This window comes from Copidosoma floridanum, unplaced genomic scaffold (genome assembly GCF_036245765.1).
Source record: "Copidosoma floridanum isolate Cflo_tuat_1 unplaced genomic scaffold, Cflo_Japanese_pri ptg000030l, whole genome shotgun sequence".
In the NCBI taxonomy this organism is placed as follows: domain Eukaryota; kingdom Metazoa; phylum Arthropoda; class Insecta; order Hymenoptera; family Encyrtidae; genus Copidosoma; species Copidosoma floridanum.
This window is the reverse complement of record NW_028321907.1, coordinates 22,119,597-22,191,685: the sequence shown is the minus strand read 5'-3', so window position 1 is coordinate 22,191,685 and position 72,089 is coordinate 22,119,597. Positions and strand designations below refer to the sequence as shown.

Genomic DNA, 72,089 nt, shown 5'->3' with positions numbered 1-72,089 from the left:
GATCCCCGTAACTGGACCGATGGTGGCATATGCCCTGTTCTCGCGAGTTTTATAGTTTTTCTGGGAAGCTGCTCTATTTCTTCGTCACACTCTGAAAGCTTGGGTTCGTCATTCTTTATATATGTGTCCGACTCCCTTGTCCGATTACTCTTTTTGCCGGCTCTCCTCCCTCTTCTTGTGCGTTTGCCCCCTCCCCCCGTTGTCTAGGAGTACTTTCACATTCTGCCTTATTACTTTCTATTTTTTCTTGCACTGCGTAAGTATTCGGACTGTTGTGCATCTCCACCTCCACAACTTCTTGCTCCGCCTTTTGCGGCTTCTCTCTCACACCTTCTTCTTTGCCGGACACGCTTTCCTCCGTCTCACTCTCTCTCTCTCTCTCTAGTTCATGCTCGGCGTTTGTGAACCACGCCAAACATCTTGCGAGTTTAAAGCAGCCGATCCGTCTCTCCTATCATCAGGGCCGTATTCGCTGTTTCTTTGCTGTGGTGGGCCCCTATCTTGTGGTGGCTCAGGTCTTATAAAGTTTCTATTATAGCCATCCCTTCTGTCCTGATTTTTATTGTTGTTTTCATAAAGGTTGAATGTTTTTCCGTTGTTGTAATTATAAGGGTTACCGTAGCCGTGGTTGAAGTAATAATTACTGCCCGTGTGATTGTAATTATTGTACCTGTTATTGTAATCATTCCTATCATTATAATTGGTATTTCTATTACTGTAATTGCTGTTTCCGTTATTTGCAGTATTGTAATTGTTGTTTCTATTATTGTAGTTGTTGTTCCTGTTGTAGTAGTTATCATTTCTGTTGTACAGTTCCGATGGGCCATTGTTATAGCCCCTGTTATAATTGTTGTAATTATTGTAATTATTTTCATGAGAATTGTCACTTTTGTTCCCGTGATTACAGGCGTTTCTGTTGGTATTAGTATTTTCTGTGGGTTGGTTATACCCTTCGTTTCGCTGTCTCTCCTCCTCCTCTCTGTCTTGCTTACGTGAGCGGCAGTCTCTTGCATAGTGTCCCGGTCTCTGACAATAGTTGCAATTTGCTTTTGGTTCCCTCCCGTTATCTCTTGACGTTTTCCTGTCATTTATCAAAGCCATCAATCTTCGGCATTCCTCGACTGAGTGTCTGGTTCGGCCGTCGCAGTACGTATAAACAGCGTTTTTTATTCGCTGCTGCCCCTTGTGCCCCATTAGTAATCTCTATTCTTTCTTCTTCCTTGCTTGCTAGATTTACTCGTGGTCCCATATCGGTCGTCGTATTATATGTAGACAGTGCTCTCACCAGTATCGCATGCCACAAACTAAGGTCGCTCTCTATTTTCAGTGCCTCTATGATTGCTTCACAGAGGGTCCTCGGGTTGAGACTAGTGATTTTACACCTAAATGTTGGGTGTAGACCATAAGTAAATTGTTTCACTACCTCTGCTTCTACGCTTTCCTTCAGCACCTGTTTTTGGATAGGCAGTAAGTTTGGGTTTGAATCGTGTAGCATCATCAGTCTATTGTACAAATGTTGCACCCTCCCCCCATAGTCTTCTATTGACTCGTTGTTTTGCTGCTTGATTATTTTCAGCCTTGCCATGAGGGTATCCGAGTTGCTTATACTTCCGTACCTGTTCAAAAGTTCCTGGAGAAATTCTCGCACCGTTTCAAACTGGGCCAGTCTTGGCGCGAAATGCTTGGCTGCTTTCTCTTTCAGTCTGTTGGCAAGGGTGCCCAAAAAAAATAATTCGTTCTCCGGCCCTATTTGCCGTGCAACCATTTGCACTATTCTCCCGAACAGCGGTAGGTTAATTGGGTCCCCGTCAAAGAACAGGATATTGCTCGTCATATGGCAGAGTGTTGGCAGAATATTTTTTAGTGGTCTTTGTGTGCCGTTTTCGTCGCGCCCCATATAGGCTATCTCCTCACCTGGTTGTAAGCGTAAAAATATATCATCTTCCTGCCTTTGTTTGAGTGATTGCGGGACAGTCAAAGTGGGTTAGTCTCTATACGTGAGGCGAGCCGCCGATGCAAAAGCCGCCTTTTTCATCCATTTTAGTTCTTCGCTGATCTCTCTGATTCTGCTCTCCAGGTGACGTTTCCCATCGTTTTCTATTAATGTGCTCTTCATGCCCCTCCAGTCATCATGTATAGCTGGCGAGGTATAGGCCACCAAAAAATATTTGTATCCCCTGATGTTCTTCGCGGGCCCATTTCTTTCACCTGGGTCGCAAAAATTTGTATATTTCCCCAATTTCGATGTGTCCTATCCGTTTCATACTGCTTTATTCCTATGTCTCTATCTAGTCTATCCTCTTTCGTATTTTTCAATTCATCCCCTTTGTTTTTGTTTGCCGTTGACCCAGTTTCATTTATTGTTGTAATTGCTTTGCCTGTTGGGTGGACTATTTCTTTTCTCTGGCTTTTCTTTACTTTCTCTTTAATTGAAGCAAAGATCACCATTACCACTGCTCTAGTTTCCTCGTCCAGCGCATCTAATTTTTCGGACCCACTTGGTTCTAATTCTAATTCTAGCATTTGCTGTTCTGTGCCTTCTCTTAGTTCTTTTCTATTGAATATATCACACATCTCCACCCTATCGTTTTGTACTTCGTCTCTGTTATTCGCAACGTCATAGTTCGTACCCCCTGAAAGAGACATGTTTGCTGCATCTGTGGTTTTGGTTTTCTTAAGTGTATCTGTTTTGCTCACACAACACACCCTGTTCTTATTTGAAAAATTCGGCTCGCTCTGAGTCAGTGTAACAGGCTCCGAGTGAGTGTAGACGCGTGTTATTACTGTATCGGAAGAGATAATGCTGAGGGTCCCTCTACCAGCTCTCAATACGATAAATGTTATGTTCAGGTCCTAAGATTTGGTCCCTTCCACCTAGCTGCAGCAGCTTGAGAGAGAACAGACGGGCGAGAGAGTTTCCCTACTTTTCGTGCTTGATCCAATTTATGGCACTTATCCTCTCCTTAAAACGCTGTTTTCTCTCCCTTTTGATCTCTGCTGTTTCCTGTTTTCAATGGACTCGTCGAGTTTTTGCGTTATGAGTCACTGACTTCTCTCCCTGTTCTCGAATTCTTTTGTCACGTGAATCGTTTTCCCAACAAAAATTCTACTAATCCAACGAGTTTTAAGTCTATTTTATCGCGTGATTTATATTTTGCGTTTAAGAAAAAACACTAAAAAGGGGGAGCGGACGAAATAATAAATTTATTTGTATGATATATATAAATATGGCGGACAAATAATATATATATATCAAGAATGAAAGAATAAAAATCGAACGCTCTTATCTCTACCCAATTAGTGCCTCTCCTATTTTGCCTTTGGAGTAAGGGATACAAATAATTTTACTAAATATGCACTCACGTGCTAGTTGATATGCACACCAATAGGAATAAAATTTCTTGGACCATTTCCCTTGCCTCTTGTTTTCTTGATCCTGTGATTATTAGCAATTGTTACCCTAGTCCTACTGGCTTCTGGGCTGCTGTCGCCACTACTTGTTAACCGGTCCTGTTGCCTCTGATCAAATCCTCGGCTTCTTAATTTCAAATTGTCGTATTCTCGCGGCACTGCACTGTGTGTGCTTCTCGGCAAAATTTTTTTTTCAAACGAGTACAATTAAAGTAAAAAAAAAATTCTGACTCTTATCGTACCCCACACTTAGCACCAAAACTGTTACGTAGGAAAGATATTGGTAAGGAAGTGCTTCGTGAGAATAATTAACACTTGTTATTTCAAGAACCTTCATTCAAGATACCGCAATCATATGCAAGATAGCACGTGTGTTTCCTTCAAACGCTCGTCGTGTACTCCCCCGATAGACTCTCTCCTTGCTCGCGCTTCCCTTCCCTTGGCCCTAGGGCCCCTCATTACGAGGTTTGAGGAGAGGGAGCGTAGAGTCTTACCTATACTATCGTACTTTACAAACGGAAATGAATGAAAAAAAAAAATTATCACAAAAAGTAATGAAATGACTAATAAAAAATAAAAATTAAACAAATCAAAAAAAAAAAAAAAAAAAAAACCTGAAACAATACAATGGAATGAAAAAATGAAGTAAAAAAAGTAATGAAAACAAAAAGATTGCGTGAAAAAAATTTAAAAAAAAAATAAAATAAAGAAAATTACAAAAAAAATGAAAAAAAATAAAAGAAAATAACCAGGAGGTATACATAGGTCATGAGACCCACGGTAAGAACGAAGTTCTTTAAACATGAGATTAGTGCCAAAAAATATTTAAACATGCAATGTGTGTCGAAAAACATCATAAAATAAAAAAACACAATTTCTCAGGCAATATAGGGGTCGCGAGACCCATAGGAAGAACGAAGCTCTATAAGAATAAGTACTGCATTTATGTAGTTCAGTAAAAAAAAACTGAAAAAAAAAAAAAAATATTAGTCAAGTACTTACAATGATTAAACTTTATGAGAACGTCGTGCATAAATACGGTACTAACAAAGTTCAACCATCGAAAGTACTAAACTATTCTTTTTTTTTTATTCGTTCTTAAAATTTTTATTTTACTGAACTACATAAATGCAGTACTTATTTTCATAGAGCTTCGTTCTTTCTATGGTTCTCGTAACCTCCTTGTTACATGAGAAATTGTGTTTTTTTATTTCATGATGTTTTTTGACACACATTGCATGTTTAAATATTTTTCAGCACTCATCTCATGTTTTAAGAACTTCGTTCTTACCGAGAGTCTCGCGACCCATTAAAACCCTTTAGTTTATGTATTTTGTTCAAATCAGTATAGCTATATACGTGCTTTTACGAAGACTTGACCCTTTCTTTTTTATTTTGTTAAAAAAAAAACTTGTGGATCAATTTCAAAATTTTATAGGTTTATGTATTTGGGTAGAATCAAAAAATTCTGTGAGCGATTTTGCGTTGATGTCTCAGATTTTGCTTCAAATTAAACCACATACTGCCTATTATCTGCTGAGTTAACTTATCAATTTTTAGCCAAAAATATCAAGTACTGCCATAGTTATGGACTGTTTCGTAAATTATGCGTTTTTCAATATTTTTTATCATAGCTCTAGTAATACTAAAAAAAAATTTTTTTTAACCGTACACCAACGTGAAATTTTCTGTTTTTTTTTTATGCCGATGTCTATTTTGTCTCATCTGTATGAATATTGAGAAAAAAATTGATTTTTTTGAAGAAAATCGATTTTTTAGTGTTATCCCATCAAGTTAGCTGAAATCTGAGTTCACCATCAGAAAGAGCGGAAATTTGTACGAAAAAACAGTTATAAAAATTAGGGATTTGCTTTGGGACTCAGGTGAAAAAATTGAATTTTAAACGTTGAAAAACGTGGTATTCAAGTTTTTTTATCGCAAAAAATTTTTACCGAGCAACAATTATGCAGCATTTAAATTTTACGTTTACATTAAAAGTTGTTTTTTCTTACACTTTATAATCTATTATATGACCAAATTTACACATAAGAGGGTAATATTTATAATTAGATTTTGATCATGAGAAATAAGAGTTTTTTTACTTAGATTACAATTTTGTTACTTTGATTTGAGTTTGATATGGTTTTAACAATAAGATTTTTATTGTTTACTCAGGGTATAAGCGCGTAATAACTTAAAGTCCCTTTAGTAGTCTTTAGATTTCATCTTGATACTCTAGATACTCGTCTTGTGGCACAAAAAAATTTTGAACATTTTTCATCGTATCTTTAGTCTACTTTTATAAGAAGAGAGCGTTAAAAATAGTTTGATTTCTTAAACTAGCTCTTGATGCATTGCACTTGATTGTTGTTCCTAATTTACCGTATGATCTTTTTGATAGTATAATGATAGATTTTTAAAAGCAGTATCATTTTTGAACTGTTGTAAAGTGCCATCAGAATAATAAAATATCTTATCAATCCTTGTGCGTGTACTCTTTAAATAACTGATTATTTTTGTTTGGAACATGTAGACAGCAACTGTATTATGTGTGAGACAATCTAAAAGGAAAACCATGCTAATATTTTTCAGCTCGCCATTTTGTTTGTAGTAAATAATGACTGGAAATATTGTTCACTGATTGTTGTTCCAGTGAAAAGCTTAAGCTTTTTTTTGACAAACAAACGCATAATCCTCGGAAAAATCAAGCACAATAAGAAACTCGTTTTTTATAAGTTATTTTTTTGTTTGATATAAAATTGTCTTTGTGATTTCAAAACAAAGTTATGAAGCACCAATTTTATCAAACATTTAATTAAAGTCTCTATAAAGTCTTCAATATTGCATATTACTTCCAGTAGTGTACATCGTTTTTCAATACACCAAAATTTATATGAAATTTCAGTCATTGATGATACATCGAAAACTTGCTGTAATTGTCTTAAATCGTCGATTGGTGGGCAGTTTCTACATTCTCGAGAAAAACACTCTTCTGTCGGATCAATGCACACCAGTTTCAAGAGCAACTGTTTGTATTGCGATTTCTTTCAAATTTTTCTTAATAATTGGAGCATGAATTGTTTATCAATTACTTTTTAAATAATATAAGAAATTTTAAATGGTATTCTATTTTAACATTTACAAAAACTAACAACATTTTTATTCATTTCAGTAGATTTTTCTGTTTCTTATAAAAAGTATTAACATTAACGTTTTCTTTTAGCATTGCTTTCGTATTTCGAATGGAACTTGGTCCAACTTGAAAAATTTCTATAATCTTTGGTTCACCTCATTTTTTTGGCAAAATTCTTAATAACAAATTAATTCTTTTTTTAAACGTAACAAAAAATTAAAATTAAAATTTTTCAAATTACGATAAATACATCAATTATTTGCATTACTCATTATATATATTTACTTGTCAGTTTCTGATTTGATGAGGTCTTTCATATTTTTAATGATTTCATCAAAATTCTCTGCTTTTTCATCGTTTTCTGATTGAGGGTCAACATCAAAATTAAAAAAAAATTTTTTTCTCACTTATGTAATGACTTCTTCGTACTTCCTTTTGACGTAAGACTTTTTATCACATCTGCAAGATTTTCATACTTATTTGTGAATAAAGTACATTGTGTAACTTGATGACAAAAGGGCAAGTTTAGGCGCCAGGTAGGGTCCCGTGGCCTTTTCAGTTAGAACGGACCCACCAAAGTTTTTTTAATGTATTTTTGCCTGCTGAACACGATTATCGATGGTGGGTCGCGATCCGGATGGACAATTTTTTTTTATCAACAAATTTTATAAACAAATATAAATTATTTTTTTTTTTTGGAAAAAAAAAAATTTTTTCCTATTCTTTAGCTCATTTTGAACAAAAAAGTCCATATACACCATATGCCTAAACCCAATACTTTTCCCGTAAAAAATTCGACAACTTTCAAAAAATGCGTTTTTTGCTATTTTCAATAGCTTGCTACTTAAAGCCCAATTAATATTTTTCAACTCAACACCTCTCAAATTGTGAGCCAAACATAGTATTTGAAGAATACGTAAAGACCAATTGATTTCATTTGGTTGTTCTTATCCAGCGAGCTTGACGGTCTGTGCCTTTTTAATGTGACCGTACGGCCTCGGCGCAATACAATTTATTCTGGCATTAAATGTTTGTTATCTGGACAGCCATACATAGATTGTTTTTTATGTATTTTTGCCTGCTGAACATGATTATTGATGGTGGGTCGTAATATCGAAGTTGATCAATGTTTTTTTATTAACAAATTTTATAAACAAATTGCAAAAATGTAATTTTTTCTAAAAATAATGTTTTTTTTTGCTTTTATTGTATTTTAAACAAAAAGTTTAGTATAATGTATAATGCAAATCTGTTAAGGGTATTTCCGCAAAAAAACGTGAACTGTAAAAAATTCACTTTTTCCGTTTTTCACACAGCTGCAACGTGGGGCTTCTATTATAATTTTTTACTAAAAAGTTTTTAATTCTTCAGCTCATGCAGGGGTTTAAGAATGTCTTATAGTTGATTAATTTTATTCGTTTGTTATTTTTGTTCAGTGAACTTAGCAGCTTCATGCTTTTTAACTCTAAGTAGAAAAATGCAAGACAACCCAACGTCTTTAATACTATCCCCTTCTTTTGTCAAACTTTTTGTCTTACAAAAATCGTTCGAAAACAATTTATTTGTGTTACGTATACAATCAATTAGTAAAGTAAATTGATCAATGTGTCCCTTGACTCGATAGCAAAGTAAAATTTTAATTGCAATGCAAGAAGAAACATTCTGGGGCTCATGTGATAATAAAATATTATTACAAATATTTTTACGTGATTACATGATTAGGCAAACTTCTTTAACAGATATTCATTTAATATGTAGCACGATCAATGAATTTCCTAGTACATCAAGCATAAGATATTTACATGAGTCAGAATTACAAAGAACTGAAATTGAAGAAGCTGATCTAAAAATAATAATTCATGTAAACAATGCAATCATAAGCGGATACACCAACGTATATTTGATATCATCAGATACAGACGTTATTGTATTAGTATTATACTTTTATCATGACTTTTTAAAACAAGGCTTAAGGGTAAATTTTATTGAAATATCTATGAACTCAGTTTATGATATCTAGGAATTAATTACATTATTAATTAAAGTCTTTATGGGTACAAGCTGGAGCAGCTGGTTGTTTAAGAAATGTACCTATTCATTCTTTAGCTTCTGCTTACGGTGAAAAGTAATGTAAAGTTTTACCTGCTCTTCATCATCTTACTGGAGCTAATTACACTAGTAAAGTTGGCACGAAATTAAAGGCTGTACAAGGAGATCCTACACATTATTTATAAGATTTTGCAAAAGGTAACGCTATAGTATATAAATCTACTGATATATTTCGAATCCGTAAGTACATTGATTCATTACCCTAACAACCCCCCCCCAAAAAAAAACATGTTAATATATCTAAAAACATCAGAAGATAGAGCTTATCGATTTTCATGAAAATTTTGACTATATTCTAACGATAACAGTATTCGGTGTTATTTTTATATTACTACATTTTTCAGATTACTCTGAGTCAAATTTGGATGAAAGTATCACCAAGGCTGAAGAGTATTTGGTACGTGTTGTTAATAAAAATTCAAAATGCAATAGCTTTGATGAATTGCGTGTGTGGTCTTATCATCATCAAAAACAGTGCTTAATTGAAGATCTACCTCCGACCTCTAATTCTATCAATTTGCACATTTTAAGAGCATATTTCGTTGTATATTATCAAATTAAATGTTTAAATGTTGATGTTAAACAATTAGATCCGAAAGAGTTTGGTTACATAGAGTGTGACGATCTCCTTATGCCACGAAAAATTTAAACTTTAATTCCACCTTACGAAGAATTATTACAACCTTGTTCTTGTAAAGTATGCAGTCGAAAAACCTGCTTATGTGTTGCAGAACAAATACCGTGCTGCACTTACAACAAAAATTGTAGTAACTTCGTAAGATATGTATATATGTACAAGATGCAGTATACTATAAAATAGATTCTAAACAAAGAAATGTATCGTACCTTAATAAACTACGTATTATCACATTATTATACTTTGGGGTAGTTCTGTTATATTTTCTTAAATTTTATTTTGCACACATTGATAAGATCAAAAATTTTTGATTACTGGTGTATGCTAATTTGTTGACAACAAGAAACTGACTACATAGCTATATATATACTACCGTAAGCCCCTATATAAACTGGAGAATTAAAAAATTTTTAGTAAAAAAATACAATAAAAGCAAAAAAAACATTATTTTTAGAAAAAATTACATTTTTGCAATTTGTTTATAAAATTTGTTAATAAAAAAACATTGATCAACTTCGATATTACGACCCACCATCAATAATCATGTTCAGCAGGCAAAAATACATAAAAAACAATCTATGTATGGTTGTCCAGATAACAAACATTTAATGCCAGAATAAATTGTATTGCGCCGAGGCCGTACGGTCACATTAAAAAGGCACAGACCGTCAAGCTCGCTGGATAAGAACAACCAAATGAAATCAATTGGTCTTTACGTATTCTTCAAATACTATGTTTGGCTCACAATTTGAGAGGTGTTGAGTTGAAAAATATTAATTGGGCTTTAAGTAGCAAGCTATTGAAAATAGCAAAAAACGCATTTTTTGAAAGTTGTCGAATTTTTTACGGGAAAAGTATTGGGCTTAGGCATATGGTGTATATGGACTTTTTTGTTCAAAATGAGCTAAAGAATAGGAAAAAAATTTTTTTTTCCAAAAAAATAAATAATTTATATTTGTTTATAAAATTTGTTGATAAAAAAAAATTGTCCATCCGGATCGCGACCCACCATCGATAATCGTGTTCAGCAGGCAAAAATACATTAAAAAAACTTTGGTGGGTCCGTTCTAATTGAAAAGGCCACGGGACCCTACCTGGCGCCTAAACTACTTGAAATGTTTGTCACTTTACCACCTTTAAATAAGCGCGCAATCAATTACTTATATTATGACCTCGAGGAATGACAATTTTATTTGTTATGATCACAGATATTACTGATATTTTTGTGTTGGAGACATATTCAAAACATTTTCCATTGATTACGTCAAGCATTCATAGGAAGGTTGACTTTCGAGAGTTTGATTTTCAGTTGACTTTTTTTGTGATTGACTATCTGAGGGTTCGCTCTTGATAGATTGAACTTCAGATTTTTTTCGACAAGCCGAGCATATAAAACTATTACCTAACGCTTCAGGAAACTGAATTCTCACATCATCAGTTACTTTTCTCAAATCAGCCTCACTTGGATCCTCTAACATACATAAAGTTCTTTGTTTTAACAATTGCATGTAATAACTCCTATAAGGGTTAACTAAAGATAAATGTACTTACGAGCTGACTTCCGAAACGAATTAAGACACCTTTTACGAGAAGGCATAATGTTAGAGTAATTTTTAAAGATAACATTTTTTATTCAAATAGCAATTATTTCAATGCGGAAATAAGGATTCAGGTAGAAGTAAACATTAGAGTTGCGTGTCATAGTACCTACACAGTGACGTTTATTATAAGTCTGCAGAACAAGTTACCAAGAAGCAAGAGAACCATTTGCAATCAGCAAAGAGTACTACTGAAAGAACGTGGTTTTTTTTTTTTTTTAATGTTAAAAAACATTTATTTAATTTAAAAAATGTATAAGTTTTATTTTTAAGTTTTATAATGGATTATTAAGTGTACAATTCTTTAAGAGACTGTACTTAAAAAATAATGCTTCAGGTGGATGTAAAATTTTAATCCTGAATAGTTGTTGTTTGGTAAAAAATTAGTTTTGATAAAAACTTAAATACCACGTTTTTCAACGTTTGAAATTAAATTTTGAGTCCCAATGCAAATCTCCAATTTTTATAACTGTTTTTTTGTAAAAATTTCCACTCTTTCTGATGGTAAACTCAGATTTCAGCTAACTTGATGGGATAACACTAAAAAATTGATTTTTCTCAAAAAAATCAATTTTTTCGCAGTATTTATACAGATGAGACAGAATAGAGATCGCTACTGGGAAGAGCAAAAAATTTTTTGTTGGTATACGGTTTCAAAAAATTTTTTTTTAGAAATATTAAAGCTACGATAAGAAATTTTGAAAAAAAACACATAATTTACGGAACAGTCCATAACTATGGCTGTACTTGATATTTTTAGCTGAAAATTGGTGAGTTAACTTATCAGACGGTAGGAAGTATGTGGTTTAATTATGAGCAAATTCTAAGACATCGACTCAAAATCGCTCACAGAATTTTTTGATTTTACCCAATAGTAGTCTATCATACAAAACATTGGGAGGTTTTAACAGATCATTTTCTTATAAATGCAATTTTACATGATTCTTTCAAAAGGTTTTATAATAAATTGAGGTTTTTTTCAAACTAAACATATAAAAAAGGGTACAGTTAAACGACCTGCAATTTTTTGTGGGTATTTTTTATGCTATTACAAATGCACGTTTCAATGATATCTATCAAAAAAATTATGTGTGATAAACGTCCTGCAGCGACGTTCACTGCCATTTAATAATGTAATACTACCCTATTGAAGATGAAAGCACACAGTTTTGTACTGGCCAGCCTGTCAGCACGTCGTGCCATGGCTTTAATCTAAACTATTCTTATCTTCATAATATATTGTTAAAAATTGTTAATTTATTTATTATTACAATATTTATTAAAGCCACACCAAATTACCGAATTTCATAGTTCAAATAATAACTGCACCACCTGCGAAACATCACAAAGGGTTATTCAAAATATTGTTTCATACAATGTATTTCTTTCGGTATTTTTATTCATATATATTTTTTGCCACAGAATGTTATAGAAGTATAACTTTATTCTTGGGTGCCCAAGCACGCACTGTCCACTGGTTTCATTTATATATTACTTACGGTGATTCGGGCGATTAGAGTTTCAGCTGTTTTTCATCCCAAAAATTTCAAATTTTTGGTAACACCATGGCTTTGTAGTCGTCTATAGAGATATATACATAGTAGACAGTCCGAATGTTTTAGTTGCTTAAATGATTTTCTAAAAGTATTATTTTTAATTTTTGTTACTAGGCCCTAGCTAAGCTTAACAACTTTTTTTACAACTAAAATTACCTTTGAGGCAGTCCACTGTATCACTATCAACGACTTTAAGGCCATAGCATTAATTTAATTTCGAAACATTTAGCTAAAAAAAAGTCAAAACTTAAAACTGAGAATTTGCAACAGAAATAAGAGTTAAAATTGGAAGTTGCCACTGGAGAAAGAAAAATTACAACTGTCAGTTGTAACTCTTCTTTCAGTTGAAAATTTCCAGTTTTAAGTTTTGGCTTTTTGTTTAGCTAAATATTTCAAAATTGAATTAATACTATGGCTTTTAAGACCTTGGTAGTGATACAGTTAACTGCCTAGAAGTTAGTTTTAGTTGTTAATAAATTCAGTTAAAATGGGTTAAAGTCTTTCAAAATCAAAATCGAAATAGTCAAAGAAATTGACGAATTAAACAAAATTCAATGATAAAAAATTAAAAATAAAAATAAAAAAGGTATAAAATAAAAAATAAAAAAAAAATAAGTCAATAAATATAAAATAATAAAAATAAAATGGAAGATAATATAAAAAATAATTAAAAAATTAAATAAAAAAAGGGACTGAAATCAAAAAAGACATTAAAAAATAAAATAAAATGAAAAAAAAACAAAATGAAAATGAAATAAAAATGAAGGAAATAAAATTTAAAAATAAATGAAAAAAAAGGAATGAAAAAAAAAAAAACGAATTTAAAAAAATAAGTAAAAAAAGGAAAAATGGAAGAAAAAATGAAATAAAATCAAAAAAGACATTAAAAAATACAATGGAATAAAGAAATAAAAAAAAATAAATAAATGTAAAAAAAAGATTAAATAAAATAAAAAAAACAAAAAGAAATAGAGGAAATAACAAAAAAATGATTAAAGTTAAAAAAAACGAACCATGGAGTATAAAAAAGTTATGGGTTTCACGGTAAGAACGAAGTTCTTTAAACATGAGATGAGTGCCAAAAAATAATTAAACATGAGACGTGCATCGAGAAACATCATTAAATAACGAAGCACAACTTCTCAGGTAACAAGAAGACTACGAGACCCATAGAAAGAACGAAGCTCTATAAGAATAAGTACTGCATTCATGTTGTTCAGTAAAACAAAAACCTTAAAAACGAATAAAAAAAATTTTTTTCCAATCAGTTCACTACTCACGATGGTTTAGCTTCGTGAGAACGTTGTGCATAAATACAGTTCTTACGAATTTAAACAATCGTAAGTACTGAACTAATTTATTTCTTTTCATTTTATTCTCTGGTTTATTTCTTTTATTTTATTTTATTTTTAATTTTTTTATTATTATTGATGATTTAACACGCACGGAAATTCATGGTTTTTGCGATGCCAGTAAAACTGAGTACGGTGCTTGTATCTACATTCGCACGGGTGATAGCCGTGGGCGCGAACTCACTCTTCTAGCGTGGGCCGAATTTCGAGTTGCTCCGATCAAGGAATAACAAAAAAAAAATTAGTTTAGTACTCACGATGGTTTAACTTCATGAGTACATCGTGCATAAATACAGTACTTACGAAGTTCAACCATCGTGAGTACTGAACTAATTTTTTTTTATTCTTTTTTTATTTTTTTTTTATTCGTTTTTCACGTTTTTCTTTAACTGAACTACATGAATGCAGTACTTATATTTATAAAGTTCTGTTCTTTCTATGGGTGTCGCGACCCCCTTGTTATCCGAGAAATTGTGCTTCTTTATTTTATGATATTTTTTGACACACATCTCATGTTTAATTATTTTTCAGCATTCATCTTATGTTTGAAGAAGTTCATTTATACCGTGGGTCCCATGACCCATTAATACCTCCTGGTTTGTTTCTTTTAATTTTGCGATGAAGTCGCAGCGTCGAGCGCGCACACAGCGGCCTGGCTGTGGTAAATCCCTAAGTTACATATGTGCGTGCCTGTGTGTGTGCTCGGCGTAATCGGATATTGCCTCTCAGGCCATGGGTCGTGCGCGCGCGCTTGGTGAGTAGCGCTGACGTGACTTAGGCATGTAAGGTGTGGCTTATTGGTTGGTGGCGGGTAAATGTTTCCTGACGGCGCCTCCACTTTTGAAGGAGTGGAACGGCCTGAAACATACGGACCAGACCGGTGGAGGCGCCAGCACGACTTGCCAGTCAAAATATTATGTGGGTAAGGAATAAGGGATGTTTAGTTTAATAAAAAAGGGTGCTGTTGATTAATTAGCCAATCCGAAATCGTTGATCAACGGTGGGCGATCGATCAAATGGTTGGTAGGGATTCTTTCCGAGGTTTTGAGCTAGAGAAAGGAAGCGGGGCGAGTCAGTATTCGATTAGTTTTGCTACGTCGCGTTGGTACGGGGAGTTTCCTTGACTAACGTGAGATCATCGCAAATTTCGAGTTTTGGGTTGTTGGATAGCTCTCCTGAGTGTCCTGTTGACCGGGAAATCTGTCCTTGGGTTTTGGCTGGCTGGTGCGTTCGGTGGCTTGAGGGAGGTGAAGGACTGGGGCCGACGCCGACATCAGTACAGGAGACCGCAAGGAAGCTAGGGGTCAAAGGCATCATCCGTGAGTACTGTCTGTTTAAGTTAGTGGCTGCGCGACCTGGTGATTTGAGTCGCGAGGTGCACTTCGTGCCCTCCTCGATCAAAGCAGGTAGTGGCTGGGGTTCGCGGGTAGTGGCTTTTAGGGGTCAAATTAGTGGCTCCTTGTGAAACTAAAATAAAAAAGGAGAAAGAGGAATTTGCAGCTGTGCGGGGTACTTTGGACGACACCGGAGTGCGGTGGTCGTACCAAGGGGGCCGGAGCTGCACAGTTGTACTCGTAGCGTTGTGCCCGGGGTAGAGGTGTGAGTGCGCCAAGCTAACCGGGTATAGCGTTACAAATGGTGCTCGACGAAAATCCCACGTGTTAAAGTTCCGTGAGAGGTGAAGTTTCACTACGTAAGTGAAAAAGCTTTGCTGCGTGAGAGGTGAAGTTTAGCTATTAAGAAAGAAATTTATTTGTTTTCTTTCGTCTTTCTTTCCGTTTCTTTTACAAACTATTACACCTTGCACACACTAAGTAAAATTGAATTAATAGAATATAATAAGTTATAAACTATTGAAGTGGCTGCTAGTTGTTGCGGGTAGTGTCATAATAATTTTTTTTTAAAATATTATCATGATTCCGAAAAAAATCCGGAGGGAAGTCCGACTATTGTTGCGAGGAATTCGGCAAGCGGATAACAGATCCGTAGTGGCTGCTTTAGGGAAAGTGGGTCTGAGTGTGGTAGGCAGCGTACAAGATCTGCAAAGCAGATTTTTGCGTTTTTGACTAATTGCTCAAGGGATTAGAAATTTCCCTATACCCTGGCTTCCGGAAATAGATTTAGAATCAAAAATTAGCTTACATAAGGAGCAGCAGGCTGCACTATTTGAAGCGGCCGCTGTAGAATCATCTATGAGTAGTGACTCGGAAACAAACATGGCTAATAGTGAGATTGATAAAGAAAAGAAATTGAGCAGAGTAGGTAGAAAAATTAAGGAAGTGCTAGGGCACAAAGAAAAATTTTTGAAATCTCTAATAGCTAAGCAGGAAAAGGAAATGGCTGTGTTAGGACATAGTCCCAAGGCTTCGGGTAGCAACATCCCTTTGGGAGACATTTTGATACCAGAGGATGTTTCAGAGGCAAGGGATGGGGATGAAGACGAAATTATTTCGGAAAGGGACTTTAGCAATAAATCAAAGGAAGTTGTAGGGAAAAATAAAAAGCGTAGAAATCGGACTAGGTTGTTGTGAGGCAGTGACAGTGTAAGTTCGACTAGTAGTCGCGAAATTAAAATACAGACTGTTAGTGGCAATTTGGCAACAGTGTCAAATTTAATACAACAATCGTTACAAATGACCATTAAAGGCATAGAGGAAAAATCAAAGTCACACTATAATAAAAGAAAGTCAATTTAAAACAAACAACGAAACAATCCAACTAAGCCTTTATTGAATCCTGATACGATGAATCATGACCCTGTGGATAGTAGCTCCGGCAGTAGCACCGATAGTAGCTCTACTGAAGATAGCCATGATGAAATTGTTGACCGTGTTGAAGGCCGTCGAGGTCAAAATAATAACACGAATAAAACAGTTAAGAATTTACAAGGCTGGAATTTAAGATTCGCAGGCAATAAAAAAGAAAACTCGAAAGAATTTTTAGATCGCCTCGTGAATTTTAAAAATTGCATGGGAGTGGCTACTAGGGATCTGATGGCATCGTTACCGGCGATCCTAACACAAAATGCTAGTCGTTGGTACCGGGCCAATAGGAATGATTTTACATCATTCTTTAAATTCAAACAAGCATTTAAATCCCAGTTTATCGGGGAATTTGATAGGGAAGATTTGATGGAGGAATTGCGTTTGTGCACTCAAGCAAAGGAGGAGAAGATATCTAGATATCTATCCTGTTTTAAATATATTATCAGTAGATTTTCTGATCCTCCTTCCTTGGAAACGCAAGTAGAGTTAGCTCTACGCAATCTCTTACCATCTTATAGAAAAAGTATGGCGCAAAAAAGACTGAGAACGTTAGGGGACATAGAGAAATATGGGAGACGTCATGAGAAAGAATTAGATTTAGACACGAGATACGTTCCCCCTCCACCGGTCGAGAAGTCGAGGATTCCGACTGCTGCGTATACTAGACAGCCAATTAAATCGGCAAAAGTGGCTGTAGCTGAGGAGAACCAGCAAAGTGGCTCCAAAATTAAAAACCAGCAAGGAAAAACTAAGACTGGGGATTCTGTCCAGGCATCAGTGATTCCTTTGGGAAATAAGCTAAATCCTGATCCACAGAATCCCGCACCTCAGGAAAAGGAACAAAGTGGCTATAAACCTATTCAAAACGATGGCTTATATTATTTGTGCAAGGAGCCCAGCCATCGAAGAGCACAGTGTCCTAGCAACTGTTGTTTCCGATGCAAGGCTCCAGGACACAGAGCAAAAGACTGCCCATTAAATACTTCGTACTTACAATTATCATGTCAAGTATGCGGGGCATTGGGAGTAATATTTACGAACTGTCCTGATTGTGCAGGTAGGCGTAAGTTGTTGGGAAATGAGTGGGCGGGAGAACAACGGGGATCCCTGTTCTCTCACCAAAACTAGTAGGGTCTGATAAAATAAGTAAAGACGTGGTAGTCAAACAGCCTGAACCGAAAAATCCGTCAGCATCATGGACAGATTTTGTTCAGAAGAACTCGACACCCACGTCTAACTTACCGAAAAACCCATCTCTCGTAGCATTAGGTTTTGATAGTGACTATGAGGAGTGGCGTGAACAAGTTGCAGCGAAAAGGGGCTGGGTATTAGGTTCTCATACGCCAAGGGACGATAAGTGTCAGGATAGTGGCTGTGAGAATTTAGATAAAGAAGGAGCTGATTCTGGCTTTACTGGCTTTGAGGATTCCTCTTTATGGCTGGTAAATAGTGGAGATAAGGAAATATCGGTTTCTCCCGTATTTCCATCTCAGAAAGGGGGAAAAGCCGTAGTAAATACGACTGATAGTAGAGAAGTGGCTAGTGCAGATCGCATGTCCAGACGTCCGTTTGCTCGTATCTCTTTGGGAGGCAAAGAATATGATGCGATGATTGACTCTGGAGCTGAAATCTCATTGTCAGGACCAGCAATGGCTGAACAATTCAAAGACCGTCTAAGACCGGCTGATACGCTGTTAAAAGGCTTGTTCCATACCAGTGAGCCGCTGGATGTCTTGGAAGTGTCAATAGAATTAGACGGTTATGTAGAGACTTTACATTTTGACAAACATTGATCTTAAGCAGGCGTATTATCAGATAGTAAAAGAAGAAAATAGCAAGCGTTATACAGCTTTTTCAGTGGCTGGGAAGGGGTTGTGGCAGTTCAAAAGAATGCCATTTGGTTTGATGAACGCTCCAATGACTTTTCAACGTTTGATCGATGAGTTATTTGGCCCATAATTCGAACCAAATGTCTTCGGGTACTTGGACGATTTAATCATAGTGGATGAGGTTTTTGAAGAGGATGTAATGCACGTGGAATCAGTGTTGCATATTTTGATTGAGGCTGGTCTGATGGTGAATCCCGAGAAATGCGAGTTTTGCTGCTCACAGCTACGTTACCTCGGATTCATGCTAGATCGGCATGGCTTACGTCCTTGTCCGGAAAAAGTGGCTCCCATCCTAGAATATCCGGCACCAACTACTGTTAAACAGTTGCGGAGAATCCTGGGGATGATGGAGTGTATGCGCGATTTATTCCAAATGATTCAGAATTAAAAGTTCCGTTGCTTAAATTATTACGGAAAGAACAGGCGTGGAAATGGAAGGACAAGCAGGAGCAGGCCTTTAACGAAATAAAAAATTCTTTAATTAAGGCTTCTGTTCTGGCTTGACCTGATTTTTCAAAGCTTTTTACGGTCCAGTGCGATGCCAGTGGCTTGGCTATAGGTGCTGTTCTCACTCAAGAACATGAGGATGGTGAACACCCTATTGATTTCGTGAGTCGAACGTTAAATCCAGCGGAGAAAAATTATTCGACCACCAAAAAAGAGTGTTTGGCAATGGTGTGGGCAATCGCTAAATTTCGTCCGTATCTTGAGGGATACCTTTGAAGTGGCTTATGGCTTTGAAGGAACCAGCGGGCCGATTGGCTCGTTGGGCTCTTAAGCTTCAGCAATGGGATTTTGAGATTATGCACCACAAAGGCGCTTCTCATCATGTCCCTGATGCCTTGTCACGTATGTACGAGGGGGCCAAAGAGATCATGGTCTTTGAAGAGATCATTGATCCCTGGTACGTAAAAAAATTGGCAGAAGTCCAATTGGACCCTCATAAGTACACGACTTGGCGGGCTGAAAACGGCTTGCTGTACAAATTCAAAGCCGATAAGTTACTAGATCCCATAATGTATAGAGATGATAGTTGGAGGTTGGTGATTCCCCTCAAGAAGCGAGAAAAGGTTTTGACCGATGCCCATAACCTCACCAGCACAGGACATTTCGGGATAGAAAAAACGTATGACAGAGTGGCTAAAGAATATTTTTGGCCTGGCATGTGGAATGACGTCTACACGTTCGTTGAGCAGTGTCCAGTGTGTCAGAAGTATAAAATTTCGCCGACTGGACCGCAGGGCTTGATGGGCTCGAGAAGAGTGGAATGCCCTTGGACGGTAGTGGCTGCTGATGTGATGGAGCTACCTCCCAGTAAGAGCCGGTACAAATATGTTGTGGTTTTTCAGGATCTGTTCACCCGTTGGATAGAACTGAAGCCACTGTGTAAGGCTAACGGAAAGAGTATTGTGGCTGCGTTTCAGGAACTGGTACTGTTTCGTTGGGAAACGCCGGAATATTTCTTGACCGATAATGGGAAGGAGTTCTGTAATAAGTGGCTAGAGGAGGTATTATTTGAGTATGGGGTAACCCACGTAACTACACCGCCCTATCATCCTCAGGCTAATCCCGTGGAAAGGGTTAATAGGACTTTAAAGACAATGATCGCCATGTTCGTAGAGGCTGATCATCGCTCTTGGGACTTGCATCTACATGAGTTCCGTCATGCTGTAAACACGGCTGTGCAGGCGTACACTAAGGTCTTGCCAGCTTTTCTTAATTTTGGTTAAGTCTGTAATATTTTCTGTGGGAGATCAAGTTATGCGTAGAACTCACTCCTTGTCTAGTGCCGCCAATCAGTTCTCAGCTAAACTAGCACCACGGTATGAGGGGCCGTTTACGATAGTTGCAGTTAAGTCTCCCGTCGTTTACGAACTTGATATGGGAACGAAAGCCAAAAATGCTAAGGTTCACGTGTCAGAGCTTAAAAGATATGTCCCCCCAAGACTGGCAACCACTTCTCGTTAATGGGTACTGGCGTAGTGACTAAGTTGATGGGTTGTATTCATGTTTTTTTTAGGGGCTACCGGAACCGGGAGTTAGTGGCTGAGGAAATTTAAATTAGAGAGAGTATTTGGTGTTTAGGGGGCAGGATTGCGACGAAGTCGCAGCGTCGAGCGCGCACACAGCGGCCTGGCTGTGGTAAATCCCTAAGTTACATATGTGCGTGCCTGTGTGTGTGCTCGGCGTGATCGGATATTGCCTCTCAGGCCATGGGTCGTGCGCGCGCGCTTGGTGAGCGGCGCTGACGTGACTCAGGTATGAGAGGTGTGGCTTATTGGTTGGTAGCAGGTAAATGGTTCGTGACGGCGCCTCCACTTTTGAAGGAGTGGAACGGCCTGAAACATACGGACCAGACCGGTGGAGGCACCAGCACGACTTGCCGGTCAAAATATTATGTGGGTAAGGAATAAGGGATGCTTAATTTAATAAAAGAGGGCGCTGTTGATTAATTAGCCAATCCGAAATCGTTGATCGACGGTGGGCGATCGATCAAAGGGTTGGTAGGGATTCTTTCCGAGGTTTTGAGCTAGAAAAAGGAAGCAGGGCGAGTCAGTATTCGATTAGTTTTGCTACGTCGCGTTGGTACGGAAAGTTTCCTTGACTAACGTGAGATCATCGCAAATTTCGAGTTTTGGGTTGTTGGATAGCTCTCCCAAGTGTCCTGTTGACCGGGAAATCTGTTTTTGGGTTTGGGCTGGCTGGTGCGTTCGGTGGCTTGAGGGAGGTGAAGGACCGGGGCCGACGCCGACATCAGTACAGGAGACCGTAAGGAAGCTAGGGGTCAAAGACATCATCCGTGAGTACTGTCTGTTTAAGTTAGTGGCTGCGCGACCTGGTGATTTGAGTCGCGAGGTGCACTTCGTGCCCTCCTCGATCAAAGCAGGTAGTGGCTGGGGTTCGCGGGTAGTGGCTTTTAGGGGGCAAATTAGTGGCTCCCTGTGAAACTAAAATAAAGAAGGAGAAAGAGGAATTTGCAGCTGTGCGGGGTACTTTGGGTTACGACACCGGGGTGCGGTGGTCGTACCAAGGGGGCCGGAGCTGCACAGTTGTACTCGTAGCGTTGTGCCCGTGGTAGAGGTGTGAGTGCGCCAAGCTAACCGGGTACAGCGTTATAATTTTTATCATTTTTTTCCAATTTTTTTTATTATGTTATTTTTCATATACGGCAAAAATCGTTGCGCATGGTTGATGATCTCCAGAAGAGACATCGAATAAAAAATATTTAAGTAGTTTTTCTTGAAAATGTAAAAGTTAATAATGTTGGAATGTAATAATTTTAAAAGGCGATTTTTGCCTTTTTTTGCTATACAGCGTTGTGAAAAGTAAGTTTTAGATAATTTAATTAGCACCAATCGATGGATTATTCAATAACAAACAAATGACCTTTGGCTCTTTTGCAAAAACGTTGCTTAAAAAAAAAGTTGTAAGTCAAATTCAAAGAGAGAATACAGTTAATTATCACTATTTATCAACTAAAAAAAAAGCTGACCCGATTATACTTTAAAACTATTTATCCACGTATTCTTATTTGAGTACGAAGAGATTCCGAAAATTTTGTCGTAGTTGCGGAGAATTTCTCATAACATGCTTTATCTACCCTTATATTTCAGAACAAAAAAAAATAATTCTCATAAATAGCTGGGCTTTCGATATAACATACGATTCTTATATCAACTGCAGTAAGTATACAATAATCTTTTGGAAACTAAATAAAAAGTATTTTTCATAAATTTAAAGTGTTTCAAAGTTAAATATATAAGCGCGAAATCGTTTATTATCAATAAAAATTACCTAATTCTGTTCATTTGGTTGCATAATAAAAAAATTTACTTGAGACTATGCCAAATTGATACAGTTTCTGTAAAATATAATATAACTTATTCAACAAAAACTATTATTTCTCACTATCAAGTCACCCAGGATCGTGCTGAGGTAAGTTAAAGCAGATCTAGCCTCAGCGATCGTGCTACTATTTACTTCAGATTTGCAAACTAGAAGTTCCAAATACAGAAAAATAAGTATTATTTTCGGTATGCCTGATGTATTTTGGTTTAATTCAGTCTTTTTAATCCTTCTTCACAGATTTACCAAAAAAAATAGGTCAAAAAGTCGTTAGAACATCAAAAACGAGACTTGCGTATCTCAAATTGCTCAAAACAAAATTTTTTAAAGCTCAGCCTGCGAGGAATGGTCTTATCGTTAAGTCATCTGTAAGCTAAATTTTTTCTGTGTATAATTAGAATAGGCGTATTCTTTAAATCAAGCAGAGCTGCCAGCAGTGTGATATTGGCTGCAGGTACTTTCTAATTTCACTTTCAGATAGTGGCTAAGATGGTAGAGGGCTTGCTTCCCACTTGGAGGGCACTGGTTCGAGACTTCACTCCGTCATTTACCCTCAGGTAACTAGGTAGTGTTCTTAATGTGTTCCAGTCACTAGGATATCATATAAATAGACTACTGGTATATAGCATTTTACCGTGGCATGCAGATATGCAGTCAATAGGGAGAAACAACAATGCCTCAGAAAAAGGGGATGTGTGGTGGATACGACTATCTTATAGTTAAATCGGTCCCCGAATGATCAATAATATAAATAATGAAATGTATGTGTCAAATCAAAGTCAAATGTGTGTGTATGCACTCATAGGCATGTAAAATGTACTCTCGCAGTATCTTAATTAAAGAACCATGATAATTGAATGTTCTGAGTATTTTACAATAGATGAGAAGCATGAACACAAAAAAAGCAATAACTGTGTTCGTTAAATATTTGTATCATAGTTATTAGTATTTTTAAGGGGTAGCATTCTACCGTGGCATGAAGATTTGCAGATAATAGTAGAGAGCTACAATATCTAAGAAAAGGGGGGCGGGTAGATGACTCTAAAATTTTTCCATAAATAATCAATAATACGAAAACAATGAAATACATGTAAAGTTTCGATGTCATGTATATGCATGCGTGTGTACCCACAGTCATTAAACAAAGCCAGATAAAACGTGGTATTGCTAAGGTACGATACTTACTAAGCAGCAAATTTTAAATGATGCATAAGAATTTTAATATCTTGAATACATCAACGTCATATTATCCCAACCCTGAATTTCGTGTGCCTTAATCGTGAACATCTTCATTTCAGTATCTAAAGTCGAATTTGTAATAAATTTATTAATTATCAGCAATAAATTAAATAATTTTCAAGTAACAGCGTTAAGTTATCATTCGTATCGTTCCTATGTATCTTTCTAGTTGGTTAACATGCATTAACTGTATGAAAAGTTTCATTTTGAGAACAAACATATTTTGTAGATAATGAATAACGAATAATTCAAAGAAAATTAAAATTTTCTACCTTAATAATTATATTATTAGGAGTATCTAGTTAGTTACCCAAACACATTAAAAAAATTACTATTTCGTTTGAAAAAGAAGTATTGCCGCTTAACTTTACCGTTTCTTATAATTAATTAAGCCCCCAATTGGTTATATAATTTGGAGCCCAAGAAGAAAAATCAGATGACAGACTATTAAAACAAACTTGTTTTTCATTCTTCTTAACCATGTACCATCAGTCAACCATGCAATCAAGAAAATAACTGGTTGTTTGATAAGATAGCTCTTTACAATGAATCGTATAATATAGCTATAATAGTTTAGGGGTTCAATTGCGAGCTTCGATATACGCAACGTGGTTCGAGTGTGACCGTCACAAAACTCGCGGGAAATTCAAAGGTAGAAGTTGTATATACCGACTGTTGGCACGCAGGTTGCGATCGTACTAGCAAAAGTAGCTCTTGGGTAAAACATCGTTTTTTAAATGTATACTCGCGAGTTCGTGAAATATGAGCAAAAATGTTATTTGAGGTGATAGAGTATTTTCATTCTCTCAAATAAAAACTTTCTACTAAGAAGTCGTATAGACAAAAGTTTCTTTATCATTTAAAAAAAAGATACTAATTTTTTATATCACTTGGTAAAATAAAAAAAAAAATAAAAAATATTTTCTCACATGAGTGCTTTCTCTAATAACAGCTTCTCTACTTAAGTATTAAATCGGGGGCCGAGTGCCGGATGCCGAGCATAAATAATTTGCGTATAGGTAAACGAGATCTTGTGTATAATAACCAAAACCAGAACCCAAATCAATATTGTTCTGATTCTGACGCTGACGAGGATAGTATTAATATTTTTAAAGTCGATCTTGATTTACTTGATTCAGATACTGAATCTGAAGAAAATAACGAATTATGTATATTTTATAAGAAAAAATTACATTTTACAATAAAAAAAGTATTATGATTTAAGTCATTGATTTGTAAAAATTGTATCTGAACGTTTAAATAGCTTCAATAAAAAACTAATTTATAGAAAATATTAAATGATTTTAGTTGCCTATCTTTAATTTTTTTTCAATTTTCTGACCAATGATTGGTCAGAAAAATCTCTGACGGTCATTTCCACACAAAAACACAGTCACTCCTGACAGTCAATGACCGTCAATTGACTGGTCAAACTGACCATGACGTCAGGCAAACTTTTCTGACTAGTCAATCCACATCACTGTTCCAGTAGAACCATCACCATTGATAATCCCTCGGATTTCATGAGATTTTCATTGATTGACGGATACTGGCAACAATATGCCATGATGTTGTACGTGTTTAAAACGTTTGCTGCTCTTCCACATTTGAATACATTATCAGAGTTCAATAACTTTTCTTCTTCACTAAAATTCCTACTGCTAATCGTTTCCATACCATTTCCATCGTTTTACAGTTTCCATAACTACTTATCTGGAATAAAGTTAACTTCATTGTGCTACAATAATAATCCGAATAAACATTAATTTCTAATAACAATCAACAAACTGGGAGGAGTTGCTGGTAGCCTGTCAGGTTCTGCCGTAGATAAACAAACGTATAGGTTATAGGTATCACTTTGTTTCAACTTTAATTTTTTAAATTTCAGCAAGTAATACGTTAACAAAAAAATATCAATGACTCCATTAAGTTGGTACACTTGTCTATGTCAGTCCATTTTAACGATTATGGTTCCCAGTACCGTAAAAAAAAATCAAAATGAAATTTTCTCCATAAGGGCTGTGTTGATTGATCCCGACTGTATATCACGAGAGTCACGTGACGTGTGGGGATCTCCAGAACAGACCTCAATCTCATAAACGTTGAAGATGATAATGCTCGTGACCAGATGAGTCAATTATTGAGCAGTCCTCGAAATCAGCAAATCACGCCAATTACTTTTGGATGTTCAAAATGTTCAAAAAGAAATGATCTCAAAAATCAAATTTCTTTAAAAATATGTAATATTAGCGGGCCTCTCGTCTCCCCTCCTTTCGGAAATTACGTGATTACTTAGGTGATTTCTCATGCCAAAATCTCATCTGTCAAGATTTCTAATTTTTCATGTGTTTTTTAGTATTTCTAACTGTTTTATGCGTGTTTTCAAAAATTTTGAACTTCAATTTTATTTAAAACATTTGGACTTAAAAATTTTTTTTGGGAAAATGGTAAAAAAAATTCAAAGTTAAAAACAAGGTCTTCCATTGACTAAGAACAGTGTAAAAAGGTTGAGAAAAAAAAATCACATGATATTTTGGTATGAGAAATCACCTGATTCATCGCCTGATTGCCGAAAGGGGGGTTGGCTTTGCCTGAAATTCACTAAATGGAACACAGTAGTGTGTTGACATATAATGTGGAACGTTTTCAGTTAAAAATTTTACATCCATTCCTGACACTTCTCCGAAAAAAAATCTTAATGTATTTGTTCGGAATCCATACAGTTGATTTGGCTAAAAGTGTAAAAAAAAACATTATGCTGAAACGTATCGTAGGTTCCTTATGCCATAAAATAATCGTTGGCTCCTAAGGCCGTTGGTTTGTAGTTCATCCTGTATAATCTAAGAAAAGGGCTATTTTTTAAAGCTGTAAAGATTTCTAACTCACAAAAAATACATAACTAAAAAAATTTTTTTTCTCTTTTCTCACAACTTTATTACCAAAACAACAAAATCCTAGAGCTTAATCTCTACATTTTTTATCGCCCCAAAAATACATATTCTACCATTTTAAAAATCTGAAAAAATTTATGAGAAGACTGTGAGGGTACAATGAAAAGCTAATCTCTTACGAGATGGATTCTTTATTCATCGATTTTGACGCTGCTATATAAATGTTCTGCGTAAGTTTCTTGACGCCTAAGATTGTATTTATTAAATGCATTTGAATTGTTCCTTCCAATTCGCCCTCTTTGGGCATGGTTAAGACTTTTGTGAGCCCTAAAAGCTGTTTTTTTGTCAACTTTGTTAAGTTCCAATATATTTGTTGGTAAGGTAGTTCGATATCTGATGGCCTTAAAAAGGACCGGTGAGCTAAACTCTTCGTTGACTGAAGTTTCCAGCAAACGTGACTGCCTGGATTTCTTAGGGTGATCTTTTGTGGCATATTATTATAGCACTACACTGTTTGAGAGGGAAACTATAAAGTCTGAAGCTTTGTAGCTAGTTGTAGAGTTTTTTCCTAATGTCTCCTGGTATTACGCCGAAGACGCTGGTGTCTAAAGCATTACTTTATTGTCTTTTTTAGCATATATATGCCAAGAATTCATATAAAAAAAAACAATAAATCAACAAAGTATTTTTGTAATACATGAAAGTTACTTAAGTAAAATTGTGCCTATTAAAAAAAAAAAAAAAAAAATACATCGGCAAGATTTCATAACTGGCATGTTTGGCTGGAGCAAAAAACTTAGCTCGCGCAGCTAACGTTGATCGTACCTATTCAGCACAAGATGTCATATTTAAGTTGTAGGAAGTGATTGGAGCTTAGGTTAAAGTATAGGTAGAGGGATCTCCCCACTTGGGCTTCTTGAGTATAGCCTAGGAGAGGGTGACTGCGCACTGCCCATCGGCGAATTTCCGAAAATCTAGGAGCCTTGATTAGAAACCATGTATGTTCTTGACTAGACTAAACAGAATAATATACTTGGGGTATAATTAATACCCATATGAGGTACAAGTATCACATACCTAATTTTATTTATGATTTTTCAAGTTAATCAAAAATACGATTCTTGTTTACGTTGATTAACTAACTAAGTATAAACATTACTTTTAAAATTGTAGTTCACGTTTTGTTTTTTTACATTAAATTTGATTTCATTACATGTTCTAGAACAATAGTTTGTTAGCAAATCATTAAGAAGTACATAACATGAATTAATTTTTTTATAACACGATACTTCACTTTAATTCTGCAGTAAACAATAAAAATACTCAAAAAATACTTAAAAAGTACTGTATTTAACGTTTATAAGAATTATCTTGGACTTTTTTTTAATAGTTTAAGAATCTTTAGAGGGTTCTTTCTATGCAGACATTTCTAAAATTGTCGTGCCACGTAACACAATAAAAAAGTAAAATTTTTTTCAGTAGTTCTTATGAAATGATTAGAAATCACGGAGTCTAACGACAACCCTGCCATACCTTGCAAATGTTTTTAGCAGACACGATAAAATTTTTTTTAATTAAGTTCAAAATTCTGATATTCCTCAATAAAATTTTCATAATCATTTATAATGAACATAAAAAATTAAAAATTCTTTTTTGTTCCATACACATAAATAATTTTTTTAATACAAACTATCATTTAAACTTTTAGTATCATATAAGAACTCGAAAAGTATTCTTTTAGATCAAAAGCTTGCAATCACTTTAAGATTACAATAATACAACAAATAATTATAATTATGCTAAAAAATACTTTAAATAAGGCTTACTAGAATTCTTTTTGATTACTTTAAGAGGGGTAGAAGCATCTTATAAAAATTGTTTTGAGGTAAACATTAAGTATAAAATAAGAATACTTTCTTTCAAAAATTTTCTTATTGGGGGGCATATATCAGTATTCGTACTATGATATCTACAGGAATGATTATTAGGAAAACTATTATAACAAACAAAATGCAACTCAAAGCCGAGCATTTAAACTCACAGGATGTTCGACGTAATCCCGAATTGCCGAGCATGAACCAGCAATAAATAATAAATGACAGGTGTTCAAAATTAAAGTGGGAAAGAAGCAGCATAATTTATTAGAGACTTATGGTGCAACGTGTGTAGATAAAGACATTATTAGCAACAAGGAGTCACTTAGGTATCGACTGGAGACTAGGCAAAGTAACAAAATCGATAAGCTAGTACACATAGAACGTAGAGAGAAAAAATCCACGCTTTAAAGAAAGTACAAAAATAACAGCGGAGTTACCAGAAAATATACAGAAAAGTCTAATTCTAAAGAAAAAGAAAATATACAGTTAGGGTGCCTGTACATGGGCGTCTTGCAGTCTGGAAACTGCCAGCCAAAGCTCAGTTGGCGCAATAATTTAAATCTCGAACCTGCGGCATATCGCTCACAGAGAGACTATTAAAACAATTAGTATCAAACAAAACAGTTTTCATACTGCTAATAAAAGCAGTACAAACAAAAAACGATGCCTATCACATCGTCTAACCTTAAAAACTTAATTATCGTTTTACTGAAGAGAAGACGAAGTGGCATGTATCATAACACAATGTTAAAAAATAAAATTAAAAAAGTGTATTGAATTTATCGAGGATTGCTAAACAGTAAAACTTGTCAAGTAAAGCGGGTGTGGGTGTCTAAACTTTTGAAAGAAGTTAATAGAGTGGCTCGAGGCGCAAGTGACAATCCCGTCTTGACTCTACGACTCCATGTTAGACAAGGAATCATAAACTTTTTTAGAATGTCACCAGAGGCTTCTGATGAATTATTGTTATTAATTGGACCTTAAATAACAAAAAAATTTTGTGTTAGGGCTCCAATATCTGCTGCAATTCGTCTTCAACTTTAAGATATCTTGCAACTAGTGATTACATACTTTTTTTGTCTCTACTATTCAGAGTATATCCAACGTCAGAGTATATCCAAAATAATTTATGAGACTTGTAAATAAATATGGATCTATTTGATTCTGAATTTTTCGCATTGCTTAGGATGTGTAGACAGTAAATTAATTACAATGAAGGTAGATATATTTATATATACTACAATATTGTATATCATAAATACAAGTGTAATTATACAATTTTTCTTTTAGGCTCCAGCACACAGCACTTCCTATTTTTTTGACTACAAGGGATATCACAGTATCCATTTGCAAGCTTACGTCGATGCTTTCAAGAAGTTTATTGCTTTAGAAGTTGGAGCTGCAGGCCAGCAAAGTGATGGTGGTGTGCTCAGTAACAGCACAACGGGGAAAATTATCAGCAACAAAAATTCAACATCCCACAACCGGATCCAGTGGTGCCAGATGGTTTAAAGCTGCCGTATGTGTTTTTTGCATTTGGTTTGAGTGATGACATGTTGACTCCCTATCCAAGAAGTTTGCCTTTGGATTTGAGGAAAAAAGTTTCTAACTACAGGCAATCCAGAGCATGGCGAATAGTTGAATGTCCTTTTGGTGAAACGATAAGCACCTGGTGACTCTTCAGAAAACGTGTAGAAATAACATTGCCTACCACTATTGAAGCCATTAAAGCCTGCATCTGTTTACAAAATTTTTTGATTATGTATGATGAAGAAGAAAAGGATATCGATTTATCCAGTATCACTGATAAAAATGTACAGCTGCAGAGTGTTGGAAGTATTAATGCAAGAGCCAAGCATAATACTCCAGTAAAAGTAAGGGATGACTTTACAGAGTACTTTAAAAACGAAGGGGCAGTCTCCTTTCAATAGAAACAAGCTAATAACTGTGACTTTTGACATTTATGTAAGATGAATGAAATCGTACGATATGCATATAATTACTAATAAAATTTATTTGGATTAAATGTGTGGCATTAAAATTTAAACAACTTTATTTTCTTATCCATTCGTTTTTAGATACAACTTTTTATTTTAATCTGTTACCTTTTTAACTAATAATGTGTTGCACACATGTCATACAGTATATATATCTTTAAACATATAGAATTGTTAATCACAACCTGCTTATTACTTTATTTTGGATCACAATATACTTATCTTTATACAGTTACTTATGTTTGTAGTGTGCTTAACTTGACGAATATGCACTGTACTTTTGTGGCAATAATCTTAATCTTATAAAATCTTGTTAAGGAAAGCTTTTTTTCTTTGGTTCAGTAAAGATAATACTTCGATCTGAACTTCTAGTCTCAAGCTTACTGGTATATCACGAAGGATCTCTTTAACCTGCAGAAAAAATCAATTCACACCGTCTAAAGGTTTATTTTCCTTGAGACAAGACAAAATTTTACTATCAAAGTCAACAACTGTAGTATTAACTGATCCTGCAACAATCGTGCCATATTTAATGAATATTATTGTATTTTATTATTTATTTAAAAGTTCTATGAATATTTACATACTTTTTCTAGACTTCTTTGCTTCGAAATCTGGTGCAGCTGGTTCTCGTTATTCAAGGGCTTTCTCCACGTTGATTGATGTATTGGCTGCATCGTCAACACGATTTCTCACGGAAGAAACCATTTTAAAGTCAAATAATAGATGTTCAGTGACATACAAACAACTGTGCCTAAAAAAAAAGTGAACACTTACGGTGCTAAATCAGTCACATCATTTAGGAACGTCATTATTGCATAGAATGAAAATGACTGTGATGGATCCTTTGTCCCCAAAGCAGCTGACCCACAAGACATGTATGTACTTAATTACTCGCTTTCTTGTTTTTTTGTACTTGTTTCGTAGAGATTCCCATCTGCTTTTGGCATCTTTAACGTCTTCTACTTGCATCTCTTTACTTTCTTCTAGCCAAAGAATGTTTTTTTTTTCAAAGTAGAACGATATTTGATAGGGATCTTGTGATTCTACAAGGGGAGCATCTTTTTGATAGCTGCAATTAAAGATTCATCATATGCATCTTGGTTAGTGTTAGCTGAAGCATTGTTCTTACAACCAGAATCATCGATGCTAATGTTGTCAGCTACAGGATTTAACTTTGTCATTAAAGCTGAAATACATATACTGTAAATGAAATTTAAGTAATACGATTAGTCATAGTAGTAGAAAAGGGTCTCAAAATAAAATAAATATTCACTTGGAAATAGTTGGTTACTGTCATTAAATACCCGTACGTATTCTAAACGATCAAATCGATCCAAACAGTTGTGTTTCCACAAATCTCGGCCCGGGTCCAGATTTTCAATGTATTCTCTGTATGGCAGTGACTAAAAAAGTCGAAAAAAGAAATTTGGATAAAAATTCATACAAAACTTATTTCATACTTAGGTTATGTTTCTGTTTTGTTCTGTTTTGATTATCTCTACTAAAGATTTTGTATAGAAAAACTTACACCCACGTTCCCACTCATTTTTTTGACGATTAGATAACATGCAATAATAAACGCAAGCTTTTTAGGATGAATGGCGTGCCTGTGTTTACTTAAAAAAAAAAAATTCCACTTTGTTTCGAATTTTCCACAATGAGCTTTGGCTGGAAGTCTCTAGACTGCAAGACGCCCATGTACAGGTACCCTACTGTACATGGTAAAAGTAAATATATCTAACATAGGACACAATTATACCATCGTCAGTGGTTTTAGAGAGCCCTTAAATAAAAGCGCTACGTTAAATGCCGACACAGGCGCAGAAATCTCGACTAAAGAAGAGGATTGTTTGAATTCCAAGTTAAAAGTAAATGATAGGAAACAATGATTATAAAAAGTGTGACACATGGAGCACGCTGAGGTCGGTAAGGATGTTTCTCAAAAGTTTTGTATACCCTGCACATAGTTCTACGTGACTTTCCCATAGAAGTGAAAGGCATAATAATAAGATGGAACAATTTGAAATTGTATGACGGTCAGATTAATGCCACAGAAAATACTGACCCGTTAAATAAAATTAAAATCCTACTGAAAAAGTCAAAAAGCTTCGAGATTGTCACAAGAACAAGACAAGTTAAACATGCATATGTTTAGCAAGCGCACAAAAAAATAGAATGAAGTTGGGTACATCTACAAAAATTAAAAGAGTAAATTTTATTTGGCAACTGTGTTGGATTAAATAATGATGAATAAAGAGAGCAAAAATAAGGTAAACTACATAAACAAAAATAAGGAAAATGTAAGAACTCAGGGCAAAAGTGAGCATGGCAGTAATGTCGATAACAACAACGAGAAAATTTGGATCTATGAGAAGCGTGATAACCGACAAATGCGTGTTTAGACTTAAGGGAAAGCCTCTGACAGCAATAAACTTGTTGAAACATAAGATAAGAACGTCAACGAAAAAATCAATACCAGCAAGAAGATAGAGTGATATACTGGAACAACTGGCGTCAGCACGCTGTATAACAGTAGTTGAGTACAACTACGGGCAAGAGTTTGAGTCAGAACTACTGAATATCAGCCAGCTTCGTATTTCACGATGGCTCCAAGCAAACTCTTCATCTCAGTGGGAGCTAAATAAATTTTGCAATACTTCTGAAAAAGCTCATGCAGCGGGTGTTTATGCCGTTGTACGTAACGAGTCCTCCTCCCACTCTAGTCTTACAATAGCCAAGTCCGGAATCACGCCTCTCAAGACCTTGAGCATACAGCATCTAGTGTTGTGTACAGCTCACCTTCTTGCGCAACTCATTTAGATTCTCGAAAAGAGCATCCAAAGAGCTCCTTCAAGCTTACATTGCTGCTCTGATTCAGAGATCGTCTTGGCCTGGCTTTGCGGCACCCATTGCGTTGGAAAACCTATGTCGTTATATAAAACTGCATCAAGTGACCTGGCATCACGTGATATCTAAGGATAATACGTCTGATTGTGCCTCAAGGGGGATCTCAATCGAAACTTAAGACGCTTTGGCACTCTGGTGGCATGGTCCTCGCTAAATTACTAGGTCATCAGATACCTGGCCAGCCATGCCCCTCAAGTTTAGAGAAAAAAAGCATTACAATATTTTGCGTCATTAACAATCAAATCGACTGGAACGAATGACTTGGTCGATTTTCTTCAATCCAAAGGCTTATTCGTATCCTTTCCTACGTGCTTTGATTAAAAACTAATGCCCTTAAACCATCAAATCGCCGGCCAACTTTGCTTTCTGCCACAGAGATCAATGCGGGTCAGATCTGTTTATGGCATCTAGTTCAAAGACTTACCTTCCATGACAAGATTCAATCTCTGAGAGGTCAAAGCGAGGTAAAATCATCAAGTTGCCAAAGACGACTTAACGCATTCCTTGATATACAAGGTTGGATCAGGTAGGGAGTCATATTTACAGGGCCATCCTGATAGAGGCCGAGAAACATATCATCGTGCTGCTAGAAAAATATTATGTTGTTTGCCTGTTCGTCCGAGATACACATCTTCAAACCCTCTATGGAGGTCCTTTACTGACCCATAGCACGTTGAACTATCAATTTTGGTTGATCTGCCAGCACCTCGATCCCAACCCTCTCGACCTTTCACACACACGGGTGTTGATTATGCTGGACCCTTTTGGTTTAAGGCTTCCCCCTACCTTCAAACATCAGCTGAGATCTCACCTGAAAATTTGTGAAAAAAGGTCTCACAGAGACTAGTTATTTTTTCCTTTCTAATGATTCCCAGTCGCTTGATACACTAAAGTAGAGAATAAATTTTTTTTTAATTTTTCACTCATCTTACATCAGGACTTAGAAAATTAAAAAAAAAAAATCTTTTGAAGAAAAAATTTTTTTTTCTCACGAACAACGACACCTTTTCCGTTACCTAAATATTAACACAGGTTTCAGCAATAGCTATTCATCAGATGTGAAGAAATAAGTGACAATTTTGTGAATTTAATATGGAAGCTGACTCTTAATTTCAAGTGATATATTTCTCATAGCCCTCCGGGCACTAGTACCTAGGAAAAGAGTTTTTTACGTACACTATGACTATGTAAGTGATGCATAAAATCCTATACAAGACACATCGTAATGGTGGATTACTTATAACGTGTCTACCTTTCTTGCTGAGTTAATTTTTGTACATTGTAACCAAAAGAAATAATGAAGAGACAAGAGTATTGTATTAAAATAGTCAAAAAATAATAATTGTAGCAGTTTCTAAACTTTTAAAAATATTTTATTTTTAAGGAATAATTACATTATACTTTCAGTATACCAGAAACCCGAGATGATAGAAAGTATATGGTCAAGAGGGCCACTGAAAATTTAACTGTAAATACGAGGTAAAAGAAAAGAAGTAAGTAAGAAAGTAAGCAGATAACGCAGGTGCTAGCTACAACTACAGGCTTACAAAATAAATTTTCTATAATTAATATTGATAGATAGTCAATACTTTTATTTTAAAATAAACTAAAAATAATTTGTTAATTATGTATTACACTTAAGTATAATTTGAAGCCCTACAAGACTTTCAATGGATTAATATTTCTTGACAATACCTGACACATTTTTAGCTCACTAATAATTAACATTAACCGAACTTCACTCGATTATTTTAGCAGAGTTATTTATTATTTGCGTGTGTATGAGCGTAAATTACATTACACCCACACATGCTTACAAATAATTTTTGCGTGAATAATTATTTTACATTTAAACAGGTACATTTGATTTACTCCTGATCAGATTCTTGTAACACTACTTATTTCTCACTTACCTTCATATTATATCTCGTAAAACCCTTTTATGATACACATTCTTATCTACATATAAGTGCGTGTATTGTGGTCGTTTTTAATAATTTTGTCGTTATTAATAATTTAATAATATAAAAAATGTAGCCATTTTTAATAAAAAATGTGGCGTAGCTTTATGTATTGTAGTGTCATACATAGCTTATTATACTTAACTCCTCAAGCACTTCTTTGTGACTTTCATACTGGTAATTGTCAAATAAAACTTAACCATTCTGTAGTGGTTTCCATGTAAGATCTACAAAAATGTCACTTATAGCTTCGTATCTGATCAATAGGTTTTGCTGAAACCTCTGTTAATATTAAGGTAACGGTAATGGTGTCATTATTCGTGAGAAAAAAATATTTTTTTCTTTAAAAAATTATTTTTCAAAAATTTTTCAAGTCCTGATGTAAAATAAGTAAGAAATATGAAAAAATTTGTTCTCTACTTTAGTGTACTAAGCGACTGGAAATCATTAAAAAGGAAAAAATAACTAGTCTCTGTGAGATCTTTTTTCAAAAATTCTCAGGTGAGATCTCAGCTGATGTTTGAGGCCCCCGCTCGTGGGTGAAAATTAACAAAAGGTTATCTTGCAGTCTTCGTATCTCCCGCTACAAAAGCAGTGCATCTTGAAGTAGTCTCTGACTACTCTACAGCAACGTTTTAAGCATCATTTTACCACTTTGTATCATGACGAAGGCTTTGCCTGCATATCTATAGTGACAACGGTACCACCTTTTAGGGTGCAAATGCCAAACTTAGCCACTTATTTGCCAAAACTTCAGTCGTAGGTCAGCAGGTGGCTTCGTCTATAGCTAGCGAAGAAGTATGTTGGCATTTCATGCCACCTTATGCACCAAATTTTAGTGGACTCTGGAAGGCCACCATCAAAGCGTGCAAGCATTACCTCAAGCATGTGATTAAGGAGACGCTTCTGACATGTGAGGAGCTTACTACACTTATGATCCAGATTTAAGCTTGTTTAAATTCAAGACCGCTCGGACAGGGATTAGTAGGGAGATTGCCAGCGCCTATGGTAGAGAGTGTGTCACTTATTTTCCACTGTTTTGAGCGTCTCATCGCGGCAAATCAGCCGAACTATACGCACGTTTCAGCAGCGGAGGAGAAGACCGAATTGTGCGTACGATAGGTACCTAGTAGAGGGGGAAGGACTATGTGCGTATACACGGGTATAGCTATATATGTTTTGTATTCTAGCTGCCTCGGCTCCCGGCTCTCGCAGCTCGCATAAACAGTCGCAGCTCTCGCATGCATGCGTATACCTGTATCTATTCCTGATGTGATGTTCCCTCAAAAGCGGTTTTGAATGTTGGACAATTATTATATGTCTGGTCATACACGCTTCACTTTGATTTTTAAGTTTATTCAATAGAGAATGACTTTTCTGTAATTCAAATGTCATTCTTCAACACATGTAACTTTTCTAATAAGAATAAGTAATTGTGAAAATATTTAGAAAAATAATAATTCTACTTGTAGGTCAAACTTTAACACAATTATCAATATAAAGAAAAAATAAGCTAATACTTAAACTTAAACCCTGGAGCTTCTCGATAAACATGTGTCAATTTAATTGCCAAGGGAAACAGTGCGTTGGTAGTCGAGGTAGCTAAATACCGCATCGTGTACTTTTGCTTTGAGCATTCTGGGGTTCAAATCTCGCCCGCAGCAGAATTTTTTTTTCTTAACGATTTCTTTTTTTTCTTTTTTTTTTTTTTGTATGGTAGTACAAAACTTTTTTTCAAGAAATAGTATTTAATTTTTATGTATATGTTGCGTAACGACTACGCTTTGTAAATTCATTCCTTGTACAGTTGGATGATTTTGTTAGATATTTAAATTTTTTAATAAAAATATAATATTAATAGTGGGGAAAATGCTAATTACCATTTCATCCAGAAACCAGAAAAATTTTTGAAAACACTTTTCATCAAGTGATTTTTCGTTGCTATTCCAAGTTAAACACAAGTTTATTGATAAAACGCTCAGTTAACTGGAGAGCAAAGTATGGCATCGCTTAACATGAAGGAAACCATGAAAACATTAGTAAAATAAAAGGCAAGGTATTAAATATTGAGGACTTAAAAATTTTTTTCCTATTATATAGATATAACTTATGTTATAACTTATAACCCTAGCCTATAGTACATTCTATATCCCCGTTTACTTACTGATGTACGGCAACGTGAGAATGTGTATGCGTGTGTATGGTATGCGTGTGTATATGTATGTATGGGTATACTTACTCGTGTGAATTGCGTAAGCGTAATGCGTATAGCTCGACGGGCGCCCGGGGAAGGAGGAACATTGGAGGGGGAAGGCAAGGCGAGGCGGAGTGTGTGAGGCAGAAAGAATCTGGACGCGAGAGCGTTGCCATCGCGAGATTGTACTTAGACAAAGATTAATAAAATATAAGGTTATATATTCATACGGCAGTGTGTTTGATTGTAACCCTGTGGCTCCCATCCTTGATGCTAACACTTATGTTGTACAAGTTCTGAGACTAATTTTGATGATTCAGATCAAAAAGTTTGTTTTTAAATCCATACGGCATTTACCAAAAAAATTAAATTTATAGTACCTTATAATTTTTTCAGAGCCATAATTGTGACCACTTATTAATCATCTATATTTTGTTTAAAAAATTTTTAATCTAATAAAAGGGTAGTCTCAGTATGTCTCATGGTGTATACATGTCATAAAATGTATGTAAAAAAACGTATTGCGGGAAAACTGGGTTTTTTTGTCTATGAGCACTGCACTAAAAATGCTCTCAAAATTTTACGCTTTGATCAAACTTGTCTGAATGTAAACCCTCAGCTGAGACATTCAGCCCAAATCTAACAACAAAATTGCGGCCCATTTAGATCATAACTACTTAAGTTAATCTTAAAACTTGATAACATGTATATGCGTCCGCGTTCACAGACAGAGTTCTATTTCTCGTCAAAATTCAACTTTTTTGTACTGTATGTTTTGCTGCAGATAGCAATTAATGCAGACGCTTTATAATGCAAAATAAATATAAAAACAACTGTCTGTGAACGTGGACGCATATACATGTTATCAAGTTTTAAGATTAACTTAAGTAGTTATGATCTAAATGGGCCGCAATTTTGTTGTTAGATTTGAGCTGAATGTCTCAGCTGAGGGTTTACAATCAGACAAGTTTGATCAAAGCGTAAAATTTTGAGAGCATTTTTAGTGCAGTGCTTATAGACAAAAAGACAGGGCTTAGCAACTTGCCTTAGTTTGAAGTGGAATCTTGTGGAACAAATTAGTGACTACTTTTGGCACAGGTGGATCCAGGAGTACCTCGCCCAACTGCAGCAGTGTACCGAGTGGACCAAGGCCCAATCCAACGTCCAGGTGGGTGAAGTAGTACTAATAAAAAACGAGCTCCAGATTTAGCAGTTGTAGCTTTTATCAGTTAATTTAAATCGAAAAAATAAGTTTTCAATTCGGATTTTTTTTTCCAGCTTTTATTAACAAAAAACAAAAAAAATAAATCTATGTTCCATAGAGTTATCATAAAAAATAACAAAAAGTCTCATAAGTAATGGTAAAATTACGAATCAACTTTTACTTAAAACTATTTAGTGTTTGTATGAAGTTTTAAAAAAATTACGATTGAATAAGAAGACAAGACACATTAAAAGCCATTAAAGTCTTTATAACTTATGAACGAACAAAGTTTGGACTAAATACGAATATAATACGGAGAAAATCACTATGATCTTTAATCTAAAAGAGAAAAAAAATCCTCAATCGTCCGCAGATAAATACAACGGTCAGAGATCAACAGGACGACAGACTGGACTTTCTGGACGTGGATCCTGAGTTCTCTTCTCCACCCATGATCTCGTCATCGTCGTTTCACCCGCACCAATATCATTATAATCACCAGTAGCAGCAGCAGCAGCAGCAGCAATAACAGTCAACAACAGGACGTACCAACGGTGTATCGGGCATTATTGCTATCGTCACTGCTGCAACGGTCATTGCAACTGCCTCTGCTGTGAATTTGACATCGCCACCCACACTGCAATTGGGCACCACGAACTCACAGACCATAAACGCCCAGCTGCCAGCCAGGCCCTTGAGTGTGCTGCCCAGGTCAGTTGTGGGCTGTCGGTTATGCGACACGTAAGAGAAAAAAAGATATCATTTTTTTGTTCAAACTAAAAGGAGAAAGCTTATTTATCAACTTGAGGTATGCTTTATAAATATTTTATGTACCTCAATAAAATCAAATGGTACCTTTTGCATCTCAAGCATTGATATAAAACTGTACTGCAAGTTTTTGATATGCTTATTCGATCGCGATAATTCACTCGATAGACTTTAGTAGATGTCGATAAATTAATTTCTTTTCATCACACTAGGTATTAACAAGAAGTCGATGAAATCGATTAAAAATATTCCAATTGTACAAAAACAAACAATAAATGAGCTATGAAATTCGAAAAAAGTTATAAATAGACGCTACGGGAATACAGCCATGATGAATGTTGTTAGCATCTCGACTCCCCATGATATCTTTGTCACTACAACCAACTCGCATTTACAAATTAACGGCAAATGTTTTGCCGACCGTGCTTCACAACGACCACGCCAATTGACCGACGACAGTGGTGCAGATAATATCGATGACGAACCTTTACGTAAGCGGTACGAGTAGTCCGGGTGCGTGTAAAAAATTTCAGTATAAAATACAATAACGAACCTTCTCATTTATTATTGCTATCAGAGACAAATAAAAATATAATAAAGATATTAAATGTAAGTAATAAATATAATATTTGATGATACATTTTAAAATATGTCATTACTTATACCATGATATCCAAACGAAATATTATGCAAATTTTTTCGTCGAGGCATCGGAGCACGTTGCTTACAATTTGACGATGACTAAAAAGCTCCTTGTTCAGTTAAAAACGTTCAGACAAACCTTGAAAATTTTAATGGACGATGAAGATCTTGGTGTCATCTTTTTGACTTTCTCTAATGCATTCTGATCTGTTTTGCATTAATCAAACAATCAATTAAACACGTATAAAAGAAAAAAAAATCTAATTAATAAATGTATAGGTTTTAAATAATCATATAAATATTTAAAAAATAACCAACTTACATTTGTATATACGATCTATCGACATTTACTCACTAAACGTAAGAGAACTAAGCTATACTAAATTTTGTTTGTCATGATGTCAATAATTTTTTTTCTTGTGCAACTAGGTTACTGTGATCGAGCTCGCTGGTAAACAGGGGTTGACGACAGCATTTTTCTTGAGAGTGTGCATGAACAGTCACAGGTCGCAACAGTGGAGTGAGGTTGCTGCCGAAGATGCAGCAGAAATTTTAAAGTAGTATCACCGACTATTTTTTCAATCAATTAGGTATATTGAAAATAGGTATAGTTTTTCCACGTACGTATATCCTTTTTGACTCAAATGACTGAGCAGTTAGACATCGTGAACAATTCGTGAGTAATCCACGAGAGCTGATAAACAATTACAACCCATGGCTTGTTGGAGTAACACCTCCAAGATTGGTCGTATTACCCTCTTCTGTTCAGCATGATGTATGTAATTTTTTTTTTCCCACCTACAGGTTACTGTAATCGCGCTCGCAGGGAAATTTGGGCTTATAACATCGTCGTTCTCGCAAGAACAGTCACCGGTCGTGACAGTGGAGCGAAGTTGCTGCCAAAGATACTGAAGAATTTATAAAGTATTAGCTCTGACTATTTTTTCAATAAAATAGGTATAGTGTTTCCACGTATGTACACCCTTTTGGCAGTGGAAAAAGGCATAGAGAGAATGAAAAAAATGATTGGTAAAAAAATTAATCAATTATCATTGTCTCGGATTAACAACATTAAATCTTTATCGGCTACGAAGAATATTAGTCACTTAAGCGATGCGTCCACCTTTACAGTGAATAAAAATTTATTGTTTCCAAGAATATCGGCAGTATTTAGTAATTGATATGAAGAGAATAAACAAGATGCACTTTTCTATGAATTGGCGCCATACCCAATAACATTATTTGATAATGACGGATTAATGAAAAAAACAACGAAATCAGATTTGTATAAAATAATGACACCTTCCCTGTGTTCACCATCGTTTTGGAAAGAATTTAAATACGTAGTAGATGGGGGATGTTTATTACTCAAAGTCATTTTGACTCACAGCGTAGAATACAAACATATATTTTCATCTTACCTGGAGTACATTTGCAACAACTTTAGCGAAAATTATATGGTCATTTTTGTGGATACAGCCAAATAAACATTGGGACTAAATCGTATGAAAGGTTTGTCAGAAAGTCTTTCTACTTATACTAGTGGCTATAACTATCGTTTTTGTCTGACCTCATCTTAATTTACAGATATCGTCGAAAAGAGAAAACGTCAGCAAATGTTAAAATCAATGAGACATCTTTAGTTAGTATGAGTCAACAGAAATTTTTATCGAATATTGAAAATAAATATCAGTTTGTCGAGTTGCTTTCACAATTTAAATCACCAATAACATTATAGTAAAAATCGCAGTAGAAAATGCTGACTGCTTTATAGTCAATACAGCAATAGAATTAGCAGTTGATTCAACAAAGTCAATAGCAGTGGCCGGTAGCGATATAGGTTTATTGGTTCTCCTAATTTCCTTAGTTCCTTGAAATGTTAATATTTATTTTTATAAAATCGTTCCAGAAGTAAAAAAAACACTTTTTACTTAGCGCAAGATAATGCTGATTATAAACCTTTTATTTTATTCGCTCATGCTTTTTCCAGTTCAGATGTGACTAGTTCTATTTTTAATAAAGGAAAAAAAAAATAATCGCAGTTTTTAAGAAGCACCCAGAATTAATAAATATATGAGTATTTTCTTAAAATCATTGGAAGAACATACTGAAGAAAAATGATGGGAATATAGTAATCCGACGCGAAAAGAAATAGTATTTCAAGAGTTGTATGAGGCAGCTGAAAAAGTACTATTTAATCTGTATGATTCAAATTATGAAATTGGTTACACCAATTTAAACTCATTACGATACAAATTATTCTGTAAATTAGTTAGTGCATCTAAAAAAGGAGTATCACTAGCTATGCTTCCACCAACAAAAGATGCTTTCAAAGAGCACGTTAAACAAGTGTATCTTCAAGTTCAAGCATGATTAGGTCATTCCTTAGATCGAACTAATTGGGGCTGGAGGAAAACAAAAACAATATTGTCCCCGGTAATGACAACCGCTCCACCTGCACCGGAAAGACTACTGTCTCAGGTACACTGTCACATAAATTGTTTGTGAAAACTATTTGAACTTGAATTTCCTCAATAATAATATTTTACACAATTAAACTGACTAGATTTCCTATTCATGCCAATTTGGTTGTAAAACAAGAAATTGTACTTGTAAAAAAACAGGGATGTCATGTACTCGATCTTGCAAACATTGTAATAGTGATAGCTGCGAAAACGCTTCAAAATTAGACGAATTGTACGTTTCTGAAGACCACGCTGATGACACAAATGATGATGGAAATTCCGATGAACTGAGTGCAACACAAGAAGAAGAGGATACAAACGAAGTTTATGACGAAATGTATGCCATGCAAAGCAATACCGAGCATGACGTGTACGAATTCACAGAAAAATTTTGTTAATCCTTAAAGAAAGCTATACCATCTATTTTGTTTGCAACACTTTTGCTGTTTGTTTAAATAAAAAACAAAAAATTTGCTGAGATATTTGCAATGTTTGGATCGCAAAAAAGTTTTTTTTTTTTCCTGAAATATTGTTAAAAATGCAAAAAATAAACTCTTTCTTTCATGTTTATGCACAATATGCTTAAACACACATGTTTACCAAAGCCTGATAATGATAAAAATCGATTTACTACTTCTAGAAAGAAAAAAAAAAAAAAAAACCTTATTTGACACTATTACCAATCGATAGGAACTACAAAGAAACGTAAAAAAACGTTTTCCTCAGAGACTTTTTTTTTCATCATTAAATAATTTTTGAGCAGGACTTAGAAAAATTCTAGTGTGTGGCCCGCAACCTAAAAAAAAAGAATTCCATCCAGCATTTGCTTTCACTGCCGCTTCCCCTCTTGCTTCTCTCTCTCTCTCTCTCTCTCTCTCTCTCTCTCTCCACGCACCATATTCTACGTATAGGTAAAAGCACCAGTACGTGAACACTTCCTAAAATTGCACCAGTAGATTGAACAGCTTGAATAAACTATTTTCAATTTAAGTGGATAAAAAAAAAAAATGTTTCTGATATCCTTTGATCGTTCTTTAGATAAAACAAAATTTATATTTCAGTAAGTCTTTATACTTAACGAGAAAAAAATTATTTATTTGTGCAACTTGTATGAGGTGGCTTGTGAGACTGTTCAGGTACTGGTACCATTATGTTTTACCTATACCCAGTACTCGAACACATAAAAATGATTGAAATCACTGTTAATCAATAATAATAGTATGTCAAGCCAGTCGTTATAGTTTTCATAATATGTCACCAACGAAATTAGAAAGAAATTTTTCGATTTGGTTACTTGCAATACATAATAAAAATAGATATCAGTAGAAGGCAGCTAACATAACCTCTCTCCCATTTAATTAACATGGGATGTTCAAGTACTCGGTCAAAAATACGTATCGGTACCAATACCTGAACACGCTGTTCATCTACTGGGTCATTGGTAAAAAAACTTTAAAATTAATTTATTAATTGTACACATGACCTAGAAAAACTTTTTTGTTTTTTTTTTAAAGGAAAAAATATAAACTTACTGGCGCAATGACTGTTTTGTTGTTATGCAAATTAGAAATTCAATAAAAATGAGAAAACAAAGACTTTCTGGAAAAAGTGTTCACGTACTGGTGCTTTTACCTTACAACGCACGCATGTAGTAGAGCACACGAAAGATTGTTGTTACCAGAAAAACAGGTACTATATGTTAGTACAAGTATTTTCGATACTCTGTACAAGAAAAATGTGTACTGGTACAGGTATATTTGGTACGGTAGTATACTTTCAAGTACCTTAGTGAGTATAAATAAACCTTATACTTAGTACGTCAAAATCCGATACGTGGTACGGGTTTTTCCTGTACCAGTACAGAAAGTTAGTCGGCCAGTGGGAGCATATAGAATGTCAGTATATATATACGTAGCTGTAAAAGTTCAAGAGGTTAGGATTTCAGTATATCCACCACAACACAATATAAAGTTCAATACATTGATACGAATCTAACAAGATGTAATGATATGTGCAGTAGGCACTTGTAGTCACTTTCCTGTTGCGTATAATAATTGGTTTTCACTCGCAAAGAACAATTTACATATTGAGCCAAAATAAGAATGACAATCCCATACATGTATGCAAGTATGCACATATATATGTACATACATATCTCCACTGTATATTATAAGCGCACGTACTATGCGCGTTAGACGGTACAGTAGAAAGCCATGCGCAGTATACAAATTTAATAGACTATCTATGGTACAGAAAAATCCTGTACCAATCCGTCAAAATGTGAGACTGGTTGCAGAAATCTCAAAACCTGTACGTTATTTTTCTATGCTCATAACTTTTGGTATAGCTTATTCTGGTAACAATAATCTTCCGTGCATGGAGGGGGAGTATGACTCGTAGGCCTCGTAGCTCGTCGTGGCTGCCGTTCTTTCCTTCTCACTCACTCTTATAGCAAGTACAAGAAATGCTTACTTAATTTTTTTAGCACAATTTCGCGCTTGTTCGAACATATATAATATATCAAATCGATAGCATTTTTTCGCCCTACACGCTGATATTTTTATTTTTGTCATATCTGTTACCGTTTAAAAGATGCAAGCGAAGTAAACTTCAGACACAATTTTCACATTATTCACTTAATTTCAAAATTTTTTTTATCATTTTTCCCACAATTAGCAGACATAAATACGTTTAAAAACATAAAACGCCAACCTGAACAACAAATTTCTAACTCAGAGCTTAAGCGAGTCGTCTACACTGATATACTCTTGCTCTCATCGTATCTCGTACAAGTCATATCTACGCCGTACAGTAGATGTCACTAACTACAAGTAATATAAATTTACTTATACTATAACATACCTTCTTAAATTTGTATTACATTCGACATTTTTCTGAATTTTTCAAACTTATTACGTTCTAATGGCTTTGTCAGAATATCTGCGATATTTTCATTCGAATTAACTTTTACTGTATCAATTAAATTTTTTTACACAACTCTAATTTATAAAATAATAATGTGTTACAATGAATTGAGAATTTTCCGTAAAATTACCATATTTCGCAATACTTATAGCACCACTATTGTCTTCATACATGTTAATAGGATCTTTCAACTCAATTTTGAAATTACTCAAAATATTCTTAATCACTTTCAGTTCACTAACATTTTCAGGTAACGCAACATACTCAGCTTCAGTTGACGATTTAGTAACACTAGTTTGTTTTCTCGATTTCCAAAAAATTACATTACCGTATAACCTTACAATGTAACCTGTCATAGATTTCCTATCAACTACATCACCGGCCCTATCAGCATCAACATAACAATCAATAAGATCACCTCTATTATCGCTTTCATAAAGTAATTTTAGATCTTTTCTCAAAAATAAATATTTCAAAATTCTTAACGCATATTTGAAATGTGTTTTATTATAACTGTTTTGGAATCTAGTCAAATAATTAACTAAAATAAGTAAATAAATAACCAACATCAAGTCTTGTCCCTAAACTTATGTACAACAAAGCTCCAGTTAAGTTTCTAAATTTTATCCCCTCACATACTGATTGCACTGGTTTTAATTTTAAATTTTATTCCATCGGAACTGAATACAATTTTAAATTTTGAATATTATATTTATTTGCTGACGTTTCAATATATCTTTTTTGATCGAGTGTCATTTTTCCTTTTTCATAATTGTAATTAATATTTATACCTAAATAAGTTTTAATCCCTCCTAGATCTTTCATCTGAAAACTTTTTGACAACAAACCTTTAATATAATTAACTTTAGTTTTATTTTTACCACAAATCAATAAGTCATCTACAAACAAAATTGAATAAAATGTTTTATTTTCATCAGTCAATACGTAAAGACAACAATCATTTTTACTTCTTACAAATCCTAACTCTTAAATATATGTATCAAAACATTCATGCCATAGTCTTGGACTTTGTCTTAAACCATACAAAGCCTTGGAAATTCAAAGTGATCAGTGATCCGTTGGGGGCGAAATGTAAGAAAATAAATAAATACAAGTAAAGTGTATTTAAATTTTCTGCGTTGATTTATTGATGCGCAACGTTTCGCTGACAATATGCGTCAGCCTCATCAGGCTACAAAATTAAAATTAAAAACACACAATGAGTGATCTGGAAGGCTCAAACACAAAAATACAATAAATTTTTTTGTAAATTGTTACCGCAGGTACGCGAGAATTCGTAAGTTTGGTTGACTTACTCGTCACCTGTCGTGCTGTCGACTGACAATAAATTACAACCACAAGCCAGCGCTTATATAGGCGGAGCCGCAAAGGTAGACGGTAAAGGGCGATGAACTCGATCGGGACATTTAAACTTTCGTAGTAAAGGAAGGTATGCTCTATTAAAGAAAAGCACATCCTCCTTTCTATTGATGTTGTGTTTTTGTGTTTGTCGAGTTTTATATAAAGCATTTCGGAAATAATTCTTTTTTTATAATTGGATTCTTTGTCAAGGATTTTAAAGTTATCCCAATCGAATTCATGGTCAAAATTGATTTGGTGTGCACAAACAAATGAATTCGATTGGGATAACTTTAAAATCCTTGACAAAGAATCCAATTATAAAAAAAGTATTATTTCCGAAATGCTTTATATAAAACTCGACAAACACAAAAACACAACATCAATAGAAAGGAGGATGTGCTTTCCTTTAATAGAGCATACCTTCCTTTACTACGAAAGTTTAAATGTCCCGATCGAGTTCATCGCCCTTTACCGTCTACCTTTGCGGCTCCGCCTATATAAGCGCTGGCTTGTGGTTGTAATTTATTGTCAGTCGACAGCACGACAGGTGACGAGTAAGTCAACCAAACTTACGAATTCTCGCGTACCTGCGCCTGATGAGGCTGACGCATATTGTCAGCGAAACGTTGCGCATCAATAAATCAACGCAGAAAATTTAAATACACTTTACTTGTATTTATTTATTTTCTTACATTTCGCCCCCAACGGATCACTGATCACTTTGAATTTCCAAATTCACCGGAGGGCACTGATATATACTAGCAAATCATACAAAGCCTTATTAAATTTTAAAACTTTTTTAGAATTTTTTTCATAACCTCTAGATTGTTTAATATAAATCTCAGATTTGACTTAACCATTGAGAAAAGCCGTTACTACATCCATCTGTTCAATCATTATTTTATTTTGACAACAGCATGCCAATAAAATTTTTAAAGTCTGCATTTTAGCAAACTAGTGAATATATATCTTCAATAATTTTATTATGTTAAAATACCTTTACAACTAATCTTGCTCTATAAACATCATCATTTTTTTTCGTATAAACCCATTTTAAGTCTAAAACTTTCTTATTAATTGGTTTTTCAACTAACCTCCAAGTATTATTTTTAATTAAAAAAGACATTTCTCTGTCCATTGCAATTTTCCAACTTTTAAAATCATACGAATTCATTACATCATCAAAACTTACTGTACTTTCCGCATTTACATAGTTAACATATACAATACCATTATGAACAAAATTTTTATTTTCATATTTTGCAGGTTTTTTTACATTCCTTTTTGAATGTCTCAACTCAATATTTACATTATTATTTTCATGCTGTACATTTTCAGACTCTTGTTTATTTTTATCGTCATCATTTTGAATTTAATTTTCAAATTCATTTGCATATTCAATTTTATTGTCATTCATTTTAGATCCAATCATCTTAATATCTTCCTTAACTATGTCCACATGTCTAGCTACTATCACCCTACCATTTATTAAAACCACATACCCTACTTTTTCATAACCTAATAAAATTTCCATTTCAGCTTTACAAAAACTTTACGTCCATACAAATATAAATTCTCAATACAAGATTTCTCACCAAACATTATTTCATAACGAGTTTTATTTTTTTCTACTAAATTTGAAATTATTCTATTTTTCAAATATGCAACCGTTTTAACTACTTCGGGTCAATACATTCTCGATACATGAGCATCTGCTAGTAGACATCATGACATATTCATAATATCCCTGTTGTATTTTTTTTCCGTCCCATTTAACTCATTAACATACGTTGGCCATAGTTCAATTAAAATTCCTTTTTCTCTCGCAAAATTATAAACATCTTTATTCAAATATTCTTTACCATTATCGCACCTTCATATTTTAACTCTTTTTTGAGTCATATTTTCCGTTGTATTAATATAATCAATGAAACAATCATTAACCTCACTCTTTGATTTAATTACAAAAACTTTAATTATGTTGCTATAATCATCAATAAAAGTCAAAAAATATTTCTCTTCATCGTAACCCGTTGTACCATGGGACCCATTCAAATCAGTATGAATTACTTCCAAAATTTCCTTTGCCCTTTTTCTATTATCCTCAAGAGGCAAATTATGCATTTTATTTTCAATACAAATTTTACATTTAAAATAGTCAGACTTAATATTTTCTGGTAATCTATCTAATAATTTTTCATCATACAATGTTCTTAGATAGTTAAAATTGACATGGCCCAATTTTCTGTGAAGCTTTTCCTTTTCTATCGTGGGTTTTTCAAACTTATTTGTCATTTTTAATTCTTTTTTTTATTACAGAACTATCTAAAAAATAAATATCATTTTTCTTATATGCAAATGCAATTGAATCTCTAAATTAAGAACAAATTTTAGAAGTGTCATCTTTTGAAACGACTTAATTATTATTTGTAACTTTACCATAGCTTATCAAATTTCAATCCATTTCTTTGACATATAAAACATTATTCAATTTTGATTCTTGATTTAAATCATTTACAGTTACTAAGATATTTCTTACTTTTGTTTGCTTTCAAAAATTAACCATCTCCTACTTTAACACGAACCGGTACTTTTAAATCAATACATTCATTATAAAACTCATCATTATTTACTATATGATCAGAGCGACCGCTGTCTAATAGCCATTGAATACTATCATTGCAAATGTTATTGACCTCAACATTCAAATTTCCTTTTTGAGCCTGGAAGTGTCACATCTTGCTGCACTTAAAACATGCTTTGTCTTTATTCCTCTCTAACTTAAAGACACTGGTATTGTTGTTACTTTTTTCTTCTCTTTCCTTAATTTAAATCATCTTGATTTTACTTTTAACAAATTCTACTGTCCGGTTTGATTCTTTCAAAACGTCAATCAGATCACCAATGTAACTTCATGAACTTGGCAAAGTTTATAACATATAACTTAATTTTTCTTTTTCACTGATCGTTACACCTGCACTTTTCAACTCATTTATTAGTTTTTCAAACTCCGTAAAAAACGTACTTGATTCTTCAAAATTTTTTAATCTTAATCTTTCCAATTTGTTCTTCACACATATTTGTAGTGTAAATATTATATGTGTAAATATGTATAAATATTGTGTTATAAGTGTAAATATTATAAGTGTACATATTTGTACCTCACATATATTTGATCAATAACGATTCTTACAGTTACTCTCATGGGTGTAATCCGCAATCGCCGCCAGCAGTTACATATGTACGACGTGACAACGTTGCGTGGTTGGGGGCGCTACTGTCGATTTACTGGTGATGTGATTCGCAATCTCACCAGCAGTAAAGCAGACGACGTCGGTCTACTAGCTCCTTTTCGTGACATTTTCTGATTGTAAACAAAGCAAAGCAGACGACAGAATGTCGGAAAATGTCACGAAAAAGAGCAAGTAGACGGACGTCGTCTGCTTTACTGCTGGTGAGATTGCGGATCACATCACCAGTAAATCGACAGTAGCGCCCCCAACCACGCAACGTTGTCACGTCGTATATGTGTAACTGCTAGCGGCGATTGCGGATTACACCCCATGACACTCAGAGACACATGACTCAAGCGTGCGTACCCAGCAACGGCCATAATCAGTCTGCCTTAACACTTCCTAATTATATATACTCTTGCTCTCATTGTGCCTCGTACGAGTCGTATCTACGCCGTACAGTAGATGTCGCTAACTATATTTAATATAAATTTACTTATATTCTAACAGATTTTAACTGATGAGGGCCTAGTAGTAACAAGTCATTAAAACTTAAAGATAAGGTTTTTGCTGCTGCGTCAAATACGAGTCTAATTTTCGTGGTTCATTTTTATTTCTTACTCTGAAATGAGGCAGGTACCAAACCCTCTCACCCATAGTTTTATATTTTCTTTTTTCGGCAAAACCATTTTAAAAAACCAGGGGGTATAAATGGGTCATGGAATCAACGGTAAGAACGAAGTTCTTTAAACATAAGATGAGTATAAAGACACACAATTTCTCAGGTAACAAGGGGGTCGCCAGATCCATAGGACGAACAAAGCTCCATGAAAATAAGTACTGCATTCGTGTAGTTCACTAAAACAAAAACTTGAAAAACGAATAAAAAAAAAAAGAAAATTTAGTTTAGTACTCACAATGGTTGAACTTCGTGAGTACGTCATGCATAAATACAGTACTCACAAAGTTCAACTATCGTGAGTACTAAACTAAATTTTCTTGTTTTTTTTATTCGTTTTTCAAGTTTTTGTTTTAGTGAACTACATGAATGCAGTAATTATTTTTATAGAGCTTTCTTGTTCCTGTGGGTCTGGAGAAATTGTGTGTCTTTATACTCATCTCATGTTTAAAGAACTTTGTTCCTACCGTGGGTCCCATGACCCATTTATACCTCCTGGTTTGTTTCTTTTAAGTTGCTTCTTTTGTTTTACTTTCTTGTTTTATTTTTTTTTCATATTTTATTTCTTAGGTGTTGCATATTTCATTTCATTACTTTTCTTCATCCTTTTGTGTTTCCTATATTTCATTTTATTTTATTTATTTATTTAATTTTCATTTTTACATTCCCTTTTTTATTTTGTTTTTTTTTCTTCATTACATTGTATTTTTTCATGTCTTTTCTGATATCGTTTCATTTTTTTTCACATTTTATTTCATTACTTTTTTCCATTAATTTTTTTTCTTACTTATTTTTTTGCAATTGTATAGCCGATTAATACAATTTTTGTTTTATGTTTATATAATTATTTAATGACATTTTGTTATTATTTGTTTATTAAATTCAAAATAAGTGCCCTTGAAAACCATTAAAATGATATGTAACTTGAAATATACATATATAATGACTTTACATAATTTATTCAGTATTTATTTAGTATATTACTATATTTATATAATTATGTGACATTGTAATATAATTCGTTTGTCGAATTCAAAATAAGCGCCCTTAAAAATTATTGATACGTTCTGCAACTCTATTGCATATGTTTATTTTAATACTTCATTTATTTATTAAATAATTCATTTATAACAGTAATTATTAGCACTATTTTAATGCTAAAAAACATCAGGTTTCAAAAAAATTGGTTGGTATTTTACGCATCAAATGCATAAAATACTTATGTTTAATGCATAATAACGCGCCTTATTCGATTTAATCTACAAAACTCTTTTTATGTAATTAAATTTTTTGTTTTTTTAAATTTATTATTTAGAAAAAAATTTTTTTTTAGGAGGAAGAGACTTCTAGTAAGCGACTTCCGTGTATGGAAATCTGTCGTTTTTAAAATTCTAGCCTTCCAAGCACGCGACATAAAGAACCTCGTTATTTATGAACAATCAAATAAATAATTCATCATTAATGAAATTCAGCGAATGCATATGAAAATGAAATATTATAGTTACGAACCACACGATAAGTACATGAAACCGAATTTCTATAGTCGGCAGCGCTTGTGGCAGAGTGGGTAAGGTACTCAACTCACATACAGAAGGTTGGGGGTATAAATCTCTCTGTTGGAAAGTATTTTTTTTTTTTTTTTTTTTTCTAAGAATTGAAAAAGAAAAAAACTTCAAATCAAATAAAAATTATTGTGGAAAAATAAAATTAAAATTCGTTTAAAAATTAATTGCTTGAGAGTGTGTAGAGGGGGAATGGTGGGCGACGGTATGGAGGAGAGTAGTCCAGGACGGTTAGAAGATATATGGTGAGGTGAGGGGAAGTGTGTAGGGGACCAACGGCGAGGGCGACCGGGTAAGGGGGGGAAATACAATGATTAGGAGGAAGAGACTTCTGGTAAGCAACTTCCGTTTCATAAAATCTCTCGTTTTTAAAATTCTAGCCACCCCCCCCTCCCAGTATGCGGCATAAAGAACGACGTTCTAATAAATCTATCCATTTCTGAATAGTACGTTTCCACGTATTCTTTATTATAATCAAGTGTTTTCTCAAGTTTTAGTAATCTATCAAGTGCATTGAGTTTACTGTTAGGTAAAGACTTATTTGCCGACTTCTACAAAAGACCTGTTTCCCCTATGTGGTTAATATGTCGATAAGTACCTTTAAAAATTTCGAGCGTTTGCTTATTAGTATCATTTGAATCTTTTTCCTCTAGATCGAGAAAATCAGTTTCAAAGTAGCTCCTTATCAAATTTTCTAAATTATTATCCTTGGAATAAGACCGTTCACATTTTTTTAAAAAGTTACTAGTAACGTTTACATGTCGCACTTGTTCTGGGCTTAGATGACGGTAAATCGACCATTGAAATTCGCTGTGTCCAGTATTCTGAAACAGCGCCACCTGCACGGCAAGAAGGAGGCACTGCTGGATAACACGATTACATAGCCTGTTATGGGCTGCAAACTTTGTTGATTGTTTTTTGTAGTTTCAATGCATTTTTAATACTTAAAGTATAGATTTTTAGTATTAAGAATTTGTATTAAACAGAAAACAATTATTATATTATAGTTAAAAAAAAAAAAATACATAATGTAACAAAAAATTGTTTTCTATTCAATACAAATTCTTAGTACTGAAAATCTATACTTTAAGTATCAAAAATGCATTGAAACTACAAAAAACAATTAACAAAGTTCGCAGCCCATAACAGGCTATGTAATCGTGTTATCCAGCATCGCCTCCTTTTTGCCGTGCAAGTGGCGCTGTTTCAGATTACTGCAAATAGTGAATAAACTTCGTGAAATATATAAATTAACACAAAATTCAAAGAATTGTCGAATAAGAATTCAATTACAATAATTCTGTTTTATTATCATAACAGGAGCTTCGCTGTCAGATTTGACGTAAACAAGTCGCTTTTTAGTGAGAAAATACCTGGTTTTCTTTTTATTTCCAAATTTACTTTTTCACTTGATGATACGGTCGCAATATTACTCCCTGAAATTGTTTATACTACATCAATTTTCGAATCTTTCAACTTTAATTTGGTCACAATTTTAGATTCAATTATAGTCGTCTGAGATCAGTTTTCTATCAAGGCTAAATTTCGCTTTGATTTTTTTTCCCTTTTATTATGATTAAAATTATTTTCAAAATTGTTCCTGTTTTAAGTCAACTAGATGCATCAATTGATTGAAAGGCATCTACCTTATAATTTTCAGTTTCCAAAGATTTATTAGTGTAGATGAGAAAATTTTTATTCTTTGTTCTTTGGAACGAAATGTAATAAAAAATAATGATTGTAACCGAATTGTTTGCATCGAAGTATGTCTTAACATTCGCAATTTAAATGACTAGGATTAAGACAGCCGTAGCATAATTGGTTAGATTTTTTAAACTTTCGGCACTGTGGCATTAGATTTTTTTTTTTAACTATGGCACTTTTTGATAAAATATTTTTCTTTCACAATATGTAAAATTTTCCACTGAAACTGCATTATTTTTGCATTTTTTAAAATTTGTGTTGCTAAAGCTTACAGTTAAAATCGAAACTTATTCAGAATCGGAGTGCCTACTACTCTTTTCCCCTCAATCTAAGTCTGTCTCGTTTTAATGAAAATTAATCACGCCCGTTTTTACAAACATTTCCGCTTCTGTAAATACAAATTCAGCAATTTTTTCTAACTAACTTTTTTCTGAATTCTCTTTTATCGCAAATCGAACATAATCGTGTACCATTGCACGAGATAATTTTCGTAGTATTTTTTTCGTGAGATCTGGACTATGTAAACGGTCACGGTGTTTCTTAAGTTAGTAGAAAATTTAGTCAATAAAATCTTATTTGACTCTATTTCTGGTAAATTCTTATTTTCTTTTACATTTTTTAAATAATTAATTTTTTGTTTCGAAATCTCATTTCTACAGTTTTTATGATTTTTTGAGCGTTTCCTGATGCAAATAAAATTTTAGCTGCATTGTAGGCCTTACCAGAAAAAGTTCGAAATAATCGCGTTACATTTTCTTTGTCAGAGTAACCTTCTTAATTAGTTAAAGATTTAAATACTTGTTTAAATTGTTCCCAATCAAGATGATCCCCCGAGTACTTTAGTAAATATTTGGCTAAAGTCATTTTATTTATAAATTTAGTGCTTTCACCATTGATTAGTAAATTTCTGTTACTTGCTACTAAGGTTCTCTCCGTTACATTCACCAACCTAGTCACGAAATCGTCTCTTAATTGAGAGTTTGAATTACAATTTTGACGACGTGGCGTGCAAGCACGTGCATATGCTGTTCTAAACTAAAGAGCTTGTGGTAGCTCGATGACTGCTTCTACTGGTAGATTACATGGCACATTAGTACACAAGAACGTGCAGCCACTATCCTGAACTCAGGACCTTGTGGTGGCTTGATGACAACCTCTGCCAGTGGACGACGTAGTGCGCGAGAATGCGCAGCCGCAGCTCTAAACACAGGAGCTTTTGGTGGCTCAACAACCACCTCTGCTGGTAAACTTTCAGGATAAATATTTTATCTGTTAATTATACGTCTTTACGCTTAAATCAACCAAATTGATCTTATCAATCTCGCATTTTGTTTTTACCAAATGAAACAAAATTCCAGTTTTCATGGCAACTGATAGCAGTCCAACGACAAACGCCTCTATAGCCTATCCGTCCGTGATAAGTCCTCTACTCTTTCGCCCTGTGCCTTATAAAACAAAAGAATGTGCCACCTCGTAACGCTTATTTTTGAACGCCCTGTACGCGGCTTAGGGTGAGATTACATGGAGTCTGGCAGTCTGCAGACTGGCAGAATCGCGCTAAGTTTAAAATATGTATCAATATTAATATTTAAAACCTGTTACGTAAGCAAAGAAATAATTATCGTAATACATTTGCATTTCTGTATGAACTAATATTTATGAAAAAAAAGGCGACGAAAAACGATTTGTCACAGTTGCATATTGTAATACATACCAGGTTACATCACTGACCCTACTGACCGACTGTGCGATGTTAACATAAATCTTTAAAAAAAGTTATAAAATAACATTTGACACGTTTTATTGTAAATAAAATTGATTGTAACTAAGTCTTTATTCTGTTATGACAATAATTACAATTTTTTCTTTATTTTACTAAATTATTCTGAGATGTTATGATTAAAGCATAATTTAAACTTAGCGCGATTCTGCCAGTCTGCAGACTGCCAGACTCCATGTAATCTCACCCTTACGCAGAGTTTCAATAAAACCTCTGCGGTGAGGCATTCATTGGCAGCCGCGAAGCAATGGAACATCAATAAATTAAATCAGTATTCTAAAAGAAAATGACTGCGAGATTTAACCGGAACAAAGAAGTTTCAAAAATTTTTTCTACGTCACTTTGGTGCATGTTTCTGTCTCATTTTCCCAGACATATGTTTATTATATTAATAGAAGTTACTGAATTCTCAGCTGATCGGATGAAAGCACAGAAAAGTATACAACACTTACCTTACTATCCAAGTATAAATATTAATATGTAGTTTCAAGTTGTGACGTACGTACATACGACTGTACAGACAAAACGTCTACCTCCCTCTCTTTGCGTCTTGTAGGAAATAAATGTATAAAATTAAAATTTTGAATAATAAGAAATAAGTAAGAAATAACATTCTTTACAATAGTGTACACGGTAAAAAGTTAACAAACATGAACTACTTTACGAGTCGTACTCATATTTATTCAGCTAATTCTTGTGTATTATTAACTTTCATTATGTATACTATTACATAGAATGTTAATTTTTTTTCTCATTCCCTATCATTCAAAATTTTGATTTTATACACTTATAGTAAGTGCTGTGTAACTTTACAAGTGCTACAATTCATGTATGCTTCTTATACTATTAAGCATTGCTTACGTACTATGTTATGTATAATATTATAGCTTCAAAAGAGGGCCTCATAATTTCTTAGATATTCAAATAATCACATTGTATAATACGTATTAATGTTACTATGGTCTTTTATTTACATTAATTTGTTATTAACGTTACTGTTAAAAAATATTTTTAGATGGCAAGTGCCCAACACGAGAAACGTGGACCACAATGTTGAGATCAAATAAGATGCATGTCATTGGCAAAAAACTCCTATTAAATAATGTTTGTCAAAAATTGCTTGAAGGCCACTACACATCCTTTAGTGATATCACTACAAAGTAAGGGAAAGAATTCTAATAGTATCACATTTCATCTGCATCAGTACTGGCAATTAATATTATACCTCTTATATAATATCAGATACCAATATAACTGTTAGAATATGAGTAAATTTATATTAAATAGGTAACTAGTGACATCTATTGTACGGCATTTGAGAGCACGGACCTTATAAAAGCGCCTTGCTCAGTGGACGTAAAGAAATTCAGTGGCCGTACATTTGTCGCTTTACGTCTCACTAAGCGGACGTAAACAACAAACTATACGTCGGGGATGACGAAATATAAATTTAAGGAGGCCTGTTAGAATATGAGTAAATATATATTAACTATGTAACTAGCAACAGTTTTTATGCCGTATAAACACTATGAATGCAATATAATATGTATATTATGTACTTTGTACACTGATACAGGGTAGGCAGACAGAACATGTTTGTTGCCACGCACGCACGCTCTCGTAGAGTCTCTGGGTACAATGAGAGAGGAGATCTTTCAATTTTGAATAATCTTTATTTGCGTTGTTCAATATAATAATTGAAGTGTTAACAAGTGTAATATTATTGATATACTACCTGTTTCGTGTTCAACGAAACAACACGGCTAGGCTGATGTTCGAAATAAAAGCGAGCGGTGGTGGCCGCTCAGATGTCATTGGAACACGCAGTCGTCACCTTGGCAACGGAAAAAAATCGGCAGCTAGCATTGTAGTTCAGGACAGTAAAAAAAGTGGTTTTCTCTCTCTCTCCATTCTCTGCAATCTTCGGATGCGCACGCTCGCTAGTTGTTCCCCAAGAATCGGGCAACATTTTTTTCGCTCCTTGCCGTGTTTAATACGGTGGAAAGGCTACAGAAGTCGGCGCCGCTATTCGATTTCTCCTCGACACTACGCGTTTCATCTCAGTTGCCAGGAAAGGCGAGGCGCGATATTGACAGCGCAAGAGACGAGACAAGACCACCGGGAAGTTGGCTTTCAAGAATTCAAGGAGTTTGACGCCTCAGGGTTCGCAAGTCCTAATTCATATGCAAAGGGTGGCCACCCGGGTTGGGATCACAGTTCAGCTGTGCATTCAGGTAGGATCCTCCTAGTTCAAGCGCAGTCTCTTGTCGTCAGGCAAGGGCATGAGACTGCGCCTACAATGCACGAGTATTTTTGCACGAGTTCTTTTCACACGAGTTTATTTACCCTTTGCACGAGTTTTGCCTAGCATGCTAGCGTCTTTTTTTCTTTCTCTCTTTCATTTTCCTGGTCTTTCTCACTCACCTTTTTTTTTACACAGACAACTTCGAGCTGCTTTAATTAGTTATTTTTTTTATTTTTCCATTTTGTAAATGTGTTGTAAAACTATTGTAAAATCAATGTTTGATTAAATATCTTAACCCCAGAACCATGCGGACTTGCGGTTAATTTGTATGCTTTAAGAGTAAGTCAGACGTAGCCTCATAAAAAATTAATTTAAAATTATCCAGGTTCTCTGAGAAAACGGGAAGCTGCGACTCGGCGAAAACATTGGTGCCTCCTGTGAGGTTTGTGGACCTGCTGCTGCTGCGGTTGACTGCATCTATCGCTGCTATCAGGGCCTCATCGCCGCCAATTTGTTCACGTGTTGTCTATAGTGTGGAGCAATTTGACAGTATTTCTCCGTCGCAGGGTCATGCAAAACGCATCTGCCAGTTTTATTTAATTGATTGATTTGTGCTTACTTTTAGATTCATGCTGTTTGTTAAAATTTTGTTAACATCTTGGTAACGCATTTTCCAGATTTGTAACCGTCAGCACCCGAGTCAGACATCATCGCTCCCATCGCTGGCCTCACGTTCTTCCAGCAGCCGGTAGGGGCGGCGGCCGTCTCGGGATTTTTCAAGGTCATTTTTTGCTTATACATTCAAAGCAGTGTTGTAGCTCAGGCTTATTGCTGAGGGTTGTTGACGCGCTCGGGCTTGCCAGTTTCGCCGCTTACAGGAGTTTGAGCCTATTTTCTGACGCATTTAAATAGGCCGGTGTTATACAGCTGCCGCGTGGGTAAAGGGTTCTAATTCCTTGGTTTGTTTTATTTTTAGGATTTAAAATGTCGCTTGAGAGCCGTTTGGAAAGGGCTAAAACGATCGTTGCAGTAAAGGAAAAGTTATTAAAAGAGCATATCGCTGAAATAAACGATCTTTTATCGGCGGAGGTTGTTAATCAGCCTCAGGTACGCGTTCGATATCAGGATATAAGTGCTTCGTTTGGGAAATACGAAGAGGCTCGCGAAATAGTGCTTTCTATTTCAAAAGATCCGGCGATCGCTGATAATAGCACCGAGGTTCGTACGGCATATTACACCGTGGCTGGGAAGGTCGGGGAACTTATTAATCCAAGGCTGAATGATTCGGGCTTAACGTTTAATCCGTCTGGTAATTCAACGTTTGCCGAGAGGCCTAAGCAATCCAAGCTGCCGACCGCGAACATTCCTCTATTTGATGGGAACCATCATGAATGGCTGTCCTTCAAAGATTGGTTTATGAATGTCGTGCACATTCGTAACGACATCGATGAGGTGACTAAGTTTATTTATTTGCGGAATGCTCTGTCGGGGGAAGCTCTGCGCAAAGTTGAGATTTTCAGCCTCAGCGCCCATAATTATGCTGAAGCATGGGGAAGTTTGATTCAGGCCTACGAGCACAAGCGGATACTGATTTCTAAGCACTTAAACGCGATATTTGACTTTGAACCGTTGCAAATCGCTTCATCAAGGGGGTTATCCGGCTTGATCGATGAACTCAAGCAGCATTTAACCATGCTTGGCTCTTTGGGGGTCAAGCCTGATGACCATACCATAGTTTGTATGATGGAGCGTAAGCTGCCGTTAAATATACGCGAGAAATGGGAGGAGAATCTGCAGTTGGACGAGGTCCCGACGCTGAAAAGATTTATTGATTTCATCGATCGGTCGGTTTTCCGGCTTTGTACTTCCGAGCAGACTTTAGGACAGGATGGCAGGTTGCAGGGTGCAAAGCGGTCGTCTGACACGTCGTGTCCGGTCAAGGCAAAAAAGACAAATAACGGCAATGCACGTGCGTTTATAACATCAACGGAGGCTAATCCTCCGCTTCCACCATGCCCTTTCTGCAGCAGTAATCATGCGATTTATACATGCCAAAAATTTAAGGCGTTAAATGTGAATGATCGGAAAGCTTTTGTTCGGTCTAAAGCTCTTTGTCTTAATTGCTTACGCGCTCACGAAGGCAAATGCTCGCTCGGCCATTGTCGGTTATGTAATTATCGCCATAATACACTGCTGCATGTTGAGGTTAGTACGCGAAATTCGTCAAAAAATAGTGAGGGTCGCGCTGGGAATAGTTCTGGCGACTCGTCGGCATGACTAGTGCAAAAAGTATTTAACGCGCTTTCGCATCACGTGCACTCGCAGCTTATGATGAGCGCTATTATTTTCATAAAAAGCAGACATGGTAAGCTCATTCAGGCTCGGGTTTTGCTTGATACATGTTCAACCGCACATTTTATCACAGCTGATTTAAGCCGCAGATTGCAGTTACTGATTAGGAAATGCTCTGTTTCGGTAAGTGCGATGAACGGTATGCAAACCTTGTCTGAAGGGACTATCGATATAGTAGTGAGATCGCGATTCAAAGATTTTGAAAAATCCCTGACTGCGTTAGTGGTGCCACAAATTTGCGACGCGAATCCGAGCGAGGTTTTCCAACGCGAGTCGGTTGAGATTCCGCGAAACTTGCCTTTAGCGGACCCACGGTTTCACATACCAAGGCCGGTGGACTTGCTTATGGGCTCAGGGGCAACGTTGTCGCTTTTATCAGTCGGGCAGATCAATTTGTCGCGAGGAAATTGTGATTTGTACTTACAGAAAACGCAATTGGGGTGGATTATCGCGGGGGGGCACGACGATGCACGTGGTAATTCAGTTTCATGTAACTTGCTCGAATTGAACGAAAGATTAACGCGATTCTGGGAGATCGAGGATTGCGGAGGAGCGTCGATACGCGAGCAAGAGGACAAGGAATGCGAAGCGCATTATGTTAAAAATACTACGCGCAATAAGGAGGGCAGGTATATCGTTCGATTGCCGTTCCGGACTCCGGTGGTCAATTTGGGGAACTCGCGTAGTCAGGCGGCGCGTAGGTTTCAGTCGCTGCAAAGAAGCTTCCAGGCTAATCCTCAGCGGTACCGAGATTATTCAAGCGTAATAGAGGACCATGTCGCGAGGGGCTACGTATCTCGAGCGCAGGACGATTCGTCGGAAGGGTATTTTCTGCCTCACCACGCGGTGATTAAGTCGTCTAGCCAAACGACAAAGCTTCGCGTGGTTTTTGACGCTTCGGCAAAAACAGACACCGGTAATTCATTAAATAGCTCATTAATGACCGGGCCAACGATTCAACCAAAGTTATTCGATCACTTGCTTCGCTTTCGCAGTTACCGGTACGCTCTTATAGCTGATATTGAAAAGATGTATCTGCAGATTCTCATGCATCCTGCTGATCGGAAGTATCAAAAGTTCTTCTGGTTTTTTAATAATAAAACCGAGATTTTTCAGTTGAATACCGTGACTTTCGGGGTATCAGCCGCGGCCTTCTTAGCAATTCGCACACTGCAACAGCTAGCCAAGGACGAAAAAGAGCGATTTCCTCTTGCTAGTGCTATCGTAGATCGGGACTTTTATGTGGATGATTTTCTGACAGGCAGCAATTCGCTCGAAGAATTGGCTCAAATTCGGTCCGAAATTACAAAGCTGCTAGCTAGCGGGGGGTTTAATATTCGTCAATGGGCCTCGAACTGTGATTCAATGAATGAAAGTAGCATGAACCATACTTTCGAGTCAGCAGAGCAAGAAAGCAAGCAGGTCCTTCGAAAAACGTTGGGTATAGCGTGGAATTCAAGGGCGGACAGCTTTAATTTTACGGTTAAGCCCATCGAGTTGGCAAGTAAGGTTACCAAGAGGTTTATCCTATCGGAGATCGCTAAGATTTTTGATCCGCTCGGGTTTTTAGGTCCGGTAATTTTATCGCTTAAAGTTCTAATCCAGGAATGCTGGAAAGCTAAAGTAGGATGGGACGAGACGGTTCCTCAAGCGCTTCACTCCGCATGGAGGTCTTTTGCCGAACAGTCAGGATTAATCAGGAACTTATCAATACCACGGGTTTTGCTTTTGCTAAACGCGGTCACGACTGAGGTGCACGGGTTTTGCGATGCTAGCAAGCGCGGGTACGGCGCCTGCTTGTACATTAGGACGATAGACAAGGAAGGAAAGATTTTGGTACGGCTAGCTTGTGCTAAATCTCGCGTTGCCCCGGTCAAAGAGGTTACTATTCCGCGGCTTGAGTTATGCGGGGCGGTAGTTCTCGTTCGTCTATTTAATGAGGCCAAGCGCTGTTTTAATTTTCCTATCAATCGCGTCGTATTTTGGTCAGACTCCGACATCGTTTTGCAGTGGATAAAAAAGAATCCTCAAGCTCTGACTGTATTCGAAGGGAATCGCGTCGCAGAAATCCAGAGATTGTCAAAAGATTGCGAGTGGCGGCATGTAAGAGGCAAAGATAACATGGCAGATGTGCTGTCTCGTGGGCAATCGGCTGCCGAGTTTATGCAAAATAAGACATGGTTCGAAGGGCATCCATGGATTCGGCAGCCGAGTGCCACATGGCGTGAGTCTAGATTGGATATGAGCATTGATCTGCCTGGGATGCGTAAGAATGTTTGCTTGCTCAACATAGTAGATCTAGAGCCGTTTTACAGAAAACTATCGTCTTTTTCGTCAATAGTTGCTACGGGAGTTTACTGCATGCGCTTGTTCAAACGATTTCGGACAGCGGAGAAGCTAAAGACTTTTACTATCGCACCCGAAGAGCGTGTTGAGGTCGAACGGCGGCTGCTGCGTGCCATACAGATCGAGCGGTTTTCTACTGAGTATAAGCTGCTAAAAGACGGGAAGGGTTTAAATAATACTAGGTTGGCCGCTTTTTCCCCTTTCGTCGATGAGCACGGGCTTATTAGGGTAGGAGGTCGGTTGAAAAATGCACAAATTCCTTACGCGCAGAAGCACCCGATTTTGTTACCGTCGCGGCACTACATTACCGATCTTTTGATACGTGAGGCCCACAGTAGACTACTGCACGCCGGGATTCAAAGCACGTTGTATCAACTTAGGCTTAGGTATTGGATATTAGATGGCAAAAACCAGGTCAGGAAAATTGTAAGGAGCTGTACTACATGTATTCGCCATCGTCCAGTAACGGTGCAGTGTAAGATGGGTGATTTGCCCAAGGCGCGTGTGGCACAGGCCGAGATTTATAGCCGGGTGGGGGTAGATTTTTTGGGACCGATTTCGATGAAGGAAAAGAAGGATAGAAATCGGGTGGTGCTTAAGGCTTACGGTTGCATTTTCATTTGCATGGTCACAAAGGCAGTGCATGTTGAAATCGCGTCCGATCTCTCTACTGATGCGTTCTTAGCTGCTTTCCGAAGGTTCGTTAGCCGCCGAGGACGGCCGTCACAAGTCTATTCCGATAACGGCACGAATTTCGTAGGCGCGAATAATAAGCTACGCGAATTGTTCAAGGTGCATAGCACAAAGAAACATCAGAGTCAAGTTTCTGATTACGCGTCAGCTGAGGGTATAAAGTGGCATTTTAATCCGCCTTTGGCTCCTCATTTCGGCGGGCTGTGGGAAGCTTCGGTCAAGTCATTTAAACACCACTTTGAGCGCGTTACAGGGGGGAAATTACTTACTTTCGAGCAGTTAGATACGCTTGCGAAAGAGATAGAGGCCATTTTAAATTCCCGTCCAATTTGCACGGTTTCTAACGATCCAAACGATCGCATCTCATTAACACCGGCTCATTTTATAATCGGACGACCAATAACAATGGTTCCTGAGCACGATTACACCTCTGTTGCAGAAAATCGGCTCGAGGTATGGAATTTCGTCACAAGAGCGCGGCAACATTTTTGGAAACGGTGGCATGTCGAATACCTCAATGAACTCCAGAGGCGACAGAAGTGGCTAAAGAGCACCGGTTCAATAAAGGTCGGCTCGATCGTCATTATTATTGACAAAAAACAACCGTGTTGCGAGTGGTTGCTTGGAAAGGTCGTGGAGGTCAGCCCTGGGAGCGATGGCGTCGTGCGCGTGGCCAAGGTCAAAACTTCACAAGGAGACTACCTCCGAAGCGTTACCAAGCTGTGCCCCTTGCCTAATATTGAGAATCACGATAATTTGTAAAACATGAGTTCACCCAATTACACAACCCATCACTCATGCTACTCTCGTACTTTGCATCTTTGCTCTCACTTTCGCAACGGGGGGAGCATGTTTCGTGTTCAACGAAACAACACGGCTAGGCTGATGTTCGAAATAAAAGCGAGCGGTGGTGGCCGCTCAGATGTCATTGGAACACGCAGTCGTCACCTTGGCAACGGAAAAAAATCGGCAGCTAGCATTGTAGTTCAGGACAGTAAAAAAAGTGGTTTTCTCTCTCTCTCCATTCTCTGCAATCTTCGGATGCGCACGCTCGCTAGTTGTTCCCCAAGAATCGGGCAACATTTTTTTCGCTCCTTGCCGTGTTTAATACGGTGGAAAGGCTACAGAAGTCGGCGCCGCTATTCGATTTCTCCTCGACACTACGCGTTTCATCTCAGTTGCCAGGAAAGGCGAGGCGCGATATTGACAGCGCAAGAGACGAGACAAGACCACCGGGAAGTTGGCTTTCAAGAATTCAAGGAGTTTGACGCCTCAGGGTTCGCAAGTCCTAATTCATATGCAAAGGGTGGCCACCCGGGTTGGGATCACAGTTCAGCTGTGCATTCAGGTAGGATCCTCCTAGTTCAAGCGCAGTCTCTTGTCGTCAGGCAAGGGCATGAGACTGCGCCTACAATGCACGAGTATTTTTGCACGAGTTCTTTTCACACGAGTTTATTTACCCTTTGCACGAGTTTTGCCTAGCATGCTAGCGTCTTTTTTTCTTTCTCTCTTTCATTTTCCTGGTCTTTCTCACTCACCTTTTTTTTTACACAGACAACTTCGAGCTGCTTTAATTAGTTATTTTTTTTATTTTTCCATTTTGTAAATGTGTTGTAAAACTATTGTAAAATCAATGTTTGATTAAATATCTTAACCCCAGAACCATGCGGACTTGCGGTTAATTTGTATGCTTTAAGAGTAAGTCAGACGTAGCCTCATAAAAAATTAATTTAAAATTATCCAGGTTCTCTGAGAAAACGGGAAGCTGCGACTCGGCGAAAACACTACCTTCTTGTGAATTTATTTAACAGTAACATTATATATATTCACGTGTAAGCTATAGTATAATCATCTATTCCATGTTATCACATTAATAGCTACTCAATATACATAATTAAATGTATTACATATATACTCGTGATTCCCACATAAATAAGTCAAATCTATTTAAAAAATTTTTTATAATGGATTTTAGTTAATTAATTTTTTTTGTGTTAGTGGTACTGAGGAGCTACTACAATTGTAATATTATTTTAACAAAAGATACGTAACATTTTAAAATAGAGAATTTGATCTAATTTCAGTCAAATATTCTTCTTTTCCGCAGTACGAGTCAAATTTTATTTATGTATGATATTTTAAAATAAAATTGTACTTGTTTTTAGTTGCCGTACAACATTTATGTTATAATCAAGTTTGGGATGGCTTTCAACTTTGTAAAAATGTAATTACAGGATTAGTGGCTTTGAAAAAGTCTTAATTTGAGGTTCACTTTTATCCGCTATGTTCGCACTAAACTCAGCGCCACATGTGGCCAAAAGACTAAGCGTTATAGGCAGGATAAACATAACTGATTGCTGTGTAGAATGCATTGTGATAGTAGTATTTTTATTACTTACATCACAAGTAATTAATATTGCGCAGTAATGAATCAAGAAAATTATTATGTAGAACTCGATAAAATAGTGAAATATATTGGTGATGGTATTAGGCCGTATGAAGAAGGTCAGCAGGTGTGTGAAGTAGGGCATATAATTTACTGCGGTATCAGTAAAGAAGCTCCTGATGGTTTGATTAAGTTTTTTGCGTTATGTTTAAAAACGTTTGCACTTCACGATTCTTACACTCCACACGAATAACAAATTAAAGTAAAGAAATGCGAGGTCACTTTGTGTAAGTGCTCATGCACTTTAGGGAAATGCAAACACTGTGTGGCTGTGTTGATTCATCTTGATAAGTAAATGTAAATAAATACATTTATTTATATTACATTTCATTGATACAATTAGGATAATAAATTTTTTTCTTGTATCTAGAGCTCCATCGAATATGTTCGAAGTATTATCGTATACTGACACCAGGCAACAGTGAGGACAGCTCAAAAACATCACAAAACAAATGTACAAAGCTGTAATGTTAGGGCAGTTTCAGGAGCTTTTTAACTGATAAGGCAGTTAATTATATGCCCTGCTTTATACACTCGCTGACCTTCTTCATACGGTCTAACACCATCGCTAATATATTTTACTATTTCATCAAATCCTACATAACAATTTTCTAGATTCGTTATTGCACTATGTTAATTACTTTTATTACACATAATAAAAATACTACTATCATAATGCATTTTACACAGTGATTAGCTGCGTGCTTATCCTTCTGATTGGGCAAACATAATTAATGATAACACGATCTTAGTCAGCAAGTTCAATCACGGCCACGGTGTGATACATTAAGGGAATTTGCGTGAAATTCATGAAATACGAAACAAAGAAATTGTTCTAATACAATTGTTACTTAAAAAATTCCCTTATAATTTGACCTGAGTTTGGTAAATCTGAATCGTCAAGGCCAAGGTTGTAATTTATAATTTCTGCTGGTAATTTAAAAGATCAGGGATTCGCAATAAAACTTGGTTTTTATAGATCCTGTAATAGCATAGGCGTATTATTCTATACTGTCATATTTTGGAGTATTAAAAGTTATACAATAAAGTCAGCCACTTGTTTTAGCTTTTTGAGAATGTTGCGTGAATGACATTAAAATCAGATTTACTTTCTTGGAATTTTTGGAATTAGAATACTACTTCAACAACATAACACGATTTTCTTTGCGAATCATTCACTTGCCAATTTTTTCTTACACCATTGTTAAATGATTAATTTTTGGTATCACAAACTATGTTGATTTACCCTAAAAACCTGATTAATAACATAATTAAATTTTGGAAAGTCATTACTATCCTCAATCTAAGTAGTTTAAAAATGTCTGTTTTATATTTAATATATACCTTTTCCTAGGAGTATTATCAACAACAAGCATTTGACAAAGATCAAAACTTTTTACTCCAAACTCTTGCTTTTTATAATTATTGTATTGATCAATTTTGACGTACACCTGTTCGTTCCACTTTCAACTTACTCCAGGTTTGTTATCCTTCCCAATTTTTCCCTTACGTTAACCCACACAATTAAGAATTCACCATGGGTTATTTTTACAAGACGAGTACATACATGTGACATTAAAACTACATAGACAAGAACAATGCAAGATAATACGAAGGAAGATTCCCAAAATCGATGCGACGGCAACGATATCGTAACTTTTAGGCGAAAAATGCCAGAATGTTAATAAAAAAATTACCTGAAGAAGTCAGCAGCCCTGAGATCCGAGAGCGTGGGTATCGGTCTACTAATTTCCGATCCTGAAAACGTGAACGTCGACTCTTAGTGCGGTCTGATCATCTGCGTGGGTGGTGGCGCACCCGGACTATTCATACAGCCCACGCAAAAGGTTCGCCATCGACATTATCTGCACTGCTGTCGTTGGTCAATTGGCGTGGTCGTTGTAAAGCACGGTCGGCGAAACATTCGCCGTTAATTTGTAAATGCGAGTTGGTTGTAATGACAAAGATATCATGGGGAGTCGAGATGCTAACAACATTCGTCATAGCTGTATTCCCGTAGCGTCTATTTGTAACTTTTTTCGAATTTCATAGCTCATTTATTGTTTGTTTTTGTACAATTGAAATATTTTTAATCGATTTCATCGACTTCTTGTTAATACCTAGTGTGATGAAAAGAAATTAATTTATCGACATCTACTAAAGTCTATCGAGTGAATTATCGCGATCGAATAAGCATATCAAAAACTTGCAGTACAGTTTTATATCAATGCTTGAGATGCAAAAGGTACCATTTGATTTTATTGAGGTACATAAAATATTTATAAAGCATACCTCAAGTTGATAAATAAGCTTTCTCTTTTCAGTTTGAACAAAAAAATGATATCTTTTTTTCTCTTACGTGTCGCATAACCGACAGCCCACAACTGACCTGGGCAGCACACTCGAGGGCCTGGCTGGCAGCTGGGCGTTCATGGTCTGTGAGTTCGTGGTGCCCAATTGCAGTGTGGGTGGCGACGTCAAATTCACAGCAGAGGCAGTTGCAATGACCGTTGCAGCAGTGATGATAGCAATAATGCCCGATACACTGTTGGTATGTCCTGTTGTTGACTGTTATTGCTGCTGCTGCTGCTGCTGCTACTGGTGATCATAATGATATTGGTGCGGGTGAAACGACGATGACGAGATCATGGGTGGAGAAGAGAACTCAGGATCCCCGTCCAGAAAGTCCAGTCTGTCGTCCTGTTGATCTCTGACCGTTGTATTTATCTGCGGACGAATGTGGATTTTTTTTCTCTTTTAGATTATAGATCATAGTGATTTTCTCCGTATTTTATTCGTATTTAGTCCAAACTTTGTTCGCACATAAGTTATGAAGACTTTAATGGCTTTCAATGTGTCTTGTCTTCTTATTCAATCGTAATTTTTTTTAAACTTTATATAAACACTAAATAGTTTTAAGTTAAAGTTAATTCGTAATTTTACCATTACTTATGATCTGATTTAATTTTTTTATGATAACTCTATTAGACATAGACTTATTTATTTTTTTTGTTAATAAAAGCTGAAAAAAAAAAACAACACAAACTAAAAACTTTTTTTTTTATTCAATGTAGCTCATAAAAGTTTTTTTAAATGAAATTTTTATGTTTTTTTACTCCCCAAATTTAAAAGCTTCAGGTCATGATTGCAGTTGTACGTGTTTGAGAATGCCAATACCCGAAAAATTATTTTTATAGCGTCACAAAATGAAAAGTTTCATTTTTTGACAGGTATACAATTTCTATTCTCTTACATATACTCTCTTTAAAATAAAAATCAAAAATTTATGTTTATTCAGAACAAAAATGTTTAGGATATCAAATGAAATGAAAAAAAGGTGTAAAACCAACCAGCGTGATGAGCATGGTCTGACTATGCGATGCTGGTGTTGATGGTGGTCTCTGAGGCAGTGCTCGAGTCCTGAATGACGAGCTTGGGAACATTGTTCCTGTTACCACTCGACTTGATAAACTGAAAGCGACGCTGTAGCGCCAAGGCAGCGTTAATCAGAAAGTCGTTGCCCGGCAGACCTGCGTGGCTGTTGTGGGGCTCGCGTGGCAATGAGGACGTGGTAGCCGTCATCGCGTTAGCTGGTGGGTGACTCGGGTCACCCAGTGGCCTGCCATTACCCACGAAAGCAGGACTTTTCCTTGCATATATTGCCGGAGTTTACCCGTAGTTTGCATGATGCATACGTTCCACAAGTTTTGATGCTCTGATAATCTTATTAATGTATCACTAGGTATAATTTGTTGTATCGGAAAATCCGGATTTTCTATTTGTCAGTAAAACTGGATGGGAATTTTTCTAGTGTCTCAAGTTGCTTTTTACAAGGGGCTGCGTATAATATCTGAATCAGTGACAAAACACTTTCAGTCATTGACAGTCCTCTGAAATCTCTGAACGTTTCTAAGATACTTTAAAAGTCTTTGAAACGCTTCAAAGTTACGATTACACTTTGGACGACTTTAATGGCCATCGATTGCCTTAGAAATTTTAATCGTCTAAATAAGCGCTTCTACCATCGCGAAGCTACATGCAGCGTTGGCTAATGCAAATCTCAGGCTCATAAATATGCAAACTTGTCTCTCGCGTCTTAAAAATAAAATCCTCTGCATCTTTACTCCGATTGGTAAGACACTCACTTTTCTCTCTGTTTTTATTTTATCATACCAATAACTAGTTAGGTTATTGATTGCTATTGCTTACTCGCGTATGGGCACATTTTTGAATTTATTATACCAATAAACTGTTGATGATCTAATCACCCATGCTTACTTGCCCAAGAATCAACAGTATTTCTATTTTTTCTTAAAAAACAGCTCGTTTTATTATTACCAACGCTCCCCTGCTCCAAACCAGTTAAATTTTTTGTGAATATATTAAACTAATTAATAAATAGACACCTAACAACGCTTGATTTTAACCGTGGGTGGATTTATTGTTTTTTTATACTCATTAACATTTTATTTATTAGGTACCTATGCTTCTTAAGCCATAAATTAATAATATTATTTATTAAAATAAAATAGATTTTACTAGTACTTACATAGTATTTACGTATTTTTTTTAATGATACCAAAATATTTAACCAAAAGAGAACAGAAATTACTAACACGGAAAAAGAAATCACTAAAATTATTTTAAAAAATAGAAAAAAAAGTCATCTTGATTTTATGTATTAATAATTATTATTTAATAATTTATTACACCCGAGAGTAGTTTATGTTTTAATCGCTCATTTAGAATTATGCTTGTATACAAGGCAACGTACTAGGCTTTACACTGTAGTACAGTAAGATTTTATAAATAATACAAGCATCTATTTTATTTACATGGAATAATAAAAACGTTTATTTTTTATATTTCCACAGTCATTTGACATTCACTACAAAAAACATTTATCAATTCCTACAATTTTATTATCAAACATTATTTAAGTTACCTAAACTGGTTGTATTACATGTGACTTGACTTCATTTGAATGTACCATGCTTTCTCCGTCATCTGTACTGCGAGCTGAGCATCGTTGCCAACATAATCGCTCAACCCATGAACATAATATTATTATGACTTTAGTACGACTGGAGTATATATAATTAGGAAGTGTTAAGGACGTTCGGTAGTGATTGAATTTTCCAACGAATTTTTCTGAAATTTTGACCAGACGTTTTTATTGTTGTTACAATAAACCAGTCAAAATTTAAAGAGGTTCCTCTGTTTCGTTTTCGAGATATTGAATTTCAAAGTTAAGTCATTTTAACACTGTCGCTTATGGGAGAACTGACTAAATCACAGTTTTAAGCGAATTGGGCCAGTGAATTTGGCCAATTTTTTTATATGTTCCAGATAATGTTATTAATTTGATGTATACCAAGTTTTGCGACGATCGTCTGATTCGTTTATAAATAAAAAATTTAATAAAAGCTCGACCAAAACGCAACGGCAACGTCGCAAGTGGCGGGAAATTCAAAATGTTCCAGGATGTTGATCAGTAAATATCTCAATATCATTGTAGATATTTGTGCATTCACGCATAAAATACAAGCTTACGTGTGTGCGTGAGTGTATGTACAGAACGCCCACCCCTTCCCATAAAAAACAATAAATGTTAATAACACGCTATTTATTTTTTTTTTTTAATTTCAAATTTATTGTTTCTTCTTAAGATACAATTTTTTTGCACATTACAAAATCACATGCTCATAGTTTGAATCACTCATCTTTGGCTTTGGGCATTCTTACGAATGAAATCTACAAATAGAAATACAATTGTTACAAGTCTTTCTAATTACTCATTTATTCCTTTTTACTACACTTTTATAATAAATCAGTAACAAATACTTACAGCTTTATCACAAAAACATTGATACACGAACGCTGTCGTAACCGACGCAGCACGCAGCAGACGAGCAGACAGTGTAGAGTGTGCAGAGACACCTGATGCGTGTACATGAACACTCACACATTTAAGACCCGTACGACGTTGCCAAATCTTCATTCATCGCTGGTTTCCCCTCACCGCGCAAATGTTTCCCCCCGATAACACTACCGAACGTCCTTAAGGCAGACTATTAATGGCCGTTGCCGGCTACGTACGCTTGTGTCGTATCTCTCTCATTGTCACGAGAGTAATTGTTAGAATCGTTTATAATCTTTATTTATTATGATAAGTAAACTTTTATATTAGTTAATTGGTTTTTTTTATTGTGTTTGCTACCTCGTCATACATTTTCTTCCTTTATAAAATCTTTGCCGGGAGTAACAATGCCCTTTTGTCAATTTGCGTATGCTGTAAAAGCAAATATACGCCATTTG

The 72,089-nt window shown here is 35.6% G+C and overlaps 1 protein-coding gene across 1 annotated transcript; it reads left to right on the top strand.

Moving 5' to 3' along the window:
* Positions 1–52,397: 52,397 nt before the first annotated feature.
* On the top strand, positions 52,398–64,087 carry LOC149373558 (uncharacterized). The gene is made up of 5 exons (XM_089596896.1): positions 52,398–52,450; positions 57,754–57,996; positions 58,320–58,483; positions 58,911–59,903; positions 60,510–64,087. The coding sequence occupies exons 1-5, from the start codon at positions 52,398–52,400 to the stop codon at positions 64,085–64,087; spliced, it is 5,031 nt and encodes a 1,676-aa protein (XP_089453022.1).
* The last annotated feature ends 8,002 nt before the right edge of the window (positions 64,088–72,089 follow it).

What these genes read in the sequence shown, in the direction of transcription:
- LOC149373558 (XM_089596896.1), top strand. Translation starts at nt 52,398, where the DNA reads ATGGTGGGCGACGGTATGGAGGAGAGTAGTCCAGGACGGTTAGAAGAT. An exon ending in ACTGCGCCTACAATGCACGA is followed by an intron (nt 57,997 to 58,319) that starts GTATTTTTGCAC and finishes AAAATTATCCAG; the next exon opens with GTTCTCTGAGAAAACGGGAA. An exon ending in GACAAATAACGGCAATGCAC is followed by an intron (nt 59,904 to 60,509) that starts GTGCGTTTATAA and finishes TGACTGCGTTAG; the next exon opens with TGGTGCCACAAATTTGCGAC.